The sequence below is a fragment of the Cucumis melo genome, chromosome 10 (assembly GCF_025177605.1).
Source record: "Cucumis melo cultivar AY chromosome 10, USDA_Cmelo_AY_1.0, whole genome shotgun sequence".
Taxonomy (NCBI): Eukaryota; Viridiplantae; Streptophyta; class Magnoliopsida; order Cucurbitales; family Cucurbitaceae; genus Cucumis; species Cucumis melo.
The window spans coordinates 22371034-22426041 of NC_066866.1; the positions used below are offsets into that span (position 1 = coordinate 22371034).

Here is a 55008-nt window from a genome sequence, read left to right on the forward strand (position 1 = left end):
TGACCCTTATATAGAAGACGACCCTCAAGCTCTCAGAGTTAAAGAGGAATGGTAACAGATGTTCGACATCGCTAAAGTGTGCCTAGAAGAAGCTTCAAGGCCGATGGAGGAGAGGGTAGATCAAAAACGATGTCCTCTTTAGTTCGAGTGGATGACCAAGCTTCCAATCAACGATGCAACAACACCGTACGATTATCTATCAACCTGGAACTGGAGAAAGACAGAGAAGTCAAGGAAGTCCTTGCTGACAGAGTAAGGTATGTAGAAGGCCCACGGGGGAGATACATAAATTCCTGGTGAAGTGGAAGAAGCCCCTCGTTGAGGTAACAAGCGAAGAACATGTCAAAGACCTTGAAGCGTGGACGCAGAAGATCGAAGAGCTCCAGCTTCGCCAGTTGACAAGGACGTCAACCGTTTAAGTGGGGAAGAATGTCAAGGGCATACTTATCCAAGGTATTATTTACCTATGGTCGTATGTCCGTATACCCCTAAATCGCTTTATCTTTATGTCTTGAAAGTAGTCTAGGTTAATTCTTTTGTTTTCGTGTCACCGAGCCACAGTGTGACATTTCGACTTTTTCATATGCAAGCCTGCCAAGGCCAAAAATCTCAATATGTACTATAGGGGGTACATGAGTAGTCCGACCCCCGCCCAAGTCTTGTCGCACTCTTTGCAACCTAAGCTATTTCCTTTGCAATTGACAGTCTTCAATGCTTTCTTTTATGATGTTTTCAACTATTTACTTTCTCTCTTCCGTTTTATGAAAACATTTTCCCGATAACGTGAAGGAAGGCTATATCATACCGCGAGTTTGTCTGCGGGTTTCGAATATTGAACGGCTGACTTGTTGATCGAGCAGAACAAGTGCCGCACAATCGTGTTTAAAAGTTACGATTGTGACATTTGGCATGCTATCTCATGGGGAGATACACGTTGAGTGTATAGCTGGTCACGTTCCACTTGGTCGAATAGAGTGACTAAGGGTGGGATGTGACATATACTGATATTTAAGTATTTTAGCTTAAGAATGTTTTAGCAAAGCATGATTTACATGTTTGAGATTTGTTGATTGCAAAAGTACGTTTAAACACGTCGTTTAGTGTATTCTAAAGTGTATTCTTAGTAACCTTATAGAGGATTTTGTCTGTGCATAGAGGTTGGTTGTGCTAAGGGCATTGAGTATATGCGTAAGAGTTCCCATTAGAAGACTAGATGAGATGAGGGGTATCAGTGAATGCTTAGTTACCCATCTCCAAACAATTATATCAAGATAAGGGCATAGATGAGTGCTTAGTTTCCCATCTTGTAGTTTACAAAGATTCCGAATATAACAAGAAAGAGAAGAGTTGGAGAAACCTTTTATATGCTTTGGTAAGTTATTTATTACTCATTGAATTATAAACCATGTTTTGTTTTAAAAACTAGTCACTCACTGAGCTTTAGCTCACCATTTCCTAAAATGTTCGCCTTATTTTTCAGGAAGATCATGGACCCAATACCTGATTACTTCTGCCTATTTGCAAGAGTTTGAGTTATCTTTTTAGTATGTCTTACTACCATTTGTGCATATGGTATGTATATGAGTACTTAGATGCATTTTAGTAGGTTGAGGGTTGTATCAGTTGATCTTTTGAGTAGTTTGTAATTGTATATATTATACGAACTTTTTATTTATCTAATAAAATAAAGTGTTTTATTTTATTTGACATTTAGTTGCACTAACTCACAAAACCAATAAAATAATGTCCAAGGTTATCTTTTGTAATCTAAACATGTATGTGGAGACATACAAGTAGATCATGTTTAAGTGATAACCTAAATGGTCTGTAGTAAATGGATAAGCCTGGATACCTTTTCCTGGTGACACTACGAATACGGTCCACTTTGTAGTTGTTACAATTGTATTAAAGTGCTACAAATGATTTGATCCTAATCATTCATGTCGAGACATTAGAGCAGAGGTATTCTATACAAAGAGTTTGTATAAGACCGAACCATGAAATGAATATTCTCTCTTATTATACTGTTACTAGTTGAGACTATATTTCACCAGGATGACCATAGGTGACTTGACCTGAATCTTGAGTGAGTTGTGAACTCCTGCCTATGAAGGCGGTCCTTTGATTTACATGGGTGAGAGTGGCCAATGTCGCTGACTCAATATGCCTACCATTTTGGGGATTCGTCTGATTGCGGAGCTAGGAACACAACTACACAAGAAGGAATTCACTCCTTCTCTATAGATAGAGTAAATAGAGAAATTGCTCTCTTAAGGGCTGATTCCAGGGCTTGAACATTATGGTGCTACACCCTCTATTGGTCTGAGAGGAGTTCAGTTATAGTAGGACTATAATTATTATTCATTAGAGGAATCAGTGGTACTTAAGGAGTTAGATGTAATTATAGGGGCAAAACGGTAAACTTTGGCCTAGCTGTACTTACGAGCAATTTGTGAAGGGCCATTGAACTGTTGATTGGTTATATCTAATGGACACAAAAAATGTATCTACAGTAAGAAGAGTGCAACTATTAGCCTTTAGTGGAATGACTAGTAGTTAATGAATAGAGATTAATTTAATTAAAGAGTTTAATTAATTAATCTCATTTCATTGGAGCTTCAATCTGTAAGTCTATAAGGTCCCCTTGTTAGTTCAATAAGGAGAAATTAGAATCAAATCTATTTTGGTTTAAATTGAATTGTTCAAATTGATTATAGGGAATAAATTGTATATGATACAATTAATATAATGTATTTGATACATTATAATATAAAGTTTTTATGAGAGAAGTTAATATTTGAATATGATTCAAATAATAATAATAATAATAATAATAATAATAATAATATGAATAATATGAATAAGATTCATAAATAAACTATAGGTTAAATTAATATGGATTTGATTCATATTAGAACTATAGATCATATGAGAGATCTAAACCATTGATTATATTATATATGATATAATATAAAGTTATATTATATGAGATATAATATTGATTAAATTTATGTTAATTTTATTTTATTTTAATTAATATAGTTTTTTAAATAAATAAAATAACTCCCAATTATTTTACATGGGAAAGAGGGAGGAAGTTATTTTGATAACTTCCCCCTCCATATCAATAGTTAAGATATATCTTGAAAGAGAGAGATTTAAAAAAATGCTCTCTCTATTTGTTTTTTATTAATCGATCTCTCAACGTTCCAAAAGAAGGTGAATTCTCTAAAAAAAACTCCCTCACCAAAATTACACAAGCCCACAACTTTCTGTGATTCTTTATCTGGAGAATAACAAGGAAGACTTCGTGATATTCTTGAAAGCTTGGAAGAATAGTTTTTTAAGGTTCTACAAAGGATAGTTTCTTTACACCCTCCTCTATAGAAGCATGCTTAGGCTTTAGTTTTTATTTTTCTTTGAATTTGTTGGTTTTACAAATTGAATTTCACTTGTACAACTTTCATATGCTTCTGCTTTGAGAATTCAATTTCTTCAGTTTGTACTTGAGTTTGTATATGTCTATGTAAAACATGTTAAACTTGTTATTATAGGTTGGGCTACATTACTTTGTCGTATAAGTTTCTTTTCAGGTTTCTGTTGTAAATGTATGCATGTTACATATTTTTGTTCAAGGTTAAGTTTAGTTTCAGCTCTAGTAGGGTCAGCTGGTATTGTTAGAAGGAAAACGATACTGTTGGCTTCAAGTCGTCTCTTGGCCTAAGAGAAATGGTCCGGCAGGGGTGTGTGCTTGATTGTATGTGAGTTTATTTGGAGACAACGTTTATTGGGAGTCAATTCCAGTCAATCATGCCTACAACTTGATCTAGTTGATTAGCTCCATGGACTTAGTGAGGTAAAACATATTTCATTCTTCATAATGTATTATTGATTCAAGATCATTGCATGCAAAATTCCCCTTTTGAATCTCTTCATTATGCGCTAAGACATGATCAATGCATGCAAAATGCTCCCAATGTCTCTATTCATCACATACTTCCAAGTCTTCATCGTGTACAAGTTTTCCTATTGCTCGTCCAAGTGTAAGTGAAACAATAGGTTTATCTAGGTGATCTAGAGTCGAACACAGAAAATTGATATCAAAGCTCAAATCTAGAGTTCACTAGGCAAACGTTTAGGCAGTATAAGAGAATAAACTATACAATGTAAATGAGTGTAAGAGTAAACTATATCTACTTATCTACACTATAGAATCTGTAAAGGAAAATTAAGATGGATGCGAGATGGAGTTGTGAACTAACTTGCATAAAAGTAGGGGATGAAGGAAAATCTATGCATTATCAGGCAATTAAGCAATCAAACATCCTTGATGCGATATAACTTAGTTAACGTGCTTGTGATTAAGGCGAGCTCCTCTCGGAGTCTTTAAATGCCACACTTGCTCACCTCTTGGGATTCAAATGACTGAGCTACGTTAAGCAAGTTATATCTAGAACGCTTCACTTACAAGACTTATAGAGCTTCATGTTTAAGGGTGACAACCTCTCAACGTCTAATACCCACACTTGTTCTCCTTTCGGAATACAAATGATGAAAGTTATCTCGCAAATATGGAGTTTGTATCCAAACTCCTCATTGTGTGCATTAACCATATCCTTGCTACTTGCCCTCTCGAGTAGTTGGCAATATACACTGACCAAGTGATGAAAATAGCTTAGCTAACGCGATAAAAAATATAGCTAACCTTCTTATCAAAAACTTATCATAAGACTTAAACTATAAATAACACAAAGATGGATGAACAATAAAGAGATGGAAGATTGAAACTAGTATACATATGTAATGTATTAAAGAATAAAGGCCTACGGCCACTATACAATATGAATGAATGCATCATACTGAAATATACAAAAAATGGAAAGAATAGAAATGATAATACAAGTTGGGAGAAGATGGGAATGGGATCTTCTTCACTCAACCTCAAGCTTTCACTCGTTGACTGATCGAAGAAGATGAAGAATAACTTTGCAGATGGTGGAAAGGCTACTCCTTTCCACCACTCTCTATGATTATGCCCATTGAGGCTAGATTCTTTTCTTGATGGTGATGTAGTCCTTTATATAAGCAGATTTAGGTGGGGAATCTAATCTTTTGAGCATGTCAGTGCCGAAAACCACTCCTATGTTAAATTACATCAACTCCATCTACCACTTTTATCTTCTAGCGTACCTCTTCTTGCCTACTAATATGACCTTCTTGCCTAGTCTTCGTGTGAGTTCCTTTACGATTCGCTAGCTTTTTCTTTTGTTCTTAATCTTGCATTTAGACAATAAAAACAGCGTGAAACAAGCATGAAAGCTTATGCAAAGTGTATTTCCAAATATTTATGAATTTACAACATAAGCTACGCGTTTCAACACATTTATTATGCATTTTGGTCACATTATTCTATCTAAAAGGCTATAATAACGTGTATTTCTACAAGTTATCAATGTGACACTTGTAGTTATTTGTTGACCAGCGAAATGTCCTCCATAGAGTGCTTCATGACAATTAACTAGTATAATTTGAACTTCATACTCTAGAACGCAACGCGTCAAAATATTGTCTGGTCCAAGCTTATAACAAATAGTTCATCCTATATTTAGTACCTACAGTAGTGAAACAACTTTTTCCTCTTGTGATAATCAAAATGTGATGGTCATTGCTAACATAAAATATAATTTACTAGGTCTGTATACCATGACTCATGTTCGTCGAAAGCTAGCAACTGCTCATCTAGGAACGCATCCCTAATTTCTTGATTGGCTTTTTGTATTGGTGTGTTCCCTAATCTGGATAAATGGTCAACCATCTGATTCTCAGTGCCCTGCGATCAATTATCTCCAAGTCAAACACTTGGAGCAATGGAATCCACTTGATCAACCGTGGTCTTGTGTCCTTATTTCTCATAAAATATTTGAGAGTTGATTGATCAGTATGCCACTATTACTTTCATCCCAATCAAATAAGCTCTCTATTTCTCCAATGCATAAACCACTCTGAGAAACTCTTTCTCTGTGGTTCTATACACTTCCTGTGCTTTTCTAAGAGTTTGGCTCGCATATTGAATATGATGAATCACTTTGTCTATCTTCTGACCTAGCATTGCCCCCATTGCTACATCACTAGCATCACACATACGTTCAAATAGTAGATCCTAGATTGGTGAAATAAGAACCAACAGGGTGATTAACGCTTCCTTTAGTAATTTAAACCCCTTGACACATGGGTCGGAAAAATCAAAATTCACATTGAAACCTAACAAATGACTAAGAGGTCTAGCAATATGGAATCCCTTAATGAATCTTCTATAAAACCCTACATACCCCAAAAAGCTTCTCACTGCCTTGACATCCCCTGGTGCGAGCAAAGTTGCAATCACATCAACTTTTGTCTTGTCAACCTCCAACCCTTCTTAGATATCATGTGTCCTAACACGAGACCCTCAATTACCATGAAATGACACTTTTTCCAGTTCAACACAAGTTTAGTTTTCTCGCACTGCTTTTAAATTCATCAAACAAGAAGCATATAAATCCTAAAAAATAGAGAAATCATCCATGAATGTCTCTACTAACTCTTCTAGGAATTGGGAGAAGATGACTATCATGCATCTTTAGAATGTTTCTGACGCATCTTATAGTACAAATGGCATTTGTCGAATGTGAATGTGCCATAAGGATATGTGAAAGTTTTCTTCTTCTGATCCTCTAGTGTGATCATTATTTAGTTGTACCTAGAGTAACCATCCAAAAAGTAATAGAACTCGTTACCTGCTATCATGTCTAACATTTGGTCAATAAATGGTAGAGGGAAGTGGTCTTTCTTAGTGGCCGCATTTAGCCTTCTATAATTCATACAAATGTGTCACTTGGTTACCATCCATGTCGATACCAATTCATTGTTGTTTTGTACCACTGTGATCCCACCTTCTTTAGAACGCATTGAGCATGACTTACCCATTCACTATTTGTAATGATCAGATCACCTCCGCATCTAACCATTTTATGATTTCCTTTTGCACCACTGTTTAACCTGCATTAATTATGTACCACTCCTGAACATCCCTTCTTTAGTCTTATCTTGTGCATACAATATGACAGACCAATCTCCTTTATATCGTCTAGGGTCCATCCTATTGCTTTATTGTGCCTCTTTAGCACAGATAACCAAAGATATCAGCAATCCCCCCAATAACATGTCATTCTTTTGCATATACTACTTGATGGAGTCCTCTAGTGGCACAAAAACAGATTGAATGCCTAATACTTTGAATACTGTCCTTGTGAGGATTGCTGATATCTTTGGTTGAACCCTGGAGATCCACCTCGGTTGTCGTTATGCTCTCAACCGAATTTATCGTGTTGCTGATTCCCTCCCCATATGAAGTTTGGATGTTTTTCCATCCTGGGTTATATGTGTTTGAGAAAAGGTCATACTTGATATAGCATACAGATTTAGGATTGTGTGAGCACATGTCAAATTTATATGGATCACTGCATCCAGAATAGCTCACCCTATCTAGTTGATTAATTGCATTAACCTATTTGGTTGTCCTAACTCCTTGACTTATCGCCAAGGACTGTATTAATGAAGTCATGGTAGCCATTTGTTGTTGTAGAGTGGTAACAATATCATTGTCAATCTTCCCAAATTCACTTCTTCTTCTGCCATTTCATGACCCAAACTCTTTGTCCTCCCACTCTTCTATGTTCTTAGAGACTCGATCTAAGTCATCCCTTTGCCTTTATGTACATCTTGTTCATGAGTTCCCATGTTCCTACAACTGTATCAATGGCTACTTGTTGAGTAATTTTATTAAGTCCATCATAAAAGATCTCCATCTCAATGCATTCTGAGATCCCATTATGCAGACAATTTCTCACCAGATGCTTGAATATATTCCACACATTGCTTAAATTTTCTCTAAATTTTCTCTATCCTTCTGCTTAAAGTTTGTGATGTCCTTTCGTCGCTTTGCATTCTCGGTGGGTGGGAAAAATCTCTTCATAAATTTCTCCACCATCTGGTCCCATGTTGTCACGTCTTCTGCATCTAGGTAATGTAGACGTCCACTTTCTAACATCATCCTTTAAAGAGAAAGGGATTAATGACCATTTCATCTTGCGAGACGTTAGGAAATGAAAAGGTACTACAAATCTCCAAGAAACTAGTAAAGTGCTTATGTGGATCTTCTCTTAGAGAACTCCCAAATTGTCTAGTTGTCTAGATCATTTATAGCATCATTGCATTCATCTCAAACATGGCCCCTATAAATATAGGCCTTGCAATTCTAGGTTTCTTATATTGATAAAAGAATTCGTTACACTCTTCAATAGCCAATATGAACAACAAGGTGTAGATGTAAACAATACAGACAAAAACTACTGCAACTTCTAATTTCTGGTTACACAGAAGTAATCTTGGTTTAATGAAGTTATGGACTTGGAGGACGATGGAAATTTTGATGTCTGAAGAATTTTGGGTAGAGATTTTGCTTTTGTTTCAGCCCCCCCTTTCATTTCTTTCTTTGGATGGATTTATAGGCTTCTGAAACTCGACACCCATTACACACATTCCATGTTTTTCGATGCTTATTTTTACACTACGCGGGTCTCTTCATGTTTCGGAAGTCATGCACTGCCTTAGGTTTTGACACTTCATAAATATGCAATGATTAGCACAATGTTTTGAGCGTTTTTTTATCTCTTTACTCAGTGTTGATCTTATTAACAACTCTTTACCACATACGTTCAGAACATGCGTTGACACTTCCTTTCTTTGGCGATGAGTTGCACAATACTTGTTTTAACATAATCCTAACAAAGATGAATACCCCAAAGTCATAGTATTCAGGAATAAACATTGTCACGTCTCATTCCAAATGTCACTTTATGCGACTCAGTGGAGATGTGATCACCTAGACATTTTATGCTAATCTCTCTGCGGGATAACACACAGAATGCCTAGCAAGCGGAATAACACAACCAACAAGTTAATGTGAGAGGAGAACTCATTTTCAAAAATGTCTTAATGTCTCATCAAGCGTTAAACAACACATTACATCGGCCTCTACTTTCTCCTCTCGCCTGGACATTAAACTTCCTCAACGCATAAACTACTGTGATGACTCATTTCACCATCGTATCTCTGTGAACCCTCGCTCAATTTCAATTATTGCTCTAGCTATAAACTTAAACAAGAACCACTCAACGCATTCACCCTCCTTCTACCAAGTGGACCACTCAACACAAGGCAAACTTCACTCTTATATACATATAAAAGCTAGCTTTTGATATGAATAAAGCTAATGGTTTATTCGCATATAAGCATTATAAGAAATTTATATTTTAACCCGTAAATATGCTTCCAAATAACCATGCTTTTCATAAAAATTATAAATAAAATTACAACATGTAGTATGTTATTTAACATGACTTTGAAAGGAAAGCTTAAGAAACTTTTATCTTTCTATAGAAGAGTCACACACAAAACTAAACACTTTCTTCCCCTCTAGTTCCTTTCTATCGCCTGACTTCACAATTTCTTCTTCTTGTCAGAACCTTCTTTTGACATAACTTAAGCTTAGCACTTCTTTTTAACTTTTCCCTTGAGCTTTCAAAGCTTACTTATACTAATCTTATAACAGATTGCCAACATGAGCTCAGCTTAACTGGTACCTGTTTACACCCGATGATAAGAGGTTTCGAATTCAAATCTCCCTATCCTCACATTGTATTACAATACCTTTCCAAAAAAAAACCTAAAGCAGATAGTTATCCTTGGAGCTTACTAGCTCTTTCACGTAACTTGCTGATTAATCTAGATTAATGAGTCCTCTTAGATTTTCCAAATTCCTTTCCTCGCTCAAAACTCAGCTTTCTTTTCTTCCTCGTGTTGCCTAAGCATAATGCATAACTACTCATTCCTTGCATCACATAACTAACACGTAACATTTCTTTAAAATGCCTAATAACTATACTAGTATTCATAACCTCCTTCACAACCCTTTTACTCCAAAACGTGGGTTTCACACCCTACAATCTGAAAACATTTTTCCAACAAGCTTAGCCATACATCTGCATCGACTGAGTTTGTTGAAGCTTCAAACTTCGTGGCACCCAGTGCTTCCATCCTTTCTATTTTCTTCTTAAGGTCCAATACACACTGACCCATTTGTTTCTACTGACTGTTGAATAATATGCTTAAATACTCTACTTTCTAGATGAACTTCAGTTTGAGGGGTACTAGACTTCCTTTAAGCTACACAACCTCTATCTGAGGATTTTTGGTAGGATCTTGTATGCCATCTACTCCTTGCCAACGTTATTTTCCAATAATGAGAAATAACTAGTATAACATATTTGAGCATTAGATATGTTATAGATGCTTCTAAGCTAATATGCATGATACTTAACTCTTACTCAAGACTTTACCCTTTAATTCTCAAAGAACTTATGCTCTGATACCAACTTGTTACACCCTTTCCCGATCTATAATCAGCCTCATCTCCAGCAATGACAACAACTGCTGCCCTTTTAAGCAATGATGAAAACAGGGAAATAGGATAAATGAAATGCCCCTACCCCTGCCCTTGCCCCTGACAAACTCTTCCTCTGCCCAAGCAGGTACTTTCTGTCACACTCCCTCCCGAACTACCTGCTAGCTTAGCCAGAAAGATGGTGTGAAGTCGATTGACATCGCTCTCCTCTAACGATATCTGTCGACTTTACTAAACTCTTGGACGTGATAAACTTGCTAATATAATATATGAACTATTATACATGCAACACAACACAACGAAACCAAGACTAATCATATGCATACATGAAGTGTAGCCCAAAAATAACTGATTTCGCAAGTAAACCTAATGGAGACACCTTAACCAAAACATAACCAATAAAGGTTTACACAACTGCAACACCTAGAGCTTACACAAACTGTAGAGTATCTATACCGTACAAAGACATATACAATATAACACAACAGATTCTATGTACAACTCTAACCACATACTGGCAATCGATATTGGAGCTTCAGCAGACTAAGGCATTCTATCAGGCACCGGGAACTCGATCTCTACCTGAAAGTGGGTAAAACATTTGAAAGGGTAAGCTATAAAGCTTAGTGAGTGACTCAGTTTAAAACTATAAATTTAAAGATAATAGCACACTTTATACATATAAATATGTTTATACAAGTCGTAAATATAAACGTATAATAGTAAGAATTGCTTTCTCAAATACTCAGCATGTATGTCATTGAAATCTAGCAAAGAATATCAAGTATATAAAAACATTTTAACTAACATGACAAATCTTCGTTGTGTAGGGCACGCCCAGTACAACCAACATTTACAAGCTCTACGATGTAGTGGGGCCTGCCCAGCACTCCCATTGTCTTTATTGTAGTGAGGCCCACCCAGCACTCATGACAACATCGTTGTTATGGAGTACACTCAATGTCAACAATGGAATTTAACCTGTGTGCACATGGTACCATATAGTCTTAGGCTCAACATCTTAGTCATGTAGTTAACGAAAACATCAGAAAATCATATGAAAACATTAAAACATGCCTGCTATCTTTATCTTTCACAAATCTCAAGCTTACTTAGATTGTTTGTGAAAAACTGTACTTCTTAAAACAAAACTTGCTAACTCATGCTTTGCTTGAAACACTGTGGTTCAAATACTTTCCAAACATTCAATATTCACGTGTTAGCATAAATTTTCATTCAGAAATCTAATCACAAAACTCATACTTGAAAATAGTCATGGAATTCAAATGATTTTAATAGCTTTGTAAATAAGCGTGTAAAGCAGTCAATCATAAATAATAATTAGGGAAAATATTTTCAAAATTGGTTTTGTCACTCACTATCTTGAGCTAGATCCTTGATCTGTAAGCTCGATTTAATTCTTCTCGACCCATCAAAAACTAAACCGAGTATCAGAATCCTAAATATTATGGTTTTCTAAAGATAGACTTAAAAGGTTGCACTAAAGATGATGCTCAGGAAAACAAAGCTTAAGAAATAAAATCCTATTCGAACAACTCTCTACATTTTCCAGATTTCTAACACAAACTTCAAATGACCATAACTCTCTCAATACTTAACCAAAATGAGTGTTCTTTATATCAAAACCTTCATTTGGATGTACTTTATAATTTACCTGTAGATATATAACCCAAATTCTTACTCATAAATCTTAGAAATACTACGAAATAAAACTACTCCAAAATCACACACTCTACAGACCTTTAACTTGTCCCTGTAATTTAATACATTTCCAGTCATAATTGGCTCTTAGAATCTTTATAAAAGTTATAGGAAATTAAATATTTTTCCAACCATATTAATTAGAGGTTTTAACTCAACGTATACACATCGAAAAAATCAAAAAATTAGAGAATATCTAATTTCGCGTGGAAAACACCTGCTCTGCCTTCTCTGTCAAATATCACCCAATTAACAACAAAATTGACTCAAACATCCTTCACGAAAAATGTTCAAAAATGAATTAAATTTCATAAAATTTAAACATAACCTCTTAGTTCTTCTTGAGAAGATCAAAGCGAATAAAAAAACTAAAAGTATGTAGAGTGGGTCAAAATCTGCCATGATTGAAACTTCCTTTGAGTTTTTCCCGTTCTTCTTCAACCTTAGAACTAAGAAATTCTCTTCTTCTTCCTCAGGTTCTCTTCAATTCTTATGTCAAAAGAAAGTTCTAAAAGTTTGAATGAAAATGGTGAGAAAAGATCACTTCGACAGTGGAGAGAACTTGACCGAAAGAGAAAGAAAAATTTCTTTCCTTCTTTTTCTCCATCTTTCCTTTTCATCCTTTCTTGTCTTGTCTCTCTCTTTTTTTTTTTTTTAATAAAACCTTTAATTATATAATTAATTTCCATTTTCTGTTATTCCTTTTATATAAAAAAATTCAAAGAGAATCTTGATTTTACACTTTCTGACTCCCCTTTTGAGAAAGAGCTTCACGATTGATGGTTGGCTTCTCATCCCGGTACTCTCAGCACCTTTTCTAGTATGGTGTGAAGCAAGCAAGCAAACATTGACTATCTTATAATACCTATGACTAACTTGACTTGAGCTGACACAGTTGGAAGTAATCAGGGAGAAATTAAGACATAACTTAGACATTTAATGTGAAAAACGTTTAGAAAATTACATCATGAAAATTTTACAACAACGAGGATTATAAGTAAAACATAACAATGTAAAACAAACTAAATATGCAACTTAGGATAACCATGCATGAGTCCACAAGCAGGATTTGGACAAGACACTATACAACCTCGTAGTCAAAATGGCAGACTAGTAATAGTAGGTCGAACCTTGAGATTACGATCACTTCCTTAAAAATTAAACATTTGAAAATGTGAGCTGAAAGGCTCAATGACTGATTATCTTTAATAAACACATAAATTGTGTTGGAAAGTTTTATTCCTAGATTTTACAAACAACCTAAGTAAACAAGCTTTCTAAAAAATGTAATGCCAACATGACCTTAGCTCAACTAGCACCTATATATAACCGTGGTCAAGAGGTCTCGGGTTCAAATCTTCTCACCTCTACGTTTATTACAATGTCTTTTAAAAAAATAAAAGTCATGTCATAAACAACAATAAGTTTAACTTGCTTTGCATAAACATCAAAATATATGATTAGTCTAGTACCCTTACGTCAATGTAGAGCACGCTCGATACTTCCAATATCTAAAAATGGGTTGGAGTAGGACTTTCTCACTACCACCAATAGCTAGACAACGTTGTAGTAGATCTTAGTGAATGTCATTGACAGTCCTCACTAAAGTGGATTTCTTCATCACAACGACAACAATTTTCCTATGTGCACATAATAACTTTCCCTAAAAGACTTAGTACTCATAAATGGGTATATAGGGTCAGCAATGTTTAAAAACATCTCATATCTGAATGAAATCTCAAACAACCTAAACTCACACATCGCATACTTGCTTATAAGATATTTTTAATTTTAATTTATATATTTCTCATGCTTTAGAAACTTGCAATTCTACTAGAAAACTTGTCTGAAGCTCATGCTTATCTCAAATACTTAATAAATATATCATGCTTAAAGAAGAAAATCATGCTTGAAAAGCATACTTAATATCTAAGCTTCAAAAATCATGCTTTCAAAATATTTATAGAATTCAATGTTACACACAACTTTAAACTAAATTCCCTTTGTGGCTTGTAATCTTGGCCCCATTTCCTTTTCACCTGAAATATGAAAAATTGATCCATAATTAACCTCCTTGAACTTAAAATAACTTTAAAACTCCAAAGACATCAAACTATGTCATTAACAACACCTGGGCAAATGTCTTGTCGCATAGCATATATTGGACGCATAGGTTGGGTGCATGTCTTGCGTCCCCATGGTGGATGCATAATTTGATGCATACTAACCTCACAATATGGCTTGCTCGTACCCACTACCATGTTGTGCAACTTATCTTGTGCGTCTTCAACACTCGTGCTAACCACGTAGATGTCATCCTTGCGTGCACACCATGCCTCAACCCAAAGCCTTGTATTGGTTGTCGCTTCACACGTTTACTAACCTTGCAAGGAGCTTCCTCCATACAACCTTGGTCACATTGCTTGCCCCACTTGCACACAACCTAACTACCTAGACAACCCTTTGGTTGCCTACTTGTGACCACACTTTCAAGTCGCATGTTAACTTCGCAAAACCAATTTCGTATGCCTCACGTTTGCCTACATAGCATACCTCACATTTTTCATTGTCGTATGTGTTATTCTTGTAATGATCTTTTCGTACACTTAAACCCAAGCTTAGATGCCACCTCACACCTTTGCTACCTATTTAACCAAAATATTCCAAGTCTGACTTTAAAATTGAATAACTTAAAATCTTTCTACAAACATCTTCCTTATCCTCTTAACTGGCTTACCTTAAAAGTTAAACTTTTAATTCCTCATATAACTTTAGTTATCCATATTATTTTGAACCTTGCTCAGATTTATCTATAATTTGCATTTCCTACATTTTCTTCCAAGCTTTCAACATCCTCCTCATCTTTTCTCTTCTTAGCATCCCAAACTCGAAAACTAAGCACATAAATATTTCATGTGTAAATTTTGCCACTTCAACTTTATTAGCAACTCACTAGGCACATAATTAGTCGTAATATGCCTTGTGTACTCAACTAAACTGACTTGGGCCTCAACCAAAGCATATCCCTCCCATAGCCTGTCACATGTACTAAACTAAATCGACTTGTTGTCACTTTTCATCCATGCTATGGCATGGGCAATCATCATGACCAATCCCACATTTATCTTTTATCAAATTATCAATTACAAATGCACGAGTTTGCCTGTGATGTTGATTAAAAACATCAATTGTATATATTGTTGCCTTTTTGGTCGTTAATCTCACATTAATTAATTTTAATGTTTTGATGATAACAACCTTGATTTTATTTATTAACAATTATAATGTTTTGGTGAATCCATTGTGTAGAGCTTGAAATTATGAATCCAACTGAATCTGAATTGCCAAATTGAAGTTCAAACAAAGAAGATATAGCCAAAACAAGCTTAATGGAAAAATACATGAGACAGTAACATGGCAGCCAAATCATCAAATTGAATTCAATTAGTGAGTGACATTTAAAGCAAATAGAGGAGAAAAATATGGTTTATTATTCATATTGGTTTTAAAAAGAAAATGAATTTAATATTATTTTATACTTGTGTCAATGACTAGATTTTGACACATGTTGGACTTTTGCTTTTTGTTGGGTTCTAAAAGAAATGATTTTAAAAAATATATATTATTATATTATTTTTTGTTTGAATCTAACGGCTAGTTTAATTAAATCTCCACCATTCAATTCCTTTTACTAATATCTAATGGCCCCAAATTTATTTGGATTTCATCATCATTTCTATTTTAAAACACTCTATCTTTTCCCAAAATTACAATAACTTTCATTATTTTCAATCCTCTATAACTTAAAAGGCTTTCATTGATATTCTTTCAAAGCTCTCAATTTTTATTCTTTTAATCTTCTTCTTGAGAGAGAAATTTTATCTTGTGAGGATCGTTTTGTTGAGTGGCTTAATTTGTAAATCTACTCTTTGAGAGAGTTTTTCTCATCTTGTTCCTCATTCAAATATTTAGTGAAGGGTTTCTCTTAATCCCTAAAAAGAGTTCTGTGACGATTTGATCATAATCTGTGAAAACGATTGAGTTTGCTCTTGAACTTGTAAAAAGAGCGGTGTAGCGGTTGTCTCTAATTCGTGGAAAGAGTCGGTTTGAAGTTTTAATGATGACATACCTAAAAGGAGCTTGAGAAATGGACATACGCCAGTTGTGTTGAACCACGATAAAATTATCGGTATCAATTTCTCTATTCCTCTCGTATTTAGTTTTGCAATTAATGTGTTAATATAGTTCATTGCACCAAATTAATTGCTACAACTTGTGCTTGAATTTTTTTATCTCACTTCATAAGTCATTTTGATGTGAATGCATTTGTATGAAATTCTTGTCTAAATTACTTACTAGCAAAAAGTTTATTAAATTGCTTAATTGTGCCCACTTGATAAAAAAATTTCATTAATTTGTAAAAACCTTATTCACTCCCCTTTAAGGTTACCATACCGATCTTACACATGTTTGCTTAGTCTTGTACTTAATGATCTTAAATATATCATAACCTTCTATTTTAGTTAGGAGAACAACTCATTTACATACACATCAGGTAAATACATTGCACAAGTTATAAGTTTTTATTCAATCTCCTAACCTAGAGCTCAAAGTTGTTCTTAATAGCCAACATTGTCAATCTTGTTTTCACCTCACATTTACTAGAGAAAATCTAATCTATCTCAACATTAGCCTCTAGAGAAGACCATGGCAATGGTGGAAATATCAAATCAACGTTTTTTGCTCCCATTACTAGATGATACATTTAATTGATTGAATAGGCTTTGAACAGGCGCATCTTGGACACCAACATCAGTATTGGAATCATTTAGAGTATAGATAGTTTGTTCCCCGCTATCTACATTAACATGAATCGACTCAAGCCTATTTTCTACAGAAGGAACATTTTTTGTTTGTCTTCAATATTTTGGTGGCGGCACGTTGGCAGTGGTAGTCTCATTTACACGTCTCAACACCAGTACCATTCAAACCCTTTTCAACTGTCACATTATTGTGACTGACATCATATCTTTGCCATGAGTATTCTATGTCATTTTCTAAAGAGACTGTTGATGGAAAAATCTTATTATCATCTACATTCTCAATGTTATCAAACAATTTTTCTTGATGAACCTTCTACTACACATAATTGTGATCTACTGTGTGCATATTCATTAAGAAGAAATTGGACATCATCGCCATCTTCTATTACTACCACAAAAGAATCAAAATCTAGGTTATACTTCACACGCAGAACGATATTGGACTCTGATCCATTAACATCAATGACTTTATGTTCAAATTTTCTCAGTGCAACATATGCCAATTTGCTCGGGACTTGGACACCCTTCAAACGGCCTCCATTGTAACACTGCTTCTCATCATCCCAAGTACCCACCTAATTGTGTGAATATATTCATCTTTTTCAACCTTTAATAAAATATAAATAAAATAATTAAAAATACAGAAGACACACAAGTTTATTAATTCTGAAAAATCCTCTCTATTCAATGCTCCATACACACTACACTTTACAAATTACTCGATACACGCTATTAGCTACCTGTCACACGATTCTCTATGTACCTTTCATGTTACTCCTAATAGTACACTACTTGGTCACCCACTTTACATTACTTCATCTTAACGGTAGCTCACTCCCTATTCTTCTTATATTGGCTTCCTTCGTTGAAGATTGTCCAAATGTCTCACCTAAAATGTTAGAAAAATTGAAATTGCTTTTCAGAGTAACTTACTTGATTAAGTTCAACAACTCCAAATTGTCTTACTATCTGTTGATCGTTTCAATGGTTTCAACTTTGTTCAAAGAGTAGGGAGTATATATCTTGCTTCGAGGATGGAGTGGCCCTGGAATGCACCGATTGAAATTAAGGACAGATAGGTAATTTCACATGGTGCTTACCTAAGTTAACCATTCTTCATTCACTTCAAAAAATGGATTTGGAAAGAGCCATCCATTAAAGAAAACACCCTAAACCCCATTCGGCTTTCTTCTTCTTCCTGCAGCGATCAGCCTGACGGTGTCGCCGGCTTTCTCCTCCTATGATAGCGTGTATGTTCCCTCTCGACTGCACGTAGGTGTCCCGGTTTTTCCCCTGCGCGCAAACAGGGCGTGCGGCTACGAGCGAGCCGGCGACAGTGGCACTAAAACTTCGCTATCGAGCCTACTGCGCCCACAAATAAGCAAAGCTCACCAGCAGCATCGAACGTGACCCGTGCAGTTTGAACACCCTGCAACTGCTTTTTCTTCCTTTCGGCAAGGTTTGACACTTACCCGTTGCTTTTCGACACTGTATTTGAGTTACCCACTTCGTAATGATCCCAAATATGTAGGATTAAGCGTAATACCAACCAGCAAGGTATGGAGTCATTTGGGTATGTTCAGTAAGAACGCTCAAAATTCCCTTTTAAACTAGTTATTTGTTAGATTTGTCTTTCAAAGATTCTGAGTAGTTTCGGTGCTATTTGGACACTTTTTCAGCAAAGCCCCCAGCTCTTTTAGGCGAGTTTCACTTGTTAGAGCTCTGTTTAGAGCCTGAAGGGAATTTAAGTGTTGTAAATTGGTTCTTTTTACTTATGGGTATACTTTATCTGTAGTTTTGGTTCGAGGTGCTTAAATTGAGGTTTATGATTATGTTGGGTAAGACTATTCATTCTGATTACTTTTTAAGTCTTTGGACAAGGTTTCAAAGTAAGTTCTAACCTTTGAGGTTGTGTTTCATAATTTCATGAGTCTTTCAATTAGTCTAGAAGATTCTTAAGAACTTTTGGGCAAGTATTATTTTACTTATGGGGTGGTTTGCGTGTGTGCTAGCGTGATGCTTGATGTTGTTCTGAATTGACGATGTGTTCTAATATGGTTTGGCATTGTTAGACCTCCTCCTATTAAGTTTGTATATAAAAGAAGAAATAAATAAATCACACTCTTTGCACGTGTGAAATAGGAGAGAGTGAGTCGGTTAGTAGTTACTATAAATACGGTAGTTGGACGAGAAAAGGGGATTATGAAATTCATGTAATAGATTGGCTGTAGATCTTGAGAGGAGATCAACAGAGGAATTCGATTGTCTACTTTAGTCTGTTCATATAATAATAAAGAGAGATTCTATACCAAAAGGTGGAATTCCATCATTTTTGGTATCAGAGCAATGATCGCTAGGCAAAGGATGGTACAAACAAGGATTGAAGAAAGGTTAGAGCAGATCGATCAAGAGATTTCCGCAATGAAGAAAGAGATAAGTAAAATGCCGGCAGTTGAAGCGAGCTTAAGCGATATATCGAGGAATCTGGATCTGATGCGTACACAATCGGAGAAGTAGCAACAAATGCTTCTGTTAATGATGGAGTCGTTTGCGAAGGAGCGTTTGGTCGTCAGCGAAAAGACTACAGACTCCATTACACATGAGTCTGCATCCGCGAAAGGAAAAGAGGAGGCGTCGACGAGTAAATCGGCCGATACGAACCGAAATGCTGAAGAGTGCCGAGTTGAAAGAAAAGCCGATAACGATGACCTTTCGACGGACCGGAGCAAGTTTAAAAAGGTAGAAATGCCGGTATTTACTGGAGAAGACCCAGATTCATGGTTATTTCGAGCAGAAAGGTATTTCCAAATCCATAAGCTCACTGAGTCTGAAAAAATGTTAGTATCCACCATAAGTTTTGACGGTCCAGGGTTGAACTGGTATCGCTCACAAGAAGAGAGAGATAAGTTTCTTAGCTGGATAAATTTAAAAGAAAAACTATTAATCCAGTTTCGATCAAGTAGAGATGGAACGATCTTAGGCAAATTCCTTCGGATTAAACAAGAGACGTCTGTAGAAGAGTACTGTGATCTCTTCGATAAGCTTGTCGCTCCGTTATCAGAATGGGCTGCTGCCTTGGATAAGAGCGGAGGTTGCCTTCTGCTGTCCACAAGGGCTAGCTGAGATGGTGCAAGTTGCACAGTTGGTTGAGAACAGATAGTTGATTAGGAACGAAGCAAATTTGAATGGTTCTTTTGGCGGGAAATATAATCCCCAAGCTGCGGTTGTCAGTAAGTCTATAGTAGGGAATTCTCTCTCTGAAAACAAGGGAAATGCTACGTTTCCTATCCGGACGATAACTTTACGAAGTTCAAATGCTAATGAATTTAGAAAGGAAGCGAATTATCGTCGATTACCAGATGCAGAGTTCCAAGCACGAAAAGAAAAAGGATTGTTTTTGCTGTAACGATAAATACTCAGCTGACCATAAGTGTAAGACGAAGGAGTTACGCGAGCTGAGGATGTTTGTGGTGGCTGGAGAGAATGAGGAGTATGAAATTGTTGAAGAAAAAGAGCCAGCAGAGAAGGAATTAGCATCATTAGAAGTGCTGAACGGAAACCAAACTTTTGCAGAGCTGTCGATCAATTTAGTAGTTGGACTAAACGATCCGGGTACTACGAAGGTGAGAGGGAAATTGTTAGATAAAGAGATAATTGTGATGATTGATTGTGGAGCAATATACAATTTTATCTCCGAAAAGTTAGTGAAAGCCTTGCGATTAGCAACCAAAGAAACAGCCCACTATGGGGTTATACTCGGGTCTGGTACAACTATACAAGGGAAAGGCGTTTGTGAAGCAGTGGAAATTCAATTAGCTGATTGGAAGGTGACAGAGGGTTTTCTACCTCTGGAACTAGGGGGAGTGGATGTAATATTGGGGATGCAATGGTTACATGCGTTAGGGGTTAATGTTGTGGATTGGAAGAATCTCACTTTCACATTCACTAAAAGTGGCTAACAAATTTGTATCAAAGGTGATCCCAGTCTAACCAAGACCCGGATTAGCCTCAAAAGTATGTACAAATCTTGGAGTGATAAAGATGAAGGCTATTTTATTGAATGTAGAGCAATTGAGGTGGGAAGTTCAGTGAGTTTGGAGCAGGATGAAATGGTCCCCTCGTGGAAACAGAGCCGCTGTAGAAGGTACTCAAATAGTACAAGGATGTGTTTGATTGGCCAGAAACATTGCCACCGAAAAGAGCTATTGAGCATCACATTTGTCTTAAGGAGGGGACTGACCCAATTAATGTAAGACCGTATAGATATGGTTTCCATCAAAAGGCTGAAATGGAAAAATTGGTGGAAGAAATGCTAACATTGGGGGTAATACGACCGAGTAAAAGTCCTTATTCCAGCCCGGTATTACTTGTCAAGAAGAAGGATGGAAGCTGGAGGTTTTGTGTGGAAGAACTTTTGATGAGTTGAATGGGGCTAGCTTGTTCTAAAAAATTGATCTCAAATCCGGTTATCATCAAATAAGGATGGAGGAGAAGGATATTCCGAAAACAGCCTTCGGAACGCATGAAGGACATTATGAGTTTCTTGTCATGCCGTTTGGGTTGACTAATGCCTCGGCTACTTTTCAAGCCTTGATGAATAATGTCTTCAAACCTTACTTGAGGAAGTTTGTCTTAGTATTTTTTTATGATATTTTGATTTATAGCAAGAATGAGGAAGGGCATATGAGCCATTTGGGAATAGTTCTTTCAGCTTTGAGGGAACACACGTTATATGCTAGTAAGAAGGAGTGCAGTTTTGCCCAATCAAGGATTGAATATTTGGGGCATATAATATCGAGAGGAGGTGTAGAAGTGGATCAGGAGAAAATTCGTTCCATTGTTGACTGGCCAGTTCCGAAAAATGCTAGAGAAATCCGGGGGTTTCTTGGCTTAACCGGGTATTATCGACGATTTGTACATCATTGTGGTTCTATAGCAGCACCGCTAACACAGCTACTTAAAAAGGGGGGTTTATATGGAACGTTGAAGCTGAAAAAGCCTTTGGAAAGTTAAAGGAGGCTATGGTATCATTACCGGTATTAGCTCTTCCCAACTTTAATCAGCCTTTTGAGATCGAAACAGATGCTTCGGGTGTTGGAGTGGGCGCGGTATTGACACAACTCAACAGACCAGTAGCATTTTTTAGCCATACGCTAGCCATGAGAGATAGAGCCAAGCTAGTTTATGAGAGAGAATTAATGGTTGTGGTGCTGGCAGTCCAACGATGGCGTCCATACTTGTTGGGCACCAAATTTGTAGTTAAAACAGATCAGAAGTCACTCAAGTTTCTGTTAGAACAAAGGACAATTCAACCACAATATCAGAAGTGGGTGGCCAAACTTCTCGGATATTCGTTAGAAGTGGTCTATAAGTCGGGCCTGGAAAATAAGGCAGTTGATGCCTTGTCAAGGAAACCAGTAGAAGTGTTGAATTTTGGGATATCTGTTCCCATTTTAATAGATCTTACCACTATTAAAGAGGAGGTTGAGAAGGATGAGATGCTGCAGAAAGTGATCACCGAAGAAATGACAGGGGGTAGTCAGCAAGGAGTTAAATTCACACAGAAAAATGGCTTGTGGCATTATAAGAATCGACTTGTTTTATCCAAGTCTTCAACATTAATTTCGACCATGTTACCAACCTATCATGACTCAGTGGTGGGAGGACACTCGGGATTCTTACGTATGTACAAAAGGTTGGCGAGTGAATTATATTGACCAGGGATGAAGGCGGATGTCAAGAAGCATTGTGAAGAATGTCTGGTTTGTCAGCGAAATAAAACCTTGGCTTTGCCCCCGGCTGGATTGTTGACTCCTTTGGAAATTCCGCAGCAAGTGTGGAGTGACATTTCTATGGATTTTATTGATGGCTTGCCAAAGGCGAAGGGGTTTGAAGTGGTGTTTGTAGTAGTCGACCGACTGAGTAAGTACAGTCATTTTATGGCACTTAAACATCCTTATACAACCAAATCAGTGGCGGATGTGTTTGTTAAAGAGGTAGTTCGACTACATGGATTTCCTTCCTCCATTGTCTCGGATAGAGAAAAAGATTTTCTTAGTAATTTTTGGAAGGAAATGTTTCGTTTAGCTGGCACGAAGTTGAATAGGAGTACAGCCTATCATCCGCAATCTAATGGCCAAATGGAGGTAACAGAGGGCTAGGGACTTCGTTGTTTCTGTGGTGAGCGCCCGAAGGAGTGGGTATCGTGGCTACCGTGGGCGGAGTATTAGTACCACACCACTTTTAGTCGGTCACTAGGCGCTTTGCCTTTTCAGGTGTTGTATGGCAAGAAACCTCCATCGTTGTTATCATATGGGGATGGTGCTACTACCAATTCTACGTTAGCAAAACAGTTGAGTGCTAGAGACACGGTTTTGGCTGCTCTTTGGGATCAACTGTCGTTAGCTCAGCAGCAAATGAAGCAATACGTTGACAAGAAGAGGAGGCATGTGGAATATAATGTTGGTGAATGGTTGCTGTTAAAGATTAGACCTTATCGCCAGCTTTCGTTACGAAAGAAACGAAATCAGAAATTATCTCCCAAGTATTTCGGGCCTTATGAGATTCTGGAGAAGGTGGGTACAGTGGCATATAAGTTAGACTTACCAGCTGCCTCATGATTCATCCAGTTTTTTATGTTTCCCAATTGAAGAAGTTTGTTGGGGATCGAACGGGTGTACAACCGACTCTTCAGTTTATCAATGAGAACTTAGAATGGCAGGCATATCCGGATGAAGCTTTGAAGTATCAGAAGAATAATACTGGTGGTTGGGAGGTTTTGATCGGTTGGAAAGATTTGCCGGAACATGAGGCATTGTGGGAATGTTATAACGAAATCCAACGGTTGTATCCCACTTTTCACCTTGAGGATAAGATGAAATTAGAAGGGGAGGGTAATGTTAGACCTCCTCCTATTAAGTTTGTATATAAAAGAAGAAATAAATAAATCACTCTTTGCATGTGTGAAATAGGAGAGTGAGTCGGTTAGTAGTTACTATAAATATGGGTAGTTGAGCGGGAAAAGGGTTTATGAAATTCATCCCTAGATGCTCATTGTGTTTTTTTTAATATGTTTAGCATGTTGAAATGCTGTCATGTGACTCTGTTGATGCAAGTATATTGTGGAGATGTTTGAACGTATGTATGGTTAATTTTGAGAACATATTATTGTTTGTGTGGTTCTGTGCATTAAACGTGTTTTAAAGTAGCATCCATGCCCTTGGTTTAGTTAGGGTGTTTGTTGTGAGTTTAGAATGGAAAATGCTAACCAAGCGAAAACTACATTGTTTGTTGTAAGCGGAATCGAGTTTCAAATCATAAGATGACTAGGTGATTGCACCAACGAATCAAGCTGAACAAATGTTTGATCCACTTTTACAAACTGAAAGCAATATCTTGCAAAACAACCACGCAACAGATGCTAAAGTCTCTTCCTCATCACTCATCTATTGTCTCCTTATAATTGCCTATGGCGGCAAAGTTCAAAGATGACCCAATGTAGGAAAGAAAGATCGAGCAAGTGGTATTGACTTAGATGACCTATCTTCATAAAAAGACCGATAGATTTTGGGAAAGGACTTATTTGATCTATTTAGTTTCTTTCTCGTCCTTGGAATGCCTTGGAAGTCATAAATTACTTCTATTTAGTTAGACCCGCCCATCTGTAAAGAGATTTTGATTTAGTGTGCATGCTGTCTTTGATTAGACTTTATAAGTCATATTGTTGTTCAAGCCAAGCCAGTACATAGAATAAAGTCGTCAAGTTCGAAAGATTTGACCAGATAAAGGCCTAAGGCAGATAAGGGGTATGGCATATGGGAATGGTATTTTCAATGAAAGGCTGAAAACAGAGCTGGAGATGAGCGCTAGCCAATGGCAATGGTTAATACTTCTGAAAGCACCTTAGCAATTACTAGTAATGCCTCTACCGACCTCAGTCTTGTTTTTTGCTAACTTGAGTCTAGAACGTTGACTATCTCATTAAAGGCCAAATATCCATGTATATCTTTATGGAAGAGAGTCGGCTCACTTTTAGCCGTTCCAGCGATTATGCTCGTTTTAGCTCTACCATCCATCCCTATCGTCATAATGAAAAGGGGTACTTTTGACCTGATGTGTAATGGATAAAAGCGACCGTTAGTCGGGCTGATCTGAGACGCTGGCACTTTTTAATATCATTAAAAAATATTTTAAAAAAATAAAACACACCCCTTTTATTGTTAAACGTCCAGCCCCTTTTGTCGAAATCAAAACCTAAGCACTTTTCACTCTCCTCTAGTCCTCTCCAATCTTCAACGCCGATCAGACGGCGGCGGTGACTGCCGCTCACCCTCTCCAATTAGATGACGCCAGAGACTGCAACTCTGATCAGACCTGCCACGCTCGCCCTCTGTTTCTTTTCTTGCATGGTGTGAGTTTTTAGAATTTTTGGTTTGGTTTAATCAAATTTGAGAGACATGATGTGTTCTTTGGAAAGATTTATCTTAATGTTTTTGTTTTGAGAACCTTTTTTTTGACGAATTCATTCTATTTTTTTATACTAGATGGTATCTTCCTCCATGTCTACATCTCCAATACTAAGTAGTCAATCATCCACGTTTTTACATTTTGTTTTGGATGAAAGTGTGATCTCTATTTAGGATTTTGTATTTGTATTGTGTTTGAAACTTTTTAATGAATTGAGACTACTAGTGTACTTTTAATGATTGTTTTAAGGAAGTATTGTTATGTTCTAACATATATGAGTAATTTATCTACAAGTATCAGCACATATATTATTTAAAAAAATAAAAAATTATAACTTGTCTCTAACTCGTCACGTCCTACTTTTCTAGAAATTGGGTGTATCGTTGTGTCGCGTTTTTGTGTTGATGCTTCCTAGTATATGATAAGCTAGTTCATGAGTTTTGCATGATGTAAATATTGCCTACTTTGGTTGTGTGTTTTGCAATGGCTGCTTGTATGTTGTTTGGGGGGCCTTTTAGTCGTAGGCTACTAACCAGTACAAATGTGTACTAACCCTCACCTGATTTTGTTGGTGTTGATGGGTGTTGCGATCTCGGTGATATTGAGGAGGGAGCTTGAGAAAGATTAACCATTAGACATATTTCATTATTTTGTCCCTTGTTTTATGAGTTTATTTCCTTTTGAACATTTGGAATTTTGAAACTTCGTTTTAGATTCAAGTTTTTTTTTAGTTGGCTTTGAGTCGAGAGTTTGTAATAGGCTTTAGTGGTTAATGGTGTTTAAGCCTACATTAGTTTGAGTTTGTTTAGTTTGGTAAGTTTTGTTGAATTTGATTAAATAGATATTTTCAGTATTAGTTCTAGGGGAACTCTTGGTAGTTTTGTTGAGAAGAAGTTTGTTGTTCAATGTTGTTGTGTGTTTCTTTGAAAAGATGGCATTGTAAAATTTTGGTCGTGTTACGGCAGCGCTGTTATGTTGTAGAATTTTTTATTGATGTTTCTAAAACCTGTTTTTGATTGAATGCCAATTTAGCTATCATTAGATCCCTAAGTTGTGTTTATTTTGGGGTTGTTACACTCAGTACGTGTATTAGTAAACCCTTTACTTTTACCCTTTTTGGTTTCGTGTACATTCAATGAAAGTTTGCTTACCAAATTGGAAAATACAGATAGATGCACACCAACCATATTTGAGCCATTTTTTAAATGAATTTTTTCCTGGTGGCCAGATAAGCATATTATGATGGTTTCTAGAGATGGTTTTCAAATTTCTGACTTATTTGCTCATGTAGGCTGTTTTACCCTAATTCTGGGTGCATCAACGACAATTTTGACTTCACTTGATTCTCATGGAATTTGTAAGTTGCTTCTTAATATCTGCTCCATTAGCTCAATGCTTTTATGCATTTGAAGTCATGGAAAGTAATTTCATTTATAATAACTTATAATTTTTTTCTTTTTCTATTTCAGACTTGTTTAAGCAAAGGTGGATGCTTCTACTTGCCACCATGTCATATGCTCAATGTTTGTGGGTTTCGAATCCAATTTGATTGCCCTGTGGACTTTTCAGCTCTCCCTATCTTCTCCCCTGTTCCATCTGATTTGGATGTTCTTTCAGATAAAGAACTATCAAGTCATCTGGGCCATGGTTCTCTCGATTTGGATAATGTGTCTGAGGAAACTGAAAAGCCACTTGATGTGGGTTCTTTGATAAAAGCGGAGCCTTGTTACAAAATCATTAAGAACCTCTGGAACCCATCTTTCACTAATATTGTTTTGATTTCTAGTCCAATGGGCATGTTAGGACTGCCCTTTTTGACTCGAGAGAAGGGGTTCTCTGCAAAGGTAGATTGTACTATTTTCTTTACATTGGATCTTGTGTGGCCGTGATAAGTTTCACGGTGCTGTGAAAACTTGATTTCACATACTTTTAATTGCCTTTTTCTTAGATATATGCAACAGAAGCAACTGCCAGGCTTGGAAAAATTATGATGGACGACCTTATTGCGATGCATATGGAAGTCAAACAGTTTTATGGATCTGAAGATGATGCTATCTCACAGTGGATGGGGCAGGAAGATCTAAAGTTGCTTCATCATAAGCTAAGAGAAGTGACTTTTGGGCAGAATAGAGCAGATCTTAGCGGTTGGATGCCCCTGTACAGGTATAGTTATTTAGTATTTCTTTGAATACTTCTACATAGGCCTTTTAAAGCCAAGCGGGAAAGACAAATACAGAAACAAAAGTAATTAGATGAAGATCTGGGTAGTGGGTGCCTGTTTATTCTGATTGACAAAGATCTATTTTATTATTTTTTTAATAACTGAGAACCATTTTCATATCGTACCATTGTGGATCTTGTCCATGAACAATGGAAATTAAAGAATTTTCTTTCATTTATATTTTGTTCTGGTATACTTTTCCTTCTATGGTGTTTGTGAAACATTTCTCAGTCTTTGTCGTAAGAATTTTCTTTGATTACTTGGAAGCTTACAGTTGTGGTGTCAAGACTTGCACTCTGTTCTGTACTGCATTTGTTTATTCTGTTGCATATAATTATCTTGACATTATCTTGGCCTTCCTTTGGTGGGAATCCTTGAAGCCAAAGCCTTTGGGGGCCTTGTTATTGAGTTTCCACTCCCTCTTTCTCGTTTGCTAACCATCAGGTTTGGTCTCTCTCTCTCTTTCTTTGATATAAACAACTTTTATTGAGAAAAAATGAAAAGAATACAAGAGCATACAAAAATACAAGCCCTCCAAAACACCCCTACTAAAGGAAGGGGTTCCAACTAAAGTTTTGCTTCTTATTAATTGGGTTGTTAAGTTTCCCTTGTTGCTCTGCTGTGGGAATTATTTCAGATTTCTATAAGCTCTACAGTCTGTTACGGACTTTCCTTGAATATTGTTTTCTTTTGCTTTCCTAACTATGAAACTTGTGGTTTGATCATATGTATGTTGCTTTTCAATGTATTCTTTTGATAAGAGCTTTTATGTTAATTACCAAAGACACTAAAGTAAGGAAGTTGCCACTCAAAATCAATGGATTTGTGGTCACTCTTTATTCATAAATGTCCTTGGATGTAACGAAGGATCTTTTTCTCAGTGCAGCTGACGTTAAGGATTGCATGCAGAAGGTTGAAACTCTAAGATATGGGGAAGAAACATGTTATAATGGCGCACTGGTTATAAAGGCATTCAGCTCCGGTCTTGAAATTGGCTCTTGTAACTGGACTATTAATTGCCCAAAGAGAGACATTGCATATATATCAAGTTCTATCTTTTTTTCCTCCAACTCAATGGAGTTTGATTACCTTGCTCTTCAGATGGAGACAATTATTTATTCTGACTTCTCATCTCTGGAATTTATGAATGACGTAGAGAATGATACAAGAGTACCACTTATAGACAACAACTTACAGCCTCTCGGGTATTTTATGCTTCTGCTTTGAAATTGTATCTCGCACTAAAAGTCTATAGTATTTTTCTCACTCTCTTGGATAATTCATCAAATAATTTTCCTGAGGGTATGTTTTTGTGTTATTTATTAGTAAGGAGGAGACTTTGGCTAATTTATTGAGCAATGCTGCTGAGACAGTGGAGGAATCAGAAAAACTTTATTTTATCTGTTCTTGTGCTATCCAGTCTGTTGAATCTGGTGGTTCAGTGCTTATCCCTATCAATCGACTTGGTGTTAACCTGCAACTTCTAGAGCAGATATCAGCTTCACTAGATTATTCAAATCTGAAGGTTAGTAAACTCGTTTCCATTTTTCTTTCTTATATTTAAACAGTACTCTTCAAAATTCAAATTTTAGCTATAATTGTCTGGAAGGGAATCCATTCATTAACCCCCGTGGTTTATTTGTATTTTAAAGAAAAACCAGTTCCACATATCTTATTAGTTATATTTTAAGAAATAATCCATCAAGAGCTGATATTCTCACTTAGCTGATTCAGCGAACTTTGAATAATTAACATGAAGGAAGGTAAGAGCATAGAGGATATATAGGGTATATATCATTAGAGCTCTAGAGCATAAGCTTAGTATATATATTTGTTGATTCCTTTCTTCATACGGAATATGCCATTAAAATTTGTAGGTCCCTATATATTTTATTTCTTCTGTAGCTGAGGAGTTGTTGACATTTGTCAATGCTATACCAGAATGGCTATGCAGGCGAAGACAACAAAAGGTTTGAATTTGTTTGTTAGTTGTTTCAATATAATTGGAGCTGTTTGTCAAATAAGAGTAGTATAATGTTAATCTTACGTAATGGTTGGTGTTGCAGTTATTTTCTGGAGAGCCAATGTTCACATTTGTCGAGCTCCTTAAAGAGAACAAGCTTCATGTCGTTCCTGCCATTCATTCACCAAAATTATTGTATGTTTAGCCTAAGATTTCTTTTCACCTTCATACACAAAGATAACGAACGATCTATGAATTTCTTCCTGTGACATGTACTTTCAATTTTACAATTGTGGTAGCTCAATTTTCATTTAGTTTTTTAAGAACCACCGTAAGTATGGTGAATACATAGGAATGTAGGGCTGTCTAGTATGTGCCTTTGAAGTCTTTTCTTTCTTTCTTTTTTTTCTTTAATTTTTATTTTTATTTTTATTTTTTTATATCTGTGAGTGTTCGAGCCAGCTTACGCGATGCTCGACTAATCTCACAAGACAACCTGCTTGACCCTACAACATTTGGGTGTCAAGGAAACTCGTAGGAAATTAATTTCTAGATAAGTTGGCCACCATGGCCTTTGGAGTCTTGTTATATCCTACCGGTTATCAGAATTGAATTAGAGAGTTAAGTAGGTTGGATTGTGAACTGGTTTTTTATGTGGTGTGAATAATTATTTACAAATCTTTTTCTGTTTATTATAAACAATTGTTAACAGCTTAGTGGTATAAACTTATACTAGTAAATTCTTTTTGGACCATTATAACCTTTGAGAATTGGACTCTGTAGAATTAACTGGCAGGAACCATGCATTGTATTTTGTCCTCACTGGAGCTTACGACTTGGTCCGGTGGTCCACTTGCTTCGACGTTGGTGTGGGGATCCTAGCTCTTTACTTGTTCTAGAGGTGCTTATGATTCCACGCACTTACTGTTGTCTTTTACTTCCAAGAGTACATATCTTTAGTGGCTTTGATGTTAATGTTAATACTCCACACATAATATGCAGAAGGGACTTGATGTTGAGCTTGCTCTCTTACCGTTCAAGCCTATGTCTATGAAGGTCCTTCAATGTTCATTCCAATCTGGTATAAAGTATGGTTCATTTTTCTCATTCTCTCTAGTGATATTCTTGTGTGCATACAATATGAGTTGCTTTATTTTCTTTGATATGTTTGGTATTCCACTTTGACCTTTGCTTCAATACGTTGAATCAATTAAAAACGTGGAGCTTTCAAACAATTGTTTGTACAATTCTTCTAGAGTTGAGAGCTTCTAATAGGTAACTTGGCAAGAATTGGGACCAAAACTAATATCTTCTTTTGGTTTTTCTTCAATGTTTTGAAATTCTTGAGTTCTATTGGTTAGTTTTTTTTTTATATCTTGTGCTTGTATATCCTATTTTGAAGGCTGGAGAAGGTACGACCGTTGCTGAAGGTCCTGCAGCCAAAAGTTGTCGTGGTAGTGTATTTATTTATGCATTATCTTCTATTATTCTTCAGTTTATATATTTTCTGGACCTACATTTGCATCCTGTTTGTTTTACTTGATGTAGCTTCCTGAGAATTTGAGCCGGTTGATCGATACAAATACAGAATCATTCACGGTCTTTTCGTACTCTGAAGGCAAAAGCTTACGTGTACCAAATCTGAAAGACAGTTCAGAATTAGAGATCGCTTCAGACTCAGCTATGAGTTTCTGTTGGCGAAAGTTGCATCAAGGAAATATAAACATCACAAGATTGAAAGGAGAGCTCTCATTAAATTATGGGAAGTTCAAGTTGTTATCTGAAAATACGGAAGTAGCCATGTATCAGAGGCCATTAATACATTGGGGTCAACCAAATTTGGAAAATCTTCTGACTGTGTTGTCAAAAATGGGCATTGAGGGTTCTGTGCAGCAAGAAATGTCTGATGCCTCCAACAATGTTCGTGTGATCCACATACACGGTCTAACTACAGGTTTGATAGAAATCCAGGAGTCGAGAACTATAATTAGTGTTGTTGATAGAACATTATCTGCTCAAATTTTCAACGCTCTAGATAGCGTCTTGGATGGAGTTTAGTAAGGACTCAGACTACTTTTAACTAATTCTACCTTGCGCACTGGACGGGTTTGACATGAAGACATGAAGCTTGAACTGCAATGGCACGTCAAAGTGCCTCATTGCTTATTTTTCTTTGTATGATGTAAAAGGATAAAAGCGCTATTTGGACATGAATATGACCAAGGGGAACGGATGATTATAAAAATGTTCAACATAGTAGGATTGAATATGGATGTGATCGACGAAAGTGCACATAGATATGGTATTTTTGTGTTGGCCATTTTTTGTGGCAAATTTAGAAACTGGATTTTAATTTTAAATTATCGTTGAAAATGTGTTTATACTAAATTTTCAAAAATAAAAAAAATCAAATGTTCACAATATCTAAAAAAAATCACTTTTAACCATTTTCCCTCTCACCATCTTACCCGAATTTCTTACTCAATATGATCACTTTTCCTCTTTCTTTCTTCTCTTCACCCCACTCTTTTAACCTCCCTCCTTTTATGTATTTCTTCTATCGAGTGAATAAAATGACTTTTTTATTATTTAATAACAAAAATGGGGTTGATAGGTAAATAACGTAAAATTTGGGATTTAATTGTGGATGAACACACTTTCAGTGATTTTATACTCGGATCATGTGTAATAGGGTGAGCAAAGCTACCCGAAAACCCAATTCGAATGGTTGAAACTACCCAAAATAAAATAAACAAAAACTGGTTGGTTTTCTATGGTTTTCTCAACCAAACCTGAACTGAACTGTCACTGATCGATGAGAATCTAGGCTGCCACCCAACTACATTGAATATGTCTAGGAAAATCATATCATATTGAAAAAATGTGCAAAGAACCAGCTATTAATGGCCAACATGCAAAAACTAATTAAATATATAAAAAATCGTAAGAAAAGACCCTATTATATGAATACATTACCTACAGGGCCTTTTCAAAAAATATAAAAAAACGGCGAAGTATTTACACTCTATAAAATAATTTCGAAAATGGAAAAAACTCATAAACCCAACGTGTAAAATACAAAAAATGCCCCGTCAACAATGCGCGTAATATATTTGATTACACGATTTGGTACACGATCGTTTAGATTTGACTATTGTTTGGTACACGATCGTTTAAATTTGTTTTTTAATTATATTGTTTAATTTGTTACACGATCGTTTAACTAATTGGGTTACACGATCGTTTAGATTTGGCTACCTAAACCATTTTTTTTCAAAAACGATGGTTTAGATTTGACTATCTAAACGATTTTTTTTAATGTTCTATATACAATCTTTTAATTTTGGTTAGATTAATTTAAATGTCTAACCAATTTTTTCAAGATCCTTGTACACCATCAGATTTGGTTACCTAATCTAAACATTAAAAAAAAAAAAAAGATACGATGCATGCATTAAACAAAAATAAATAAATAAATAAAAAGAGGAAGAAAAACATGCACGCATATAGAACAGAGAGAAAAACAAGAAAGACGATAGAAAGAAATACATTTGGTTACCCAAATCTAAAAATTAAAAAAAAAAAAATCACACCTAAAAAAGAAGACTATAGAGAAGACGATAAAAAATCGAAAAAAAGATGGAAGGGCAAACTTGAAATATTTAAAAATTGACTAACTTTATGGGCTTTGTTACATAGGCCGTAAATATTTTACTAGTTCGTTATATTTAAGAATAATACCTATATCTATAAGCATATAATTATTATTTTCTCAAAAAAAAAAAAATCTTCCTTTTCTTCTTTCTCATTCGTTTTCTTGGGTTCTAACGACTCTCTTTGCCACATTTTCTTCTCTATTTTTTCAAATCATAAACTTTCTCATCTTCCTTCCAGAATTTACCGATCAAATCCAAACAATCTAACTGTATATTCGACGGTCGACATTTATCACATCTTGAAAATTGTCGAAAAATTTTCGATAATAGCCAATGAGTTCGGCCCCAATGACGGTTTTTGGTTAGAAGTTCCTAAAGTCGACCAAGTTCCAAAAGAGACCATTAAAGGCGAAAAAAAGGAAAAACTGACGAGTAAAACTGAACCGACCGAAACCGCCAATTCTTGAACATCGGTTGTAGGTTTCCCTTAGTATAAACAAATTAGGTCGATTTTCAACCCCGATTTTTATATAAAATTGTCCCTGTCCAACCAATGATCTCCTAATATGTAATTTAATGAATCATTAATACTAGTATGTGGTATGATCTAAATTATTACCTAGTCCATGATTTCGATCCATGTGGATGTCATGTTTTACCTGCATCATCGGGTGATGGATGATAACAATTTTGTACTTAGTACATACTTAGCCTTATTTTCTCTCCAACTTCTATAGCCTTATTTTCTCTCCAACTTCTTAGGCTTGCTACTTGCTACCATTACAAAGTACTGTCGAGAAGCACATCGTCGCCACCAAAAAGTGAAATCCTAAGTAAAAGTGTTTTTTTCTAATAAAATATATGACATTGTAAGTAAACATGTTTTTATTTATATTTTATGAAATTTTAGTTACTAAAATGTATCATAGATAAATTTAAGTATTTTAGTTGAATAAATAATATACTTAAAAAGAAGAAAATAAATAAATAACCCAACAACCCAACCCAACCAAGATTTTAAGGGTTGGATTGGATTAAAAATCTTATTTAGATTATTTGGGTTGTCAATTTGACCAACCTAACTTAACCCAGCTCATTTACATTTTCGTAATCTTATTTCTTGTTCTAGAAAAAAATGAGGAACGAGAAACAAATAACATAAACTATGAAACAAAAAAAAAACAAGGAACGAGAAAAAAACAAAAAACATGAAACGGAAAGGTTATCAAACGACTTTAACTAACATGAATTCAAAAATACTCAAGATGGCTGTCATATTCTAGGTAGAGCCTAAAATAAAAACTTCAAATGGCACCCAACATAAAGTTACTCTTATAGGAAAAAGAAACAACGGTGAAGGTAAGATAAAAGGAATGAAATAAGGAGACTAAAAAACAAAAATGGAAAAGAGAATCAATGAACAAAGGATCAAGAAAGAATACAATCCTCTTTCTAGTAGAATAATTAGATATTTTCAGATAGGCTTAAATCTTTTTAATAGGTTTCAAGCCTTTAGAGTCATATGCTTTCTCTTTTCGTGGATTCTTCCAAGTTTCTACTAGGAATGTTCAAAAAATAATTGAAAGTCGAACTCATTGACAAATCAAACCACAACCAAGGTACCAAATTGAAACCAAATGCATGCAATTCGATTTGATTTGTGTCAAATGAAAACCAATTCTTATGCGATTCGGTTCAATAAGATATTAAACCGATTCTAAAACCGAACCGAACCACTTTATTTTAAAAGTAATTATATGATGATGGTGGTGGATTTTTAATTACCGTACATAATAATTTAATCTTAATTTAATCTATATTTGTAGGACTTTAATTTATACATAATATTCATACAAGATTTTGATTATAATATTTATGCATAAGTAATTTAGTTTCAATTTAATTTTATTTATATATAAACAACTCAGTTCCCTAATTTCTGAATGGTCATCGAATGATCAAGAGCTCAAGTACCAAAGGAAGGGCAGCAAGAGGAGGAAGAACAGGCTGGGAGGACAAGATCTGAAGAAAGAAGAGGTCTAGGAGGAGAAATGTTTTGAAGCGTTGACATTAAGAACTCTCTTAAGCAATATTTATAAGAGTTCGATAAAAATTAGTTTCTATAGAAAATCAAAGTCAATCCTTGGACATCGAAATTAAGACAGTAAGTCCACTTCAAAAATTGTCGTGGGGAGAAAACACACCATCAAATCTTCATTGAAATAAATTTTGAAGGCACAAAATGAGAGAAAACACATTAACTCATGAATTTATATTAAATCTTCAGCAAGAAATCCATTCGGTTAATAAAACCCATACGTAGGGTAAGCATTGATAAATTGGATAGACTGTAACAAGTGTGATATTTATTATGAAAAATAAATTGCCATAACCAGCTTGGCCAAAAAAAAATCGTAGCAGTGTTCATCACACCAAACAATAATGTAAGCTACAAATGGATTAACTCTTCAAAATAAGAGATTAATGAAAAGAAAAGGAACTCTTGTGGTTTTCACAAGACGACTCTTTTTGCCACAGGATGATTACTCTGTATGTTTCATCTAAATTTTCCTCAATGTTCTTATTTAATGAGGGGGAACGTCTAAAAAATTTCTAGATGGGTAAACGCATCATATATATCTCATTTAAGCAGTTGATTCCTTCAGATAAGCAATAAGGTCGGCACGTTCCTGCGGTTTCTTCAACCCTGGGAAAACCATTTTCGTTCCAGGGATATACTGTATCATCATACACCCAAAATTTTGTTAGAATATCTTAGTAAGCAACTAAAATGTAAATCTTCAGAAAGCTCAGAAGAGAAACTAATCATTGGCAAAACATAGCCAACAAAAATGAGATAACACGTCAATGAAAACATATTTTCACATCACGCTCCCTCACAATTGACTAATAACTTTGCGTTCATCAAAACCATATCAGTCATGAGGATGCTAGTAGAGATCCTAAACATGAGGATGTGTCAGTACAAGAATTAGAACATTAAAGAAAGCCAGAACATCAGTTTGGGATATTTCTGTGGGCAAATGATGATGAAGTGAGAAATAACGGTAGAAAGATAGGCTACAAAAAATATGCCTGCGATTACACTCCCATCTTTGTGATCACCGATAATCAGTTCAGAATTGAACTTTTGCTAAAAAGATTCTTCATACATATAAAATGTCGCATAGAGAATTTGTAAAACAGGGATGAGGAAAATTTGGGGGTTCCTTCTGAAATTTCAACAACTGGCATTCTCCAAGGCCAGAAGCTCCTTTCTTCTTCCATTTTATTTTTTTCCAGGGTGGGGGGAAGTGGTGGAAAAAATTCACTGTCCAAAGGCAAGATTAAGAAATACAAAAAGTACCATTATTAAACAACAAAACGAAGTTTCAAACGTTGGGGTTTTCTTTCTTATAAACAACACTTTGTTCCTTTCCTTTTGAGCCATAAAATGCAGTAAGAAACCGTCACATGTTGAAACCATAAAAACCTTCTCACACTTCAAAGGACGACCTTCAAGGAATGAGAATTTTCCTACCGAGAGATTTCACTTTATTAACTTTGAATATCTTTCATGAAAAATTGAGAACAGGGAAATTGTTCAAACTTCCTCCGTAGTTTTGTCCATGAAAGGAGGGCCGCAAAAAAATTCCACAAACCAACTTGAGGGCATATGAGAATTTAATGGAAGCCCTAAGCAAGGTATTAGGTAAAACCTCCCTTATTGCCACAATAAAAAAGAGAGCCGAGAGAACAAAAGACGACACACAACTAAGGCTCAAATGCCAGGTTCATCATTAGGTTATTTTGGCACCAGTGCGGTCCCAAAAGCATATAAGACTAAAAAAGTAGTAGAATATTAGAAGTACGATATATTGGAAAAGGAGACTTATGAAGCAAGAAATAGTGGAAAATAACGTGCCAAATACTAAACTACTAACATGCTATATTGTCCAACTCCAAATGAAGGGAAGACTGTGATACAAGAAGACGTAGGCCATTCTTCCAAACTTCTGGCTATTAAAATAGGAAAAGTGCATTTGTATTGTCAAAAGAAAAAAATGAACAATTAAACGCGGGTCTAGTGTGGAAGATGGTAAAAGATTAACACGTCTGATCGAAGTACCTAAAACATTTCACCAGTTTTAGCTCAAACTGAAGAGAAGTATTACGAGGAACAAGGCTACTGATTGCATGTATAGAACATGACAATGCCAACTAGGTGTGCATTCATGATTAAGATCACTTAATTCGCAAATAAAACATCTGGACAACAACTCGGGAGTAGATTAACTTCAGATCATATAACATAAGTTTAAAAGTGTTAGGATATAGGAAGTATATACCTTCTTGGGGTTAAGCAAGTAATCATACAACGTCTTTTCTTCCCATATCACAGCCATATTCTTGTTGGCAGCAGAGTAAGAGTATCCAGGAGTTGTACCAGATTGACGTCCAAATAACCCATTCAAATTGGGACCTGCATAATTCCAAGTTAAGATGCTCGTCTTAGTGTATACGAGTAACAGCAAATCCTGCCAATCCTAGGCAAAATAGCAAATATAACAAAAAAAAAAGATAATAATCATAATTATAAAAATAATAATAATACAGATTAATGTACAGTTGGTTGTTAACCTCAAACACAACTCACGTTGACAACTGCCTATTGCACCAAACAAAAAACATACTAACTCGTTTACCAAGTTCATGCATGACTAATAAGTTCAAGTTTTTATTTTTAATTTTTATTGTCGAAATCACATGATACTAGCATATATCTGTAACCATTCTTTAGAAATCATTTGATCAAACCGATTTTCCAAAAAGGAAAGAAAATAATGATAATGTACGGCTTTGGGGGTTGTCTTTTTCACACAAGGACAAGGAATCCATGGAAAGTAATCATCAAGGCCAAAACCAACTATTAGCTTCCTAGACCCCGATGGGGAGAAAAAGATAGAAACCGATCGGATCGGTTCAGCACACTAGCTGAATCACATAACAATCCCCGAAGACGGTTAAATACAATCGGATTACTGACGGAAAGGGAAAGATCTCTAGGTTATGAAATCGAATCGCGAGAAATCCAAGGATAAGAATAAGAAAGGCTAACAGAGAAAGCGAGAGAGAGAAACCTTGCTTGTGGCCAGCCCCTTTGTCAACAGTGTGGCACTGAGCGCATTTGGTCTTGAAGATCTTCTCTCCAGTTTTGGAATTGCCGGGAGGTGCTTCGTCAAAGCTTGCCATGGCGAAATGAGGTGGCGATCGGATCTGAAGGCTAGGGTTCACAGTGTTTGTAGAAGGATGGAGAAGCCCTCTTTGTATTTTGCCTTCGTTATATACCAATGCACCGCGTAGGGCCTTTTTTGTCTTTTTCACATTTTTCCTTCCTTTTTTTTCTTTTTCTTTTGCTTTTAAGTTTTAAGTCGGTGTTGTTACAATCATCCGTCACCGTACGTTTCAAAATGGTACTAATTGCCTGCGCTTCTTTTTAATTTCTTTTTTGCTTTTTTCTTTTTTCTTTTTTTTTTAAAAAAGTAATATTGCTTTACAACAAGAGGACCTCACAACCTGAGTGTCGTGAGGTAAAGAACAATAGAGAAGAAAACGCTCAAAAAAAACACAATAATAAACAAAAAAAACATAACAAAAGCACAAAAACAATAAACTTAAACAATCTCACCAAACAGATGAAAACAACAAAACCAAAATAAGAAAAACTCCACTACTCGAGGACAAGCATTTTTGCCTACTTGCTCACCGTTCATTATTATTACCTCAATATTTTATTTCAATTTTCTCAAGTTCAAATTTTATTTTGTTTAAAATATTATTTTCTCAAGTTCAAATTTTATTTTGTTTAAAATATTATTTCATGCGGTGTGTACTTTATGTGTTTTTTTTTTAATTTTAGCAGGGTAAATATAAATTTACATCTAAATTTTTTTAGAATTATACCCATTCAAACCATCCATTAATAAGTGTATATTCTCTTTTGAATTTTGATTATGTTTACCAATCTATAACGAATTGTTGTAATCGTAATGATGAATCAATCACGATGGCCTTAATTGCAAATATAATTGGATTGTCTTTGATTACATTTACTTAAAATTATGAATATGTCATTGTTTCCACGAGGTTTCCAAAGTGACGTGTTTCCTAAAGCTGAACTTATGTTAATGTTGTATGTTTATTGATTTGATGTGATCTAGTTTGATCACTAGTACTTCATCCTTTGGTTATCTCTTAGTTTAATGCGTACACTTGATTTGAGAAGGTGAAACGTGCGATGTTTTTGAAGTTGGAGTCTTGGAAGAAAGCTTGTATTTTCAAAAGAACTTCAATCTTCGAGTGTGGTTAGTTTAAGAAGTTAGATAGTATGCTCATTGTTGAAAGAATCTTCTCTACGCTCTACAACGTCTAAATTTCTAAACCCCACAAATGAAGATGATCACTTCTTTATTTATAGAGTTTTCTGAGGAGCTTAGGATTGGTTGGTCTATGGATTAGACCCCCTAAACCCAACTATATGTATTTGGTCTTTATTGAGCGTTTGAGCTAAATTAGGCCTATTGTTGCTCTCAATTGAACTTTAGACCAAATAAATAATATTTAATTAGACCAAAATAATTAACTTGATCGAACAATTATGATAATAACACACGACTTCATCAGGGTTTGCCAATTTATGTCTTCAATTTCAATTTAGAACAAATAACTTTTGATAAGTTTCAAATTCAATGATTTGTATTGTTATCATTAATCTAGTAAATAAAGTGGCAATTTTTTTTTATAGATTCAAGACTTCTCAATCAACAAATGTCCCCTTTTTGAGATTTATGCATGTATATGGGTGGATGAATCTCGAAAAGTTAAAGTTGAAGTCAAAATACAAGTTTTTTTTTTTTTTTTTTTTTTTGCTCAATTTGACATATCAAATTAATTGAAGTATGAATTTAGTACATGAGTTTGATTTAAATTTGGGATATAACCAAACCTTAATTTGAGACAAGTTTAAGGTTTAATTTTATCCGCAATTTAAATTGATTTGAGGATAAAAATCTAAATTTAAATTTATGATAAAAATTAGAATATAACCAAATTTTAATTTGAGATAAGTTTAAGGTCTCATTCGTAATATAATTTATCTTGAAGATGCGCAAAAATTTGGAATATGGCCAATTTTAAATTTGACATAAATAGGAGTCCTCAATTTTGAGACAAAATTGGGATTATAGCTCCAATTTAAATTTGAGATAAAAAATAGAGGGCATATACACAAGTTAATTGGATTCTGGATATTGGGTGAAATTTTGGAATAAAGTTTGTCCTCAACCTCGGGGTCTGGTAACTTTGGCATACTTCCTTCCAACAAATTTTTGCTTTGATCATGTGGATGAACTTCCAAAAGTCATTGCATTTCATGTTATCAACACGCTGAAGGAAGAAAGCATCTCTTCAAGATCACTAGAAAAGGAGGGAGTGTCAGAAGACATGTTGATGTTCAATGTGGATGATCAGTTAATACTTCCTCAAGAAAAAGAGTATCCATAATTACTAATGCATTGTTAAATTCAGAAGTATGAAGTTCAAGTGCTCCAACCTCTACGACGTGTCAGAGTGCTTTTTATTGTTTGTCGTCCATAGGCTTCTTAGATGAGGATTTGTTGTTGGGATCCAAACTTTATAATAAACCTTGTATGTTTCAAGATAAGTTTGAGAAGAGAGGGTTAATCGGATTCTCATTGATAATGGATCAACTGCCAACATAATGTCGAAGTCAACTATGCAACAGTTAGGCATCTTGATGGACGACGAACTCTCAATAATAGCAAGTTAGAAATTTAGAGTTTCAACCAAGGCAGCCAAAGAGCAATAGACATGATATGCTTTAAACTTACTAAGCGATATGTTTCGTGGAGTTGAACTTATTTTGGTGTAGATTATGATGCGATGTGTGGTTTAATCTATAACATTTGATTATTTAATTCTCTCTCAGTTGAATGCTTATGCTTAATGTAGTTCAGCTTTGGGAACTATGAAGTTTTCTGATTGTTGGGAGAATTCTCCCTAGGCTCTAAAAAGGCTAAATTTTTTAATCCCCACAAATGAAAAAACTCCTTTATTTATAGAGTTGTCTAGTGGGCTTTATAGGTTTGAGTTTGGTTAGTTCCCCCTAGACCCAACCATATGTATTTGGGCATTATTTAGCATTTGTGCATATTATTTAGCATTTGGGCTAAGTTAAGCCTAATTTTGGGCTCAATTGCACATTAGCTCATATAAATAGTATTTAGGGCTTTCAACTAGAATAGCCTAAATTGCTTTATGATATTACACAATGAATCTTTGTTTCTAATATATTTCATAAAAGTCCTAAATGCACTAACATTTTTCACAAAAGAATGGACCAATTTACATTATTACCCAAATTTCATTAATCTTGAACAATATTTTCCTTAATTATCAATAACCATATCTATTAGGGAAATTTTTATGAAGGTAACAAAACACCAAACTATTTACGGCCCATGTAACAAAGCCCATAAAATTAGTCATTTTTTAAATATTTCAGGTTTGCCCTTCTGTCTTCCTTCTTCTCCTCGTTGCGATTTCTTTTATCATCTTGCTCCTCGCTGCGATTTCTTTCATCGTCTTTCTTCTTTTCCTCTTCTTTTTTTTTCGCTGCAATTTCTTTCCATCATCTTTCTTCTTTTCTTCTTTTTTCTGTTGCGATTTCTTTCTATCGTCTTTCTTCTTTTTCTTTTCTTTTTACACATCGTTTAATCTTTCCATCGTCTTTCTTCTTTTTCTCTTTTTTTTTTTCCTCTGCAATTTCTTTCCATCGTCTTTCTTCTTTTTTCTTCTTCTTTTTTACGTTGTTTAAATTCGGGTAACCAAATTTAAATTATCGTGTACAAAAATTAGCAGAATCTAAAAGATCGTGTATAAAGAATCTTGAAAAAAATCATTTAGATTGGAGTAGCCAAATGTAAACGATGGTGTAAAAAAATTAACGATTGTGTAAAAAAACAAACCATCGTGTAGATAAATCTAAACGATCGCGTACCAAAATAACTAAAAAAATCGTTTATCCAAATCTAAATGATCGTGTACTAAAGAATCTTGAAAAAATAAATGATCGTGTAGACAAATCTAAATGATCGTGTAAAAAAATAATCTAAACAATCATGTGAAAAAAAGTAAACGATCGCGTACAAATTTTTTTTAAAAAAATTGTTTAGCCAAATCTAAACGATCGTGTACCAAAAGAAGAACAATTTGCCTACCCAAATCTAAATAATCGTGTATCCAAGTTTAAACTTAACCGAATTAAATGATCGTGTAACCAAATTAAACGATAGAATTAAAAAAATAATTGCCAAATTAAGTGACCAAATCTAAACGATCGTATACCAAACAATAGCCAAATCTAAACGATCGTATACCAAATATATTACGCACGTATTTTCTATCAAATATATTACGCGCACGTTGTTGACGGGGCATTTTGGTATTTTACTCGGTGGGCCTGTGGGCTTTTTTCATTTTCGGAATTGTTCTATACAGTGTAAATATTTTACCATTTTGTTCTATTTGTAAAAAGACCCCTATTTATTATATCAATTGCAACTTCCTTAATTATTACATATATATATTTATATTTATTAATGTAATATTTATTACCTTTTGAATGATTTAAATATGATATAAATTATTAACTTATATAGTAATAATTTTTTTAATTATCCTACAAAATAAATATTTTTAATTTCATGCCCAACCAAGAGTTATTTTTTCATGATTATCAATTCCAGCGCCAACATTCTTCTTCGATTTCTATTACAAAAAAAAATTGTTCTTTCTTCTTCCCTTCGGATTTGCTTCTTGTGATACGGTTAGTCTTTTTTTTTTTCGTATATTATTTATTCTTCCATTTCGTAGCATATATATTTTTTTTCCTTGAAAAATTTATTCTTTCTTCTTTCGTTTCATAGCATATATTCTAGGAATGTTCCTCCTATTTTGATTTTTTACACATATGCTACTGAATAATACATTTATGTTTTGTGATTTGTTACATTTACATATATACCACTGTATATATTCAATAATACATACACAGATTTTTTCTCATGTTTTGTAATTTTTTCTTACACAATTTATATACTCCTGCATATATTCAATTAATAATTACGGTATGTTTCGATCATCTTATTTATATTTTTGTTTTGTAAAGTTTTTGTGAATAATATATATATTTATATACCACTGTTTAATCTACTTCTATTATGTGATTTATCAGATATATACATCTTATTCATATTTATGTTATGTGATTTGTTACATATATACTAGGGATAGTTGCAAATATAACAATTTTATTCAAAATAATTAAATATATAGCAATATTTTAAAAAATTGCAAATATAGCAAGATTTGTCAAAATCTGTCAATGATAGGAGTCTATCACTGATAGACCATGTAGTAAATGTTGGTTTATCACTGATAAACCATAAGGGGGCGTTTGGGGTAAGGGTTGGATTATGGGGGTTAGGGTTATGTAATCCAACCCCGTTTGGGGGAAGGGTTATGTAACCCTAGTTTTAACTCCTTAACCCTTCTTCAACTTTTCCTTAACTCTTCTTCAACTCTTCCTTAATCTTACTCACATAACCCTTTTCCCAAACACATCTTATCACAACATTATCATAACACTTCATTCATAACCCTTCCTCCAAACACATCTTTTCATAACACTTCCTCCATAACCCTTCCCTCAAACACATTTTATTATAATCCTAGGTTTATCTTAACACTAGTTTTATCATAACCCTAACCCCCATAACTCAACCCTTCCCCCAAACGGCCCCTAAGAGTCTATCAGTGATAGAAGACTTCTATCATTGATAGACTCTGCTATATTTGCAATTTTTTTAAAAATATTGCTACATACTTAATAATTATTCTAAAAATTGCTACCCATTATAATTACCCTACTGCATATATTCAATAATACATAAATTGTAGTTGAATTTCATTATATATCACTGCATACATAGATGATATTATCAATATATACATATGTATATATACAATAGCAGGTATTTAGTGATACATATAGTTCAGTTTTTTTTCCTCCATGTTTTGTATCGTTTTCTTTATTCTTTGATTTCTTACATATATACTGCTGCATAATACGTTTATGTTCTGTGATTTGTTATAAATATACTACTACATATTTTTAATAATATAGAAATTGAAGTTGTCATCCTCTCTTTGAATGTAAAACGTTCAGTTGGTCGACCAAAAAAGATTAGAATTCCTTCTAAAATGGAGTTCAAAAGATGTGTTAAATGTGACCATTGTGGACGTGTTGGTCGTAACCGAAATAGATGCAAGTTTTTCTTATTGAATTAACTTTTCCTTCTTATTATTAGACTTTTAGTATGTTGTCTCAGAATTTTATTTGATAATATTCCAGTTTTTAGTTCAATTATTTTATTTCCATATTTTTCCATAAATTTCCAGCGTACTAATCAGAGTTCCTCAATTTATTATATTTAATATACTACCCTTTATACATAATCACTATTGTTTCAAACATAACTTATTATTTTTTACATATAATATGAATATTTGAAATAAAATACATAAACCAATTTAACAAATTGAAAACAAACCTTTCATTCATAAAATATACAATGTATTATTTCATATATACTATTCATAAATCAATTTAACATATCCTTCCCATTCAACCACTTTTTCATTGACTGGGATGAATACGTTACATTGGATGTAATATCATATATATGTAATAATATTATGTATATGATGGATATTATACATTAGAATTGGACATATATTAAAATGGAAAATGTGATAAAGTGTTTGTGTTAAGTATATTTGCAGTAATATTACGTGTATAATAGTGCAATGCAAATTTTCAACTATAAAACTAAGGAAAATAATGTAAACATCATTGGTTGATATGGAATATTCAGGAAATTAGAGGATAATTGAATTTGAAAGTATAACGGAAAATTATCGTATATATGTAATATTACTGATATTAAACATTAGAATTGAATGTAAAAAGCACAATAAATAACAAATCTTTCTTAACACATTCTATAGGATCTAGGTAAAGATATATATATATCAATATTGTTCACATCAATAAAACTGTCTAACTTAGATCTAAAGGCTAGTGTACAATTCTATATAGCACATATGTTCATTAACTGTTATTTCGAATACACTAAAACTAACGTAATTGTTCGATTTACATACACACCTAAACCCTAAACCCTAAATTGAAGAAGTTGCTGGTGGAGGATGAACAATTTAGATGATTTAGACGGCGGATGAGCAATTTAGATGAAATATTTAGTACCAGAATTAATGAAGATCTATTTTGAAATTATTTCCATATTAAAAGATATATTATTTGATGATAAATGAAAATAAATTATGTAAAGTAACGTTTTTCCTTAATAATTAACATTTTACATTAATTAATATAATAATTAAGGAAGTTATAAATTCGATAATAATGATCAATATAATGTAAAGAAGAAAATTTATACTCTTTAATTTTGAAATACCTATATAATTAATGTTAATAATAAGATTAAAATTGTCCTAAAATATAGGAAATCCTAACTAAGATTTTTTAAAAGAAATTTTAGGATATTTTTGAAATATCCTAGTCAAACTAAGTCTTTTCTCTAAATTTTTATAATATTTAATTGGACAAAAATAATTAACTTGATCCAATGGTCGTGATGAAAACATGTGATATCATCGGGATTTGCTAATTTATGTCTTCAATTTCAATTTGGAATACATGTTAACTTTTAATTAGTCCCAAAGTCAATTACTTGTATTTTTGTCATTAATTTGGTAAATGATGTGGCAATTTTTTATTGGTCTAAAATTTCTCGTTCCGCAAATGTCTTGTTTTCAAGATTTATGCACATATATGGGTGGATGAATCTCGAAAATGATAAAGTTGAAGTTAAAATACAAGTACTTTTTTTGTTTTATTTGTGGCTCAATTTGACATACCAAATTAATCAAACTATGAATTTAGTCCATGATTTTGATTAAAGTTTGGATAAAGTTTGGAAATGGAATATGACCAAACCTTAATTTGAGACAAGTTTGAGGTTTTATCCGCAATTTAATTTGATTTGAGGATAAAAATCTAAAACTGAATTTAGGATAAAAATTGGTAAATTTACATAAATATAACAAAAAGTGGTAAATATTTACGGCCCATAACAATTTAAGAAAAGTCAATAAAGTCTGATTACTTTTTCATAAATTCCATATTTGTCCTTATTGGTGCGAGACTATTTTCCAATTCTTTCTCTTCTTCTTCTTTGCGATTTATTCATGTGCTCTTTTAGATATTTTTCCTCTCGAACATTCTTCCTCACCTTTGACAATATTCTTCCTCTTCATTATTAGAAAAATTGGGTTGCATGGCGTTAATATAGTGTCAAGTAAACCTATACTTAATGTTTTAAAAAGCGTCAAGTAATGAGACTACTAAAGAATCGTCAAGTATTATATTTTTTGACGTCATTTTCTTGTCAAAACTAAGATATCATACTTGATGCTTTTTACGTGTCAAGCAAGATAGTATACTTGACGTTTTTTAAGTGTCAAGTAGGACGTTATGTTTGACGGTTCTTACACGTTCAATAAGATGGTATACTTGACTCTATTTACACGTCAAGTAAGACACTATTTATACGTCAAGTAAGATAGTATACCTGACACCATTTACACATCAAGTAAAATTGTATGCTTGATTTTTTTATGTGTCAAGTAAGACAGTATACTTGACTCTTTTTACATTTCTTATTTTCCTTTTTTTTGTATTACATTCATTCCAATTTATCAACAAAATAAACTCTCCAACCAACAATAGTTTTATTCTTCAAAAATAGTTTCATTCTTCAACAATTAGTTTCATTTTTCAACAATAAGTCATATACATAATTTACATAACATACAAAATTTATAATAATATTATACAACAATAAGTAGTATAATATTTGTATACGCGACAACTCAACTTTCAATAAAAATAACAATTAACTAATTCACTCCAACAGGAATAATATGGCTAGTCATGTCTCTCCACAAACTACTCTCAATTTTAAAAAAAAAATTACTAACTAGTAAACTCTAAAACATTAAATTACATTCTGACAATAATTACGTCTTTTCAAGTGTTAAATACTTCATGAAGCTTCCAAGTAAGTTTCATCAAATAATTCTTGAAGCAACAACCTACAATAGAATTTATCAAGTTTTAGCAAAAAAAGAAAAAAAAAATCATCTTTAATAAACTAAGACTTCTATAACGAGGAACAAGAACATTATGAAGATCGTTTTTGTTTTTATTTGTGTTAAGAATTCTAAATTTAGTTTTTGTTTCAAATGTTTAGAAGATCTAAATATTACTGTAAAAATTCTATATTTCATTATGAAGATTGATAATTTTAAGTTTTTTACGATCATTTACATTGAACTAAACGATCTTTTACCAATATCAACACGATCTTTTACCAATATCAACACGATCTTTTAGCAATAACAAAACAATCACTTACCATAATCAATATGATCACCATGGTCAAACGATCATGTACCTAAGTCACACGATCTTTTACTGCATTCAATACGATTGTTTACCGTGATTCAATTACGATCGTTTATCATGGTTAACATGATCGTTTAATGTATATTATTTAACTGCACGATTGTCTATCATTGCATTGTGTTTATTATTATCGTTTTGTACATTTTATTTTTTTATTCAGTGATAAATGTCTATCTATTTCTTTCTATCACTATTATGATAGATGTTTATTATTATTATTCTTTCTATCACTATATACATAGATGTATAGAATTTATACCACTCGATTGTTTAGATTTGAAGCCATTTTCCTATCATTTTTTTTAAAAACTACATGATTGTGTGGATATGATCTAAACAATCGCTTACATAGTCAACGCAGTTATTTACGTTTAGCATGGTCAACACGATCGTTGTATAACTTACATGGGCATCCTTCACAGCTTGGGATATGAACATTTCGTCTCGAACGTGTGTTTCTTAGAACAACACCACATGTCGACTGACTCCCCTATTTGCTTAGAGAGCTCGTGCTATCATTGTAGAAACGACTTTGACTCGCTGCTATGATTATAAGGCTGCTTCTGTCTAGCAACCTTGTTCGACCGTGATTGCTCCTACATGAAAACAATTATATTGTTTATTTCTTATACATATTAAAAGTTGAAATCATAATTAACCATGACAAAGAGTTCAGTTGCTCACCTGGAATGCACGACTCATTTAGTGGTCACAGAGGAAGTGTCAATCCTTATTATGTCTCACCAATAGGTGTGGTGGGTTGGCACGAGCTCCTTAGGGTCGCTATATTTTTTGAAGTGTCTGTGACTATCATCTTGAAACTCTTTAAAGGTGGTAAGCATCTGATGCTTAACGAACCTATTCATTTCTTGATCATTGAAATCAAGCACAAAAAATCGCTACACATTACGAAAACAACATATTTGCTTGGTTAACTTAAATATGTTTCAAATGAAATCATGAATGTGTAGTGGACTTATCTGAAGATCGTCCGTGACGATCTCGATGTATTCTCTGCTTACGTCCACTCACTTAAGGCAGCAGACAAAAAATTTCTTTTGCGCACACACGCCTATCGCCTAGCTGAAGCAAACGGCGTGTGAGGAAATAGGCTTCTTCGCGCCAGGGGCGATCATCATCAGAATTTGCCCATTAGCTACAACGTAGCACTCAAACTCTAAAAGTCGAGACTGCGCACATCTTCTAGGAATCGGTGTCGCAGATGGTTGAGAAGAAAACCATGCTCAATAAATTATAAGAACATATAATGTTAGAAAAGAAACTTGAAATAATCCTAAGTTAAAATACCATTATTAGACTCACTCGAATTGTCTCCCACAGATGACGACCCTTCCACAAGGTTATCTAAATCGTCTACAAACTCGAAGAACATAGCATCCGTCTCGAGGAAATTAATGTGTGGGAATGATATAGTGCCTGTGGACATAGAAAACAAACATTCAATAAGAAAAAATGAACACATAGCTAGAATCAAAATATATAAACTACATAAATATGTGGGTAGGTGGTTCATCACTATAACTCGTCGTCATCGCTTGTTCCACTTGCATGTGACGAGTGTTCATCCACATCGTTGATGAAGTCGTCAGTGACATGACGAACAACCGGTCTTTTAACGTTTGTAGGATCAAGGTCAGTCCTGCATAGATTGTCATCCTCGATGTGCTCATCCACTCATGGCTAACAACGATTTCTAGTACATTCAGGTCCTCATTTTTGACATCGTCCACTTTTGGCACGTTTCATATGTGCACAAATTTCCAATTGTTACCATTTTCTGGGTGATCTAGGTAAAAAACTTGATGTGCTTGTGTCGCAAGAATTACAGGTTCCTTCGCAGACAAAAAACGGGACGTGTTGAGAGATTTGTATCCTAGTTCAACGTGTGTTCTTTGACTTTTGTTGACGTTCGTGTCATACCACCAACACTTAAATAGCTAGACATTTCTTCCCAACTGATATTGAACGTGCAATACTTCATCCAGAAAATCGTAGAAATTATTGGCGCCACTTCCACTTGCATCGATTTCACCAATGACCATTAGTCCACTGTTTTGTGTAGTACGTTGGAAAATAAGTTCTGACGTGTGAAATCTCAGCCCACCCATGATTCATCCATTGTAATAGCGAATGTCATATGATGGTCCCATCGCAAGTGAGAAGAAATCGTGAGATAGATTTTCAGACTCACGCAGTTCTATAACCTGAAATCAATGTGACAACGATTATATATACACATTCACGTGCTTAAATACGTTAATGCATACATGCCACAAAAACTTTCTATATACCTGTGCTCGAAACCATTTAGAGAATCCCCGTTGGTGTCTTTTATACAAATTCATAACATTTTGAGCATGTCGACGTATTAGCCTCAAATATTTTTTGACGGGGATGATTATGAGTTTAATTTGTGTAACAATAATGTATAACAAATACTCAACAACTATACCTAAGAATTACGAAGATGACGAATGCCTTACTTGCGATACTCCGATATTTTGTCTACATTGTTGAGTATGTACCAACAGAAAAGGCGTTTCTGTTCCTGTGATATAGTACGAAAACTTGACGCACCTAAGGGTCGTACTTTCTACTTGAAAATTTCAAACTCACCAATTACCTCGTCCTCTATAATGTTATCATTATTTCACTCACCTCTTGTGAATCGAGTCTCTATACCACTTAGGTAACGCAAACAAAAAGTGCTCAATTCATTCATCACATACGCTTCTGTAATTGACCCCTCAGGACGTGCTTTGTTTGTAACATACTGTTTTAAAGTACGTAGAATTCTTTCAATGGGATACATCCAACTGTAAGAAACCGGACCAGTAACCTTGATTTCATATGGTAAGTGAACGGCTACATGTACCATAACGCCAAAGAAGGCAGATGAAAATATTCTTTCCAACTTACAAAGTATGATTATGATGTCTGCTTGCAATCTGTTCAAATCACTTACTCTTGTCGTTTTGACACACAAGTCATGAGAAAATTACATAATTCGGTAATAGCAGTGTACATGTTTTTTTGGTAAGAATGCTCGAATACCAATAGGTAGTAGTCGATGTAATAAAACATGACAATCGTGTGTTTTAAGTCCTGGTATTTTCCCCTTTCTTTCATGCACACATCGCGATATATTGAAAACAAATCCATTGGAAAACTTAACTGATTTCAAGAACTTGCAAAACTCAACTCGTCACTGCTAGTCAACGTATAGCTCGTGTATGGCTTGACAAAACAGTTACCAACTTCTATAAGGTGTAAATCCTTCTTATCTTCATATCTTGTAAGTCCAACAGAGCATTCGTTATATCTTTGGTTTTTTCTTCAATATTCAACAACGTACCAACCAAATTATCACAAACATTCTTCTAATGTGCATTACGTCAAGTTTGTGACGTAACAGTAGTCTCGACTAGTAAGGAAGTTCGAAAAAAATACTTCTCTTCGTTCAATTAAGAGCTCTCTTTCTTTTCTTATCCTTTATTGAAAGATGTTTACTCATAACTGGAAACTCCAACTGGCCTAGCTATTCTAAGATTTCGTGCCCATTCATCACCACTGGAGGAGTCCTACGCTCTACCTTTCCATCGTGTAGCCTACTTCTATGCCACACGTGGTTCTTTGGAAGATAACATCTATGTCCCATGAAAGATATTCTACCTCGTATCCTGAACAACAATATATCACCTATGTATATTGGACATGTCTGATACCCCCTTTGTACTCTATCCTGATAGGTCACCGTACTCCGAAAAGTCATTAATCATCCACAACAAGGCTGCATGTAGCTGAAAAAACTGACTTATATGAGAGTTATACGTACACACCCCGAAAGTCCGTAGCTCTTTTAGTTCCTCAATCAGTGGTTGGAGATACACATTGATTTCCTACTAGAAGATCTAGAATCGGGTATGAGCAGTGACATGTAGAAGTCTCTTTCATGTATTTTCATGGTGGCAAATTATAGGAAGTAACACAATTGGCCACATACTATACGAGGTACTCATTTGACCAAATGGGTTAAATCCATCTGAAGCCAACCCCAAATGCACGTTTTGTGGATCAGAAGCAAAATCAAAAAATTCAGAATCAAAATTCTTCCATTCCTCTGCATTAGTTGGATGTCTTAACACATCATTTGTTTCAACACGTTTATCTCTATGCCATTCCATATCAGCGGACCTTTCCTGTGATGTAAACAAGCACTGTAATCTCGATACCAAAGGAAAGTGGGGCAATACCTTATGCAAATTTTTTTCCCTATATTATGATTAACCTTGTACCGAGCCTCGCCACATGTAGGACAATGTTGTAAATCAGTAAACTCTTTCTAGTATAATATACAATCTTACTTGCACACGTGAATAGTCTCGTATCCCAAGCCACGAAATTTTCGTTTGGCTTCATAAAATGAACTAGGGATAGTACTACTACACATTGGAAACGCTGCTCTTAAGAGTTCTAACAACATGCCAAACGACTTGTTACTCCAACCATTTATAACCTTCACATGCATCAACTTAACCAAAAAATTCAAGGACGAAAATTCAGAACAACCGGGGTATAACTCATTACATGTTTCACTCAATAAGTCCTGAAATATGTTTGTTGTATCTTCATTTATATCTACCCTAATATTCCTCGGCATTTTATCTTTCAAATGACATTTCTCCGTTTCCTCTTCCTATTCAATCGGGCTTGTAAATCATTTAACATATCAAACATATCATCTTCTTCATTAAATTGCCTACTACTAGTTCCTTCCTCAAAGTTTTCTATACCTATAAAGCTTAATGACTCTCCATGATACACTCATTCTGTGCATAGGGAGATATTCCAATAGTTAGTAGACATCGTTCCACACCCTCTAGTGAGTTCCAATTTAAGTTCATACATCTCTTGCATGGACACCTTATTTGTCTGTAGGCATCAACGTGAAACTTGGCAAATTCTAAAAATTGGGTCACTTCCCCTCTAAACTCAAGGAAAAACTTATTAATCCAACCCTTGTCCATCGTTTAAGTCCCTAAAACATAAATAGGTTTGATTAGAAACATATTCCTATCCTCTCACATCCTAAACTTACTCCCCTTAATATAAAATCTCTTGAACTTTTCACTAAAACTAACTTCAAACTACAAAGGCTACCATAACTGCAGGATAGCCATCACAACCTAATTATTAATCACAAACAACTTCAATCTTCGCATCCTACCCACCCATTCCAACAATGCTACCTTACGAGCTATTCTACTACCACCCCTTCAAACCCTCAGAAATATAAACAAATTAAAAAAAAAGGCTACCATAGCTGCAAAATAGCCATCCCAAATCAACAACAAATTAGTTATTCAGAACTACTAAAAAATAAAAATTATAATGGAACTAAAGGCTATCATAACTGTAGGATAGCCAAAATGAATCATAACACATATTACAGAATTTTTAACACAATAATAACCATTGCCCCCTCCCCCTTAAAATTTTCAACCATAATCCCTCATTTCAAAATTTCAGTTGAACCCCTGCCCCCACTTCAAAACTTCGATTCAAACCCCTTCAAATTTTCAATTAAACCCCATTCAAAATTTCAATTGAACCCCCCTCAAAATTTTCAATTCAACCCCCTCAAAATTTCAATTGAACCCCTCTCCCCTTCAAAATTGCAATTTAAGCCTCCCCTTAAAAATTTCAATTCAACACCTCCCTCAAAATTTCAATTCAACCCTCCTCCGCTTTAATTTTCAAACCACCCCCTTCAAATATTGAATTAAACCCCACTCTCCCTCTTCAAATTCAACCCATACATTCAAATTTTAAATTCTCCAAATCAATTTCTCAAATACCCCCATTTAACCCACATTCAAAAATTCTCATTCCAAAACCAAAAATCTATTCCTAAATAATATCCTACAACTAATTCATCAGTAAAAATCCTAAAACTAATTTTCAAAAATAAAAAACTAACCTAAACTAACATTTCTTTTCAATTTTGGATTTTAAACTTACCTCAACTAGAAATGTGCGATGGTAGACGGCGGGAGAGGGACGACGGCAAGCTCACGACGGCGGTGACGACCAGACGTTTCTCTTCTCTTCGATTGTCGGCCGAATCAATATCTCGTCGCTTCTTTTCTCTTTTGTTTTGTTTCTATGTTTCACAGAACTGAAACATCAATTTATAGAAGAACTCCCGATGTAGCACAAAAACGTCGGGGATCTCCTTACTTCTGACGCAGTTCCCGATAAATAACTAATGGCGTCGGGGATCTTACATTACTCCCGACGATATTTCCGACGCACATAAAACGCGTCGGGCGATCTCCTTACTCCCGAAGAAGTCCTCGACACCATGCAGGATGTGTCAGAAATATATGTCTAACATAATTAATGTTCGATAATTTTGACTGCTGGCTCCCGATGCTTGCATGTTGCGTCGAAATAAGTTATTATTCTCGACGTCTATATCACGACATTAGGAAAATGGGTCTTTCCCAATGTTTTTTCTTCCAATACCTTTTTTTGCATCGGGATAACCTCAGTTTCTTGTAGTGAATGTTGGACAAAAAGGTGGTGGAATGCAGAAGGGAATACCAACGAGGTACCCTTGGAGAAGCATGTTTTTTGATCTATCACAAAGCCAACATTAGGCCCTTCCTTATTGCACCTTTTAATCCTTCTAAGAACAATTGTATTGAGGCATTATTTCTCTATTAACTACTCCAAAAGCTTGATAAATCCGATTATTACCATCTAAGCAAACAACAATTATCAGCTGACCTTGATATTTGTTCTTAAGAAACGTTTCATCCATGGCTATAACCGATTTAATGCAATTTAAGAATCCTCAAACACTTGGACCAATAACCATAAAAAGATATTTGAAGAAACAATCATCTTCAAGTTCCATGTGAAATATTGTATCTAG

The 55008-nt window shown here is 34.7% G+C and overlaps 2 protein-coding genes across 4 annotated transcripts; one reads left to right on the forward strand and one right to left on the reverse strand.

Moving 5' to 3' along the window:
• Positions 1-18162: 18162 nt before the first annotated feature.
• Positions 18163-31968, forward strand: LOC103493437 (uncharacterized). 2 transcript variants are annotated; one of them, XM_008454161.3, is made up of 12 exons: positions 18163-18508; positions 26807-26872; positions 26985-27359; positions 27464-27678; positions 28618-28941; positions 29063-29261; positions 29614-29706; positions 29803-29894; positions 30483-30600; positions 30702-30780; positions 31102-31153; positions 31248-31345. In XM_008454161.3, the coding sequence occupies exons 2-11, from the start codon at positions 26864-26866 to the stop codon at positions 31125-31127; spliced, it is 1530 nt and encodes a 509-aa protein (XP_008452383.2). In that variant the 5' UTR covers positions 18163-18508; positions 26807-26863; the 3' UTR covers positions 31128-31153; positions 31248-31345. The 2 variants fall into 2 exon arrangements, with proteins under 2 accessions (XP_008452383.2, XP_008452382.2); XM_008454160.3 differs by having other exon boundaries at positions 18166-18508; positions 30702-30787; positions 31248-31968.
• A 3731-nt stretch (positions 31969-35699) lies between these two features.
• LOC103493436 (cytochrome c) lies at positions 35700-38755 on the reverse strand. 2 transcript variants are annotated; one of them, XM_008454159.3, is made up of 3 exons: positions 38497-38755; positions 37705-37838; positions 35700-36093 (listed from the first exon to the last, which is right to left on the reverse strand). In XM_008454159.3, exons 1-3 carry the CDS (start codon positions 38606-38608, stop codon positions 36001-36003), a joined length of 339 nt encoding a protein of 112 aa, XP_008452381.1. In that variant the 5' UTR covers positions 38609-38755; the 3' UTR covers positions 35700-36000. The 2 variants fall into 2 exon arrangements, with proteins under 2 accessions (XP_008452381.1, XP_050946821.1); XM_051090864.1 differs by lacking the exon at positions 35700-36093 and adding an exon at positions 37197-37375 and having other exon boundaries at positions 38497-38686.
• Between the last annotated feature and the right edge of the window lie 16253 nt (positions 38756-55008).

What these genes read in the sequence shown, in the direction of transcription:
- LOC103493437 (XM_008454160.3), top strand. An exon ending in AGAAGGGGTTCTCTGCAAAG is followed by an intron (nt 27,360 to 27,463) that starts GTAGATTGTACT and finishes CCTTTTTCTTAG; the next exon opens with ATATATGCAACAGAAGCAAC. An exon ending in GGTTGGATGCCCCTGTACAG is followed by an intron (nt 27,679 to 28,617) that starts GTATAGTTATTT and finishes TCTTTTTCTCAG; the next exon opens with TGCAGCTGACGTTAAGGATT.
- LOC103493436 (XM_008454159.3), bottom strand. Translation starts at nt 38,608, where the DNA reads ATGGCAAGCTTTGACGAAGCACCTCCCGGCAATTCCAAAACTGGAGAG. An exon ending in AGGGGCTGGCCACAAGCAAG is followed by an intron (nt 37,839 to 38,496) that starts GTTTCTCTCTCT and finishes GGAATTATGCAG; the next exon opens with GTCCCAATTTGAATGGGTTA. An exon ending in ACTTGCTTAACCCCAAGAAG is followed by an intron (nt 36,094 to 37,704) that starts GTATATACTTCC and finishes ATGATGATACAG; the next exon opens with TATATCCCTGGAACGAAAAT.